This window comes from Falco rusticolus, chromosome 10 (assembly GCF_015220075.1).
Source record: "Falco rusticolus isolate bFalRus1 chromosome 10, bFalRus1.pri, whole genome shotgun sequence".
Classification (NCBI taxonomy): Eukaryota; Metazoa; Chordata; class Aves; order Falconiformes; family Falconidae; genus Falco; species Falco rusticolus.
In genome coordinates this window covers 36,905,709-36,959,287 of record NC_051196.1, presented here as the reverse complement: position 1 = coordinate 36,959,287, position 53,579 = coordinate 36,905,709, and the positions used below count along the sequence as shown (strand labels likewise).

Below are 53,579 nucleotides of genomic sequence, written 5' to 3'. Positions count from 1 at the left end.
ACGGAGGGAGCCAACAGCTCCATGGAGTGTTCTGGCTGTAAAGGTGCTTTGCTGCACACAGGCTTGGCTCAGGGCAGAACTGGGGTGGGAAAGTGATTATAACCAGCACTTATGTATGTCATGAAGGGTCTCATCTGGGGTCCTTGTCTTCATACGCCACACTACCTCACGCAGAAACCCCTGTGGATGGCCATAGGTTCAGCTCTGCCCAGCTGAGTCCGCAGCACAGACCTTCACTGCCCCCATCCCTCAGCAGCCCCCTGTCCTGACCGCCCCTGGGCTCAGGGACTCTGCAGGGTCCTGTGTCCCTGGAGATGCTTTTCTCAGCGCCCTCCAGGTCCTCGTATCCTCCCATCCCCTCTGTCCCCACACAGTTCTTGTGACTGTGGGGTGTCTTCGGCTGCCTGTCCATGGGGACATGCCACATAGGGTCTGCCAGGTCCACCAGGCAGGGCCAGCCCTCTAAGAGGTGACCTGTTTGAAGGAGTTGGGTGGGCTCAAGGTCACCCCGAGTCTCCTCTTGGCCAGGGCCACTGGGCGTTGGAAGACACCTGCTGAGCCTTCCCTCTCATCAGTCCCACCACAGCCCTCCAACCCACGGCCGTGCTGCCCCCTCCCCACAGCCACGCTCCAAAGCCCCCTGTCACCCCACAGACACGCCCCACGTTCTTCCCCACCCCGCTGCCCTGCCCCCACGTTCTCCCTGCTCCTCGGCCACCTCCGGTTCGCCCCGCCCCAGGGCCCGCCCCTTCCCCGGCGCCGGGCGCTGTGTGCCGGGAAACGAAACTTCGGGGCGGGGGCGGGGGCGGGGGCGGGGGCGGGGGCGGGGGCGGGGCCAGGGCCGCCTGGCCAGCGGGGCGCGGCGGTGAGAGCGGTGCATCCTCCCCGCGGCGTGCCCATGGCCCGCGCGCAGCCCAGTCCGTGAGTGGGGGGCGCTGGGGGGGCACTGGTGCTTCATGCAGGGGCGTGCGGGGTGGCCGGAGTGTTCCAGTGTGACTGGGGGTGTTGGTGTGACGCGGAGCTCCGGAGGTAGTGGGGAGACCTGAAGGGTCCCAGAGGGAGGTGGGGGCTACGGGGGCTCAGGGCTTGCTGGGGGATACGGGGAAGTTTGAGGGTTGCTGGAGGATCCCAGGAAGAGACGGGGGCTTTGGGGAGGTGGGGGGTCCTCGGAAGTGGTTGGCTCAGTGGGTCCTGGGAGGAGATAGGGTCCTTGACACCCTCCCACACCCCCCAAGGAGGGGGATGAGGGATCTCAGAAGGACATGGGGGTCCTGGTTACCCATGGAGGCTACCCCTCCTGCCCCACCCCCCCCCCCCCCCGCCACCCCCCGCCCCGTTTCTTTGCTTTGCAGGGAGGCTTTCTGCCAGCAGGCACCCACCTTCCTTGACTACCTGCACAGCATCCTGCAGAAGTACCCTGATGGGGGGCAGATCCTCAAGGTGAGACCCCCTGCCCCACTGGGCAGACCGCAGGGCCCCGCTGTGGGTGGTGGCCCTTGCCCAGCACCAGCTCCTGGGTCTTGCTGGGAAGGTGGGCTGGTGCCCTCCGGGCTGAGCACTGACCCCGACCCCAGGAGCTGGTGCAGAACGCGGACGATGCTGGCGCTAACGAGGTTGTGTTCGTGTCCGACGAGCGGGAGTTCAACATCGCTGGAGGAGGGCTGGCAGGCACCCAGGGTGAGAGGCACTGTGGGTGCTGCAAGAAACTGGACAAAGTGCAGGGGTGGCACTGGCACATACGGGGAGGGACTGGGGGATACTGGTGGTGAATTGAAGAGGGATCAGAGTGGACTGCAGGAACTGAATCCTGGTGTTCTGGGGGGGGCGGGGGGCACTGAGGATACTGGGAGGGCTCAGTGGTACTTGGGGCACTTTTGTGGGACTGGAGCGGGGGGGGTGCTGAGATTGTGGGGACACTGAGTGAGGGTCACAATCCTCCATACATGTCCCAAGTCTCCCCTAACCTATGGTCCTGACCCCCCAGGCCCAGCCCTCCTGGCCTACAATGACGCCCTGATGTCCCCCCGGGACTGGGCAGGGCTCCTGCACCCGGGGGTGTCACACAAGCAGAAGGACCCCAGCACCGTCGGGCGCTTTGGCCTGGGCTTCACCTCCGTCTACCATCTCACTGGTGAGCAGCACTGGGGACCTTGACTGCAATTGAACTGGGGACATGGGTTGTACTGGAGGCACTGACCTACACGTGCCAGGGGCCACTGGGGGGCACCGAGGGGGTGCAAAGTGGAGGGCTGTGTCTGAAGTGAGGAAACCTGAAGCACTGGGAGGCTGTGTGGCAATGGAGGGCAGGGCTGCAGGGGCAAACTGAGGGAGGACTGATGAATTGGGATTAAGCTTGGGACCATGGGAGGCACTGTGGGGCTGAACTTGAAGATTCAAGTTCGGGTGATGGGTTGGGACGATCTGGGGAGGCAGTGGTGTCCATGTTGTCCCTGTGGCCTCATGGTTCCCCTGTCCCCAGACCTGCCAGGTGTGCTGAGCCATCCATCCTTGGGAGTACTGGACCCTGAATGCCAGGTGCTGCCAGGTGCCGGTGCCCGCTGGGACATCTCTGCAACCCAGGACCTTCCTGGCCTTTTCGAGCCCTTCTTGGCTGGGCTGGAAGCTGTGGGACAGCACCGTGGCTCTCCCCAAGGCACCCTCTTCCGCTTCCCCCTCCGCCGGCAACCCTCGAGAATCACTGCAGGCGTCTCTGATCCTCAGCGCCTCCGCAGCCTTCTCCAGACCTTCCTCACTGAGGCCCCTCTGGCCCTCCTTTTCCTCCGCCATGTCCGCCGGGTGGCTGTGCATCACGTGGCCCCTGATGGGGTCCAGACACTCATGGGGACCCTTGTGGCATCTCAGCAGCCTCTCCCTGTCCCAGGGCCATCAGGGGCTGAAGGGCTGAGTCTGACATGGTGCCTGGTGTCCCTGCATGGGGATGGGGTGGAGGATGACAGCAAGTGGCTGGTGGCCACAGGTCGGGCCACAGAGGGGCCGACCGTGGCACTGGGTGCAGGGCTGGGTTGCTACCCTGAGCTGAGCCTGGCGCACCCGCTCCATGGGTCCTGCCAGGGGCGGCTGTGCTGTTTCCTACCCCTGCCAGCCACAGATGAGATGGTCACAGGGCTGCCTGTCCATGCCAGCGCTCCATTTGCCCTCTCAGATGATCGCCGCCACCTCCGCTGGCCAGAGGAGGGTGAGGAGGGTGAGGATGATGCCCGCTGGAATGCTCTGCTGCTGCTTAATCTCCTGCCACGGATCTACAGCCACATGGCTACCGTGGCCATGTCTCTGTCTGACGCAGATGCCTACAGCATCTGGCCGGACCCCGAGAGCATGCCGAGCTGTGGCCGCATCCACAGCTTGGTGAGCCACATCTGCCGGGAGCTGGCAGCTGCCTGCAGCCTGGTGCCGGCCACGGAGGGGACCCCAGGGCAGCTGCGGGCCCCCGAGGCTGTGCTGCTGCCGGAGGTGGCGGGGGACGTGGCCGCACGGCAGGCAGTCCGAGCCTTGCTGGTGGCAGCTGGGGAGCCGGTGGCTGAGGTCCCAGCCCATGTCCGGAGGGTGCTGGCTCTGGGGATGGCGGAGGGCGTGCGGGAGGCCACGGCAGGCCACGTGCGGAAGGTGCTGCGGCACCGTGAGGCTGTAGACCTCCCAGCCACTGACCGGCTCTCCCTGCTGCGCTACGTGGCTGGGGATGGGCACCATGCCGAACTGCAGGGTCTCCCCCTCCTGCCTCGTGCTGATGGGACCTTCGTGGCCTTCGGAACTGCATCAGCCATCGTCTATGTGGACACATCCATCTGCCCCAGGTGAGTGCGCAGCCCTGTTCCCAGCAAGAGTGGGCAGGTGAGCCAGTTGCCCCATGCTCTTGAGCTGAAAGTGGGAGGCTGTGGTTGAACCTGGGCATGTGGGTGCTCCCCTGCCCACCTCTGCTCCCCTGGTAACACCGAGTGGGGGCTGAGCCCCATCCCCTCTCCCATCCCCCGGCACCTCTGTTTGTCCCCACAGGCAGCTCCTGCCCGGCCTGGCCGGGTCCTTCCTGCCCTCGGATCTGGAGCCGGGCTTGGACAGCCTCCTGCGAGGCATTGCCAAGGCAGGTAAGACACAGGGGGTCCCTGGACCACCTTTGGGTCCCCTGATCTCCCTCTAAACCCCAGCACCCCTAGGCACCCCCTGGGGCTCCTCTGCAGCCCCAGTATCTCCCTGTACCACGCTGATACTCCCTGTGCAAGCCTGGGGTCCCTGATCGCTGTCTGAGGCCTCTCTCTGGGCTTCCCCCATCCACCCAACAGCACTCTGGAGCCCAAGTCCCACTGTCTCTCCTCCGGTTTGGGGTGTGTTGTCTGAGCCCAGGGCCACCTCTCCTATCCCATGTCTCCCTGTGTCTCCAGGGACTCCCCTGTCCTTGCTCTTCTTCCCACAACCCCCCATCCCCTCTGTGCTCCCTCAGATCCTGGGTCTCCCTGTGTTCCCCATCTGAGGACCTCTCTGCCCCCCAGTACTGGTACCCCTGACACCTCTTTCCCTCTCAGATCTCCTCCATCCCCACCAGTCTGGGCTTCCACTGTTCCTCCTATTAGGGTATCCAGTGGCCCTCCAGAGCCCAGGTCCTCCCATCCTCCCCGTTGCCCCATCACCTGCAGATCTCAGGTTCTTTCCCTGCCAGGTCCCAGGTCCCACGTACTCCTCACCCAGCCTCTGCCTCCTGTGCACAGGGCTCTTCTCCAACCTGGTTCTGCTGAACCCAGCCGTGACTGCCCAGACCCTGCGCTTGGCTCTGCCCCCGACCTGGACATCCCAGTCTTCAACCCCAGTGACCTGGTGCCCAGCCCAAGGCCCTCCCCAGCCCCCAGCCTCCTGGTTCCCAGCCCTGTGGCAATTCCTGGCTCACCACGTGGAAGACCTGGGCCCTCTGGAGGGGCTCCCTCTCGTCCCCCTGTCCCCACTGGATGCCCCCAGCATCTGCCTGGCTCCACTGATACCCCAGTCCAGTCTTATCTTTCAGGCAGGTGAGGACCAGCACCTGCCACCTGCTGTGGCCTCTGTGCTGGAGGTCCTGGGTTGCCCAGTGGTGCTGCCAGGTGTGTGGCAGCGCTCCCTGTCCCACTATGTCCTGCCTGCATCCCCACTTGGCGCCCTGCGGGCCCTGGGCAGGCAGGGGGCTGCAGCTGTGGCCTCCCGCCTGGCCTCGCTGCCTGCCTCAGACGTGGACTCCCTCCGGCTCTACCTGGCAGACCTCCCATCCCTAAGAAAGGAGGACAGTGCCACCCTGGCTGCTTTGCCCCTCTTTGTCCCACTGCCCTGCTTGGCTGCCCCACAGCCCACAGGGCTGGTGCCAGCCAGTGCCACCCCGGTGCTGGAGCCAGGGCTGGAGCTGCCCAGAGATGTGGTGCTGCCAGAGGCCATGTTGCAGTGCCGGGATGAAGCTGACCGGCAGCTCCTGGGGAGGCTGAAGAAGCCCCTTGTCAGTACAGCCTGCATGGCGCTGGTGGCCATCAGGGCTGTGGCCCGGGGTGCCTATGCAGGGCTGGTGGCCGAGAAACAGGCTCTGCTGCTTTGGGTGCTGCAGCACGGAGACGTACTCTTTGCACAGAGCCCCCCGCTCCAGCAGGCGTGCAGCAGGCTGGCCTTCCTGGAATCCCCCAAAGGCCCTGCACGTCCGCAAGACCTCTATGACCCCTGCAACAGCACCCTGCGGGCGCTGCTGGGCCCTGAGCACTTTCCTCCTGCTGCCTTTCGCAGCCCACCCGTGCTCCATGCCCTGAGAGCCCTGGGCTTGCGGCAGGGTGAGGGGTGCCTGACGCCTTTTGACATCCTAGAGGCTGCAGCGAGCGTGAGTCAGCATGATGCAGCGGCTCTGGGCAGGGCTCAGGCACTGATCAAGGTCTGCAACTGCCCCAAGGCACTGGCTGGCTTCAGCGCTGAACATCTTAGGGAGCTCCAGGCCCTGCCATGGGTGCCTCGTTCTGAGTGCACCAGGAATCCTAAGCAGCCCTTCCTGCCCCCCAGGAAGCTGCGGTCCGCCCAGTACCAGCCCCTGGTTGGGCTGGCCATGCATCTGACAGATGCCTTTGTGCCAGAGGCAGAGCAGAAGCTGGGGCTGAGCCAGCCTCCCCCACCACAGAAAGTGTGGGAGCAGCTGAGAAAGCTGGTAGGGTGCAGGGATGTGGGTGAGGTAGTTCGTGCACTCCAGCCTGTCTATCGGCACATGCAGGAGAACCTGAAGACCTTTGGGGCTGCCCCAGATGATGCTGTGGTGTGGACTGGGGCTGGGTTTGCCCAGCCACGTGATGCCGTGCTGGGCTATCCTGAGGAGCTGGAGCAGGAACTGGGGAAGCTGGTGCCCTGCGTGCCCCCTGAGTTCCTGCCCTACAGCTGCCTCTTCAGGGCTTGGGGCGTGGAGGCGAGGGTGAGTGAGGAGAGGGCGGCTGCGGCCCTGCGCTGCCTGGGGCAGGACATAGACACTCGAAGCTCCAGAGCTGGCACCGCAGCAGAGTTGCAGGTGGCTGTAGCTGTCCTGGAGTGGCTTAAGAGCCGGGGGCACCGGGGTGAGGGCACCGTGCCGGTTCCTGTGAGGATCCTGGAGGGCTCAGGCTTTGCCCTCCGCCCAGCTGCCTCTACCGTGTACCTGGACATGGACCTGGAGCCAGAGGAGGATGTTCAGGAGGTGGTGCATGAGGCGGTGCCATCCAGCACAGCCATATTCCTTGGTGCAGAGCTGCTCAGTACGCGGGTGCTGGGGCCAGAGCCATTCACAGCCTGTGGTCCCTCTGAGCCCATCACCTTACGGCTCCGCAACATCCTCCAGGAGTATGGTGAGGAGAGCGACCTCTTCACAGAGATGGTCCAGAATGCCGAGGATGCTGGAGCTACTGTGTGCCGCTTCCTCCTGGACCTCCGATGCTGCAGAAAGGCCACCTCTGGGCTGCTAGACCCTGGCATGGCTGCCTGCCATGGCCCAGCCCTCTGGGCTTACAACAACGCCCTCTTCACGGAGGATGACCTCCGTAACATCACACGGGTCGGGGCTGCTACAAAGGAGGGCCAGGCAGGCCAGATTGGGCGCTTTGGCCTGGGCTTCAGCTCCGTCTACCGTGTCACTGATGTGCCAGCAGTGCTGAGCGGGGAGACACTACTCATCTTTGATCCCAACGGCACCCATCTGGGAAAGCACATGCCCATACCTGGCTGCCCTGGCATCCGCCTGGACTTCTCCAACCGACCACGCATCCTCCGTGCTTTTGCAGAGCAGTTCTGGCCCTACCACGGTATCTTTGGGTGCCGCCTGCCTGAGCCAGGACCCTTTCCAGGGAGCCTTTTCCGCCTGCCTTTCCGCACTGAAGAGGAAGCTGTAAAGTCACAGATTTGCTCAGAGGCCTTTGGTACAGAGCGCATCCAGTCCCTTGGCACCAGCTTCCTTGGCTCTAACCGGCTCCTGCTGCTCTTCCTCAAGGGAGTGAGGGAGATGTCCCTGGAGATGCTGCCACACACGGCCACCTCTGCGAGGGACACCATGCCTCTGGCCATGCTACGGCGAAAGCTGATCCGAGACCTGGGGGCCCCTGGGGGCCCCCCAAGCCGGGCAGCTATCGAGCAGTTCACAGCCTGCGAGGAGTCATTTAAGACCACGTGGCACTACCTAGTTTTGGTGTGTCAGGGTGATGGGGAGCTGCTGGAACTGTTTCATCAGAACAGGCAAGCAGGGCTCCACCCTCCGTCTCCCATGGCTGGCGTGGCCCTTCCCCTGGCCCTGACTGCAGATGATAAGTGGGTGCCGCGTCTAGATGCCGAGGAGGGGCGAGTCTTCTGCCACCTTCCCATGCCAGTCAACTCAGGGCTGCCAATCCACGTGCATGGGGCCTTCAGCATCCTCTCCAATCGCAAGGGGCTGTGGGACACGGCACACCAGGGCAAGTGGAACCGGGTGCTGCTCCGCAATGCTGTGCCAGCTGCCTGGCTCCAGGCACTGGACCAGCTCCGCATCATGCATGAGGCAGGTGAGCTGAAGAGCTATGAATACCATGTCTTCTGGCCGGACTCTAACACTGCCCGCTACCCCTACGTGGAGGCTGTGACTGGTTTCTACCAGGCTATGGCAGCCAGGGATGGTCCCAGGCTGTTTTCTGATGGCTGCTCTTGGTGCTCACTGCAGGATGCCCGGTTCCTGCACCAGGCTGTGGTCAGACACCCTAAGCTGGGTGCCGTTGCGAAGCGTGTCTTTGCCAATACCCTGCCCCGTCCCCTGTTAGCTGTGCACTTGCCAGAGCACGTGCACAGGGGCCTCGGGAAGGCAGTGGATGCTGGCACCTATGACTGGCCCCGCTTTTACTGTGAGCTTGTGCTTCCCAACTTGAAAGACCTCTCTGCTGTTGATCGGGAACCGCTGCTTCTCCATGCACTGGATATTTCCCATGATGATGTGGACAAAGTGCTGCAGAGAGTGCCCTGCATTCCTGCCACCCCTCATGGCCACCTGCAGCTCATCAATCACCTGGTGCATCCTGGAGGCCGCACTGCCACTTTGTATGACCCTAAGGACGGGCGCTTCCCCATGGGGGATGCCTTCCTTTCCCCGGGAATACTAAGCCAACTGGAGAGGTTGGGCATGGTTAAGGACAGGATGACTCTGCCAGAGCTGCTGGAGCGGGCAAAGACAGTGCGGCTTATTTGGACCAAGGACCATGCCCAGGCCTGCCAGAGGGCTGTATGCATCCTTCAGCTGCTTCAGGATGCAGTGGAGGAGAGGGTGGACAACACCACGCAGGCAGCTTTCCAGACTGTGCCCTTCCTCCCTGCTGTGCTGCCCACTGGTGACCATGCGCTGTTGCCAGCTGCCCAGCTCTACCATCACCTCCATGCCCTACTAGTGGGACTCATCCACCCTGTCTTGGCTTCCAAAATGCTGGGGGAAAACTTCAGCATCCCTAAGGAGGTCACATCCTTTTTGGGACTGGACCGGCAGCCACCAGCAGCTAGAGTCCTTGAGCAGCTGCAGGCACTGAGCCGCAGCTCCAACGCTCTCTCTTTGGAGACCCTGCAGGACAGCACCCACAGCTGCTACAGGTACCTGGACAAGCTGCTCCAGAGAGATCGCTCCAGCTGTGATGAAGTGATTTCTGCAGTGGCCAAAAGGGAGCCCTTCATCTTGGTGGGCTCCTGCTTTGTGCCCGTCATGGCTGTGGCTGAAAGGCTCTCATTTGAGGCTGCCCCATACCTTCACCAGCTCCCAGAGCAGTACCGGCGCTACAGCCAACTCTGGGAGTGTGTGGGGCTGCGCCACACGTTTGCCTGGGAGGATTATGCCCGAGTGCTCTGCACGCTGGCAGACATGTATGCTGGGGAGCCGCTGCCTGCCGCAGAGCTGGCTCTGGCCTTGCAGCTGGTGTCTTCTGGCTTGATGGCAGTTGACAAAGAGCTTGATGCCTACCAGACCCAGCAACTCTTTCTACCTGACCAGGAGGGCATCTTGCGTTCATGCGACAAGCTCTGCTTCAATGACACGCCATGGATGCCGGTGGACAGAGATGTCCTGCTGTGCCACGAACAGCTGTCCCGAGCCACAGCCCTGCGCTGTGGGGTGCCTACCACACGCCACCGGGCGCTGGAGAGGAACCGGCTGCTCACTGGAGACCTGAACTCCTGGGTGCAGCCATTTGGTGCCCATGAGGACTTGCCCACACGGCTGAAGAACATCTTGGGTGAGTACCCGGCATCTGCTCGTGATATAGTGGCAGAGTTGCTCCAGAATGCAGATGATGCTGGTGCAGGGCTTGTGCACTTTGTGTGGGACCGCCGGCAGCACCCAGCGGATGCCACTTTCAGTGACAACTGGAACTTCCTGCAGGGCCCTGCCCTTTGCATCTACAATGACAGCCCCTTCCAGCAGCAGGACATCGAAGGCATTCAGCGTCTGGGGGTGGGTAGCAAGCAAGGCCGGCAGGATGTCACAGGCAAATATGGCCTTGGCTTCAACACTGTCTTCCACTTTACTGACTGCCCAGCCTTCCTTACTGGAGACAGTGCACTGTGTGTCTTTGATCCCCATCTCTACTATGTGCCTAATGCCACAATGGAGAGTCCTGGTGGGATGTTCGCTGTCAACCCTGAATTCAAGAAGACCTTTCCAGACATTTATGGCACCTTCCTACCCTCCCTTTTCAACCTGAACAAGGGTGTCATCTTCCGGCTGCCTCTTCGCACTGCAAGTGGGGCTGCCATCTCCAGGGTGTCTGGCATGGTCGTGCGGGACCAAGACCTCAGGGACATGGAGACAGTACTGGCTGAGGAAGGAGAGGACTTGGTGCTCTTCCTCCGGCACCTCCACACTGTGGTTTTCTCCGAGATCCCCCCAGATGGGGAACAGGCATTGGAGAGGCTGCGGGTTGCCACAGAACTGGGAAATGGTGATGCAGAGCTGAGACGGGGTTTTCAAGAGAGATTGAGCCAAACTGTTGATGGGAACAGCCCCACCTCTCTCTCCTATATCATGACAATCAAAACCAGCACGGCTAAGGCCAGCAGTGTGTGGAGGGTGATGTCCCAAATTGGGGTGCAGGAAGGGGCTGAGGAGTCTCCAGTGCCTGGGCGGCTGCCCTACGGGGCTGTGGCTGCCTGCCTGAAGCCATTGCACTTGGACAAAGTCATGGGCAAAGCTTTCTGCACCCTCCCGTTGCCGCTGACCACAGGGCTGCCTGTGCACATCAATGCCAACTTCGCTGTGGATGCGGCCAGGCGCAATCTCCGTCAGGACACAGGCAGCACAGAGGAAGCCTGGAATAGCTTCTTACTCCGGCGCTTGGTGCCTCCCCTGTACTGTGCCTTTCTCACCAGGCAGTGGGAAGCCCTGCAGCCTGAAGGGCTCCAGTTTAAGTCTTTGTCAGACTGCCAGAAGTGCCTGACCTCCCACTACCTCCACTTCTTCCCTGCTGGGACAGAGGTGCTACCCACCTTTCAAAACATGGTGAGGGAAGTCTATAGGCACCTCAGTCGTGCACGCCTACCCCTGATGCCTGTGTACCACCTGAAGCAACCTGACAGCACAGTGACAATGACCTGGGCATCTCCAGGTGGTGGGGATGTGCTAACAGAGCCATACTTCCTCAAGTCAAAGCCTAAGCCAGTTCTCCAGGAGGTGCTGCAGCGCCTGAACATGAACCTGGTGCCAGCATTCATCCACCTGCGGCATATCTACAAGGAGTTCATTGAAGCCAATGTGGACGCCATTGCCTTTCAGCCAGACTCCCTCCGGCGCTTCCTCAGGGCCCTGGCACTCCCTGTGCCGTGCAGGTTGGCTGAGACACCCATAAGGACAGCAGAGAGCTGCTCCATCCTGCTGAGGCACTGCCTGGAGCCCACGAGCACGGACAAGGCAGAAGTGGAACTAGAACTGGAAGGCCTTCCCTTGCTGGCCACACAAGACGGCTGCCTGAACGCCCTCAGCACCCACCACCCAGTGTTCCACAGCACTTTTGCCCACCTCTTTCCCCGCCACTGCCACCTCTTCATTGACAGGTTGATCTCGGACTTGGTCCTGCCCTGCTTTGTGAAGATGCTGGGCCTCCTGGAGGCCACACCGCTCATCCAGGAGGCTCTGGCTCAGCTGAACTGGACCACAGAGGGGCAGATGTGGCTTAAGGAGCTGTGGAGCTTCTTCAGCGCTGTGGTCTACCCAGTCACAATGACCAAAGAAGAGATAAACACCAATATGGATTCATTCATGGATCACCTCCAGGATTTGGAAGTGCTGCCTGTTCAGGGGCATGACGGAGACTTGAAGCAGCGACTGCCACTGTCCTCCCTCCCCAATGTTCTTTTTAATTGTGACACGGATGTGGCCAAGGTGCTGCACAAACTGGGCATCCCTGTGCTCCAGCTGTCCCTGCTGCCTTTTAACTTTGCCGCCTTCTGCCTGCAGGCAAGGACACTGCAGGCCACAGAGCCTAGGGCTGTGGTGGCCTGGTTGGCAGGCACCAGAGCTGACCTCCACTGGAAGAACTTAACTGAGTGGGATGTGACTGCTCTGCTGGGCTTTGTGCAGGGAAAACTGGATTTGTCGGCACAGCAGCAGCTCCAGCTCCTGCCTCTATTCAGGAAGCATGATGGGGAGTACGTCCCCGTGAAACCCTACCGCAAGGTGCTCTTGCTCAGCAGCCAGGTCCCACGTGCCCTGGCCCTGTACAGCCTGGACAAGGACACGTTGCTGCTTACAGCAGACAGGAACCACCAGCTGCTGGCCAAGGATTTGCAGTGGGAGCTCACAGATGACAAGCAGCTCTTTACGTCTGTAGTGCTGCCCCGGCTGTCCCAGCTCACAGCGCAACAACTTATGGAAGCTTTGCGCTTATTCTTTGACCTGCAACACCCCTATGACATTAAGTTCAAGGAAGCTGCTGTGAAAGCTTTTCAGACTGTGGCTTTTATACCCGACTCCCACGGTGTGCTGCGCCTGGCCTCCTACTTCTATGACAACACACCCTCCTTCCGCAATCTGCAGCTCCAATACCGCTTCGTGCCCGAGTCTTTCTTTGTGGACTTGGATTACAACCGTACAGCTGCCACAGCTTTCCTGCTTGAGGTGGGTGTGTGCACCACCCTCTCTGTGCAGGATTTTGTGGCACTGGCCAAAAAGATAGAGTATGAAGCCACTCAGGCAAGGTGCCATGCTGAAGACCTGCAGCTGCAACAGCATGAGATGCTCAACAACCTTAACACCCTGTTGGATGATCCCTCATCCATGGGTTTCCTGGAGCAAATTGCCTCCATCCGCTTCATGCCTCCACTGGACATTCCCCCAGATCTGGTGAACCTCCACCCCCCTTTTGCAGCCTGCACTAAGCCCGTGGCCCTGAAGGGCAGTGTTTACTACTGCCAAGAGGATGTAGCTCAGCTGCTGTGGACATCAGCCAGCATCCTGCCAAAGTCCTTCACACTCAAGCAGGATGACCTGAAGGCTATGGAAGTCCTTGTGGAGATACCTACTGCCCTGGTGGTGGCCAACCTGGAGAAGGTTTGCCGGGCAGCCTGCCAGACACCAGAGCAGGTGAACACACGGGCCAAAGTACTCCAGAAGGTGTACAACTTCTTGCAGACCCATCTGAAGGAGGTGGATGCAGAGCACCTCGCCTCACTGCCTGTGGTGCTGGCCAAGTCAGGGGACATGGCCATGCCATCGCAAGTGGTGAACTCGCTCCTGGATGAGGCTGACTTTTACCCCTACCTCCTCACACCTGACCCCTGCATTGCTCTCTATGTGGAACTCCTGCAACACCTTGGGGTGGTCCTGCTTCCCACACTGACTCACTACAGCTATGTCCTGACCCAAATCCACCAGGAGAGCCAAGCCAGTGGGATCCTCAATGCTATCCAGAAGAATACAGTCCTGCTGGCTACACGACGCTTCTTCCAACTGCTGCAGGAGGCACAGGAACTCCCTGATTTCTCCACTGTGGCTGAGCTGTACTTGCTGAGCACTGCTGACTGCCTTGAGTCATCCCACAGGCTGTACTTCAATGACTGCGTGTCCTCAAATACCTGTAGGGCCTTGGAGAGGGCCTTCGTGTTTATGGCTGAACTACCAGGGGTTAGGTGTAACGCCTGGTGGCTGCTGCAGATGCTACCGGAGCGCCTGCAGCCACGGTTGCTCTCGGAGGTGACCGAGCAGCAGCTGGAGGAGCGCAGACTGCGGTCGTGTCGCTACGGTTCTCACTGCGCTGGGCAGAAGCGTCTGCAGACCCTCCTGGTATCACCGTGCTTTAGGAGGGGGCTGGAGGCCCTCCTCCAGTGGCAGAGCCACAGGGCTGTGATGAGTGTGAAGGAGGATGGAGGCTTTTCCTTGGAGCAGCTGAAAGTGCAGTGCTGCGAGGACATCCGCACTGTTCTGGTCCACTGTGGTGCAAAGGTGGAGGGCAGCTCCCAGTCACGGGTCATCTACGTGTGCCAGGCTGGTGGTACCCAGCGGCTCCTCTACATCCGGCATGCCGAGTTGGTGCTGGGCCGGCAGCAGCTGAGGATCGTGGAGACGCTGGCGCAGGAGATCAATACCATCCTGGGTGGACAGCTGGAGGCACCTGCCTTGTCAGTGCTGCGTGAAATGCTGGTCTGCCAGAAGCCAGGGGAAGTGGCCACTGTTCTGGAGGAGAATGATGTGGCGCTGCCGGGTGCTGCACCAGAGCCAGAGAAGGTCGTGGAACCAGAGCTGGAGGAGGGGCTACAGGAGGAGGCTGTGGCAGAGGTGAATGGCAGTGTGCATCATGGCCTGGCAACCTCCTGGCAGCTGTGCGATGCCAAGCAGCCAAAGGTGCCGCAGGACCTCTACCTCCCCTGCTGGGGACAGGACCACCATGGCTCCCAGCTGGGCAGTGAGGTGGCCATGGCCCCAGTTCCACCCATCCCAGAGGCCCAGCGGTGGTTGCGGCAGGCCAAGAGCGACCTGCAGGCAGCCTACAATGACTTCAGGCGCGGCTGCCCCAACTGGGTCCTCTTCAAGGTGCACCAGACCCTGCAGAAGGCACTGGTGGCTGCCATACTTTGCCATGGTGAGGCCTTTGAGGCCGGAATGGGGCTGGTGGGCCTGGCCCGATGGCTGGAGGTAGCGCAGCCGAAGCTGAAGGGCTTGGCAGAGGAGGTGAAGTGGCTGCACGGCTGTGGCGTGGATGGCAAGGCCACACAGTACCCCAGCTGCCACCGCTTCCCCACCACCCCTGAGGAGGCATTCCACAGCGTGGATGAGGAGGAGGTACTGAGGAGGGCGCAAGGTGTGCTGGAGAGGCTGCAGGACCACGTGGGCAGGATGTGAGGGTGTCCCCACAGAGGGGACACTGCCACCTGGGCCACGGAACTGATACCGGGGGAAGTTTAACAGTGTGCTTAACTGTAAATGTTGTAACTAACGTATCAGTGACATGGCCGAGCTGTACAATGCTGTATTATGTCATTTAGCTACTAGCAGAATGCTGCATTGTATAGTTTAGCTATTAAGTAGGTAAGAACTGGTCCAAGACCAAGACATAAACCAAGAGTGCTGAAACAGGGCCAGAAGAAAAGGTCATGAAAAGGATAAGAAAAGGAAGATGACGAAGAGGATCAAGAAAGGATGAAGATGTCCCAAAAGACCATCAGAGGACCCCCAATACATTAGGCCACAAGTGTAGTAACAGTGTAGATATGATAAGTAGTTCTTGGAACTGTAATGCATATGCTAATAGTTTCTCAGAAATGTCATTTACATGTATAGATCAGCCATATAAAGATAAACAGCGAATAAAGTCAGTATGCATGCTGGGTGGAAATTATCCCCTGTATATCCGGGGCCAAAAATAAACAATGCCTGCTTTCTGAAACTCCAAACTGATTATTAGAGAGTTTTGTCTCCGATTTTTTGGCATCAATCCCTCTGAACCTCTTTCAGTTCAGCTCTGTCTGGAGGTCCAAGGCTGCACCTAGCATTAAGATCCAAGCTAAGCATGAAGAGGCAGGGGCATAATGATTTTCTTTCTTTTGTTCTTGCTTGCTTTCCTAGTTATACATATCACTTTATTTCCTGCCCCCTCACCCTTCTTCCCCACCCCAACCTTTTCCTGGGCAGTGTTTCATGGCACCGACCAGCAACCAAGGAGTTCTCCCTGATCCCTGAGGGAAATGGACAGCTCAGAGCCTCGGCTTTTTTTCATATGTGAAGCTGAGACTGTTTTCTGCCTCAGTATAACTCTTTTTCATAATCTTTTGTAGAGGAATGAAGGCAGTGGGTTGATTAGCATCGATAATATGTAGCTGTGGCCTTTCATGCAGAGGTGGTGAGTTGATTGACATGGACAATGTGCAGCTGTAGCTCGTTCCCACTAAATAGTTAAAGTAGCCCTAAGGATGGTGGGAGAGGTGGTTGGCTGGAGGAGCAGCAGTGTGGTCTGACCTCTGGAGGAAGGAGCAACAGCACTGATGGTAAAAGCCTTGTTGCAGCAATTTTTTTTTGTTGCTGTTAAAAGGGTTTTTTTCTCCTTTAATTACAGATAAAGATCTTGAAAGCACTGGTCAAAGCTCTGTGAGTTCCCCTGGAAATATCTCATTTGGATTGTAATTCCACATAAGAATTTACATGCATGTGATTTTTGATCCCTTTAATGAGGTCTACATGAATACTCAATCCTATTAATACACCTAACTGAACATCGCACTTAACAGAATGTCATGCAGGATGAAGTTGAACATCTAAGAGACATCTGAAGATTCCAAATTGTTGTCATCATAAACCACACTAACAATCAAAAAAAAATTTTTTTTACTAGCCAGATTTGGCACAAAACCATGATGACTGAAGTTCTTTTTGCCTCTGGGTTCTATTCCCCACTGATTTAAATAAGCAGAGAATAGTGGGGGGTGAACAAGACCATCAGCACTATGGAAGCTCATTCCATTGCACTGCTCTCCTTACCTCATGCTGGCATAGCTATACCACACCTATGCAACTGATCGTTAGACGCCAGTTCATACTTTTTATTTAAAAAAATCTGTCACTAGGAAATGCTTCCAAATGTAAACAGAACAAATGCACCCCCCTTCCCCACAGCAAAACATAACACATTTCCAGGAAGGGCGCACAACAGGAACCCCATGATGCTGCAGATGCTCCGCTGCAGGAAAAGAAGGTTCAGAGGCTGCCCCAGCTTCTAAGTCTCTGTTTCCAGAACAGCAGCTTTGGGTTCCACATTTTCATTCTTTGGTGTTATTCACATACTAAAGCCCAGCACACCAGGTTTTCAGTGCTGTTACTCTCTCGAGATTTTCTGTTGCTAAATAGATCTCCAGCTAGGGAACCTGCACTGGCGTCTTTGTGATAGTGTGAAGGGTCCTATTCAGAAGCACCTTGTAAATCTGACCCTAAATGTAATCCTGATCTCAGCTTCTGGACTTCTGTCATGTGCCTGGTGTTAATATCTTCAAAACTTTTAACTTCTCTCCTTGGTAGAAGCAAGTTGTTTTTCTCAAAAAGCAGAGTAAGAAGTAAGAGGAGACAAGGGGCTAACATATGCAAAACAGAACCGGCACTGCATAAGGTGCAATTTTATTCCTGTTCAGTTATGTTAGCTTTAATTGTGTGTAGCTCAAGCTTTATGTCCTTTTGTTTTGTTGGAGTACCTGCCCTAGCACAGATGTGTCCCAGAAGTTGTCCTGATTTTCAGGGATTACTAATTTCTTGTTTGGACTTCCTTTTCCATACAGTTCTCTCTCCTTGCCTATGCTTTTGTTCTTGCATACTCGTATTTTGTCCCCAGAAATCGTTTGCCTGAAATAATGCTTTATAGATTCTAATACTCATCATAAGGTAAGGTTTGACAGCACCAGCTGTCCTCTATATGAGAGGAATATAGGTAAAAGGCAGGGAATGGCTTTGCACAGGAGCTCACCCCATTTCTCACCTCCATGAGCCTTGATTCTTTGTCTTTGGCTTGGCAGAAACTCCTCCATTAAGACAAAGATCAGACATCTCATTTAGACTAGGGAAAAAAAAAAAAGATTGAAATTACATACAAGTTTGTTAACATTAGCTAAATTCAGTTACTTTCCTATCCTAATCAGGAGAATGCTAATGAGTAGCTACCAAAATCAGATTATCAGCAATTGCTCTCCCAGTTTTTTTCATTTCTAAAAACTGTGTGAGCACATAAGCCCCGGGAAGGTCCTCCTTAAAAAGTTACTGAATATCAGATTTTGTTAGTTACAACCACATTTGGATATTCTGAGTTACGTATCAACAATATGGTATGCGTATGTGTTTCAATACAGATGTGTATGTTGACTAATGGGTACCTTTATGCCCAAAGGACCTCTGATGGTGTCCTGATAATCTCTTTTTTGCAAGGTAAGTGTTGGACATTTCACTTGTTTTAACAAAAGCTCTCCTCCTCCCTGTGTTTATGCAATATTCATGTGTCTGAAGGAACAAGAAACACTGGAAATGCTGAAGAACTAAAACTGTTTAACAAAACAAAAGCTTGTCCACTTGCAATAAAAGTTATTTTGTTCTTTTCACTATGTTTTGTTTCTGCCTGCATGAATGTTAAATCCCAGTGAGATTGTTCCCTTCACTTGTTGTTTGTGTGGATGTTTTCCTGTGCTTGGATGTGACTTTGGTCTCATGTACTTTGATGTTGGTTACATACTTAGACATATGTACCCAACCTAGATGAAAGTTGTTCTGCACTGGCATTAAACACAACTCTGCATTCCTTTTGATTTCTCACAATCCCCCAGTCTGGAAGCAAATGTAATTTGGAAACCGAGGGAAGGTGTTTTTCTGTCTTCAGATAACCAAAGAGAAAGGTCAGACTCTGCTGGGTTAACTCAATTTTTATCCATCCATCCGTCTTCACATTTCTAGTACACCTAACTGGAAGACTCAAGAACCCCTATTTTACCTAGAAATAAAGTTTAACCCCTATTATACCTAGAAAAGGTAAGACTTCTGCTGGGCTCTCCCTCTTGTAAGTAAGTAAGGAGATGCCATGTTCTTCTCACCTGACCATTGGAGGCTAAGCACTTTATTACTAGAATTATTTCTGTAGCATAGACTTTTTTAATATTTTATCTTAGTTTTCATCATTATTAGATCTTTTAGCATGTGTTGCTCTTTATTCCTTGTCTCAGGTCACAGAAATTCTTCTTTTGTGTCTCTTCAGGCAGAGCAGTCAGTCGCAGAGTTGACAGGGGCTCAGAATAAGCTGAGTGCTGAAATAGCTGAGCTACGTGTCGCAACAGGGAACATGAGCAGTATCAATGAAGCTCTTGCATTGGATAAAGTGCAACTGAACACACTTGTGCTGCAGGTGAGCAGAGTTGCCAAAGATCTTGCCAGGTGTTTGTCTCCAGCTGCTGCTGTTGCTTCTCAGACTTCTTGCCTTCAGACAGCATGACCGAGTGAATATGGAAATGTTCCTCCGTTTTCTGTCCAAGCCAAACCTCCTGCCGAGTAAATCTTACTGTATTTTATTTCCTCTGTGCTTCTGCGATTGTAGCTGGAGCAAGAGAATGAAGTTCTGTCAGGTAAAGTGGGCGAGATGGAGAGAGCAAAGATCTCTGACCAGGAGAAGCTGAACTTGTGTAAGAGAACAAATGAAGAGCTCTGCGCAGAGAAAGCCCGCCTGGAGCAGCTGCTGAAGAAAGCAGAGGAGCAACACAGTATCACTGCAAGGAGATTTCTGCTCAGAGCCTGTGCAGTGTTCTTGAGAAATAAATGTATTGAAAAAAACCCAAACAGACAAAGTCTTGTATACACTATAGAAACTGACAGGAACAGCCTAATGTGGGGGGCCTGTGTGGAGACAGACCAGGCATGCTGTGATGGAATGCTTTAGAAAAGGAAGAAATTTTACCTGCTCACCAGGTTCATCCTGCTTTTCCAGGCCTATGACTGACCCCATCCAGACAAGCCAGCACCAGTTTTGTCCCACCACTGCTTCTGCTGGGGAACCTGCAGTGAACACTGTGCTCTGAACTTTTATCTTACTTCGAGACTCATGCCTTGGACCAAGCCCCCTGCCACAGTTCACCTACTACAGCAGGTCCCCGACTTGGCTCCTGCTGAGGCCTCTTGCGGTACACTGGTCCTGTTACCTCAGGTCATTGCTTCTGGCAGATCTGGCTGTTGAATGCAACATCTGTCTCCCAGGAGACTGACGGTCCAGAGAGATCACAGCCAAGTTAAGGTTCAGAGACCGATCCAGCTTCCAGGTCTCTGCTTCCAGAACAGTAGCGTTGGGCTCCCTGACCACAGCTGCTAAGGAGTAAGAGAGCTCTTGGTGAAGGTCTGACAGCTCCTGGCTGGTCTTTGCACAGCACTCAATATAGTCCTGCTTGTATTTTCGTTCTTGTGCCAGCTGGGTCTGCAGAAGGGACACCTGAAAGAGGCAAAAGGCTGAGCTCAGACAAGCCCACGCTGTCAGAACTGTCTGTAGCTCCATGGTACCAGCTGCCAGGGAGACGCACACTCCAAATCCAGCCCTGACAAACACTTTGTCCTTGTGGAATGGGAAGTAACAGGTTCCCAGAGTCACCCTGAACTGAGCTTAAATTATCAACAATTCTGAGTTTCTCAGTTTCTCTTATATTAAAGCGAGAGGCTCCTACAGGATTTGAAAAAAAGAGTTGGGTTACTACAAGAGAGATTTGGGCTACTGACATCAGTTCAACATGCTTTTTCCTCAGTAGGAGGGCTACTGGTTACACAAGGTAGTAGAGAACTGTTGTTATGATCTAGTTTAAAAGCTTGACAGCTAGCATGTGAAAAGGGAGCAAACTCTCATTTTTCTTAACTTTAAAGCATTTCACAAATAAGCATAATTTGATGAACAAAGCCCAGGGGAAGATAAGCCTTAAAGGACTGCTGAGGCCTTGAAACTCCTTAGATTCTCTTTTCCCAACAACATGGACTTATGCCAGCTGGGCTTTTGATAGGAGAGACGGAGCTGCTCTCACCTCCTGTCAGGTTTGCAGTGCAGTGCCAGCCACAGCAGCTCTGGCATGTTGCCCTCTGCCTGCTCTGGAGTGGAGGAGATGCCCATGGAAAATAACGCAACAAAGGGACCTCACAGCAAACATCATGCACAGGCTAGGGAACACCATCACTGGAGAAAAGGACAGGTCTGACCTTCTCTCTGACATAATAAGGGCACCTTTGTGAAACTGGGCTTGGAAGTCTGAAAAACCCTCCCATGCTCTGGCAGGTAACCCAGAGTTACAAGTGGGAGAAGTAGCCATCTGCTGCTAAGAGCATCTCCCAGGAAGTGGGAGACCAAGTTCCAGTTCTGCTGTTGCCCAGACCCAGAGGAGTGCCCTGACTAGCCAGCTGGGGAATATTGTCTGAGAAGAGCACCTCCAGTTTCCTCCTGAACTGCTGAAGTAGGTCCACAGTGCAGGCAGACACAGCAGTCACAAAGGGAAGGAGGTTCAGTTAGTTAGCTGTCACAACAGAGCTTCGGACACTGAGGCTCCCTGGTGAAAACATCCTTAAGATATACCTTGAAAGCTTTAGCAGTATTCTCGCTTCACTTGCCAGAGCTAAGCATTGTGCACTTAACTCACATAAACATTATATGCATTTTGCCCCAAATGCCTGTGAAGATTCACCTCCTCAAACAGAGCAGGGTGTACCAAACCCATAAAGGTACATGGAAAAGAAGTCTGGCGATTGCTGCTAGTGCCAGTACTACTGTCAAAGGATGCAGTAGGCTTCAGTAGCTGGAGCCCATGTTCTTACACTGAAAAAACAAACGTCCATACAGTGCTTAGGTCTCTGACTTGGTCTAGTATTGGGATCGCGATCTGCACAGCATAGCAATATGAGACTAACAATTGCCTGAAGGCTGTAAGCTCTGGCACTGCCTCACATCCCTGTAGCACTGATACAATGCAAGCTCCACTTAACAGTCAATGGAAAATGGGAATGGTCAACAGGATAAGTAAAACTCAAGGAGAATGCCCTGAGAATCTTTTCTATTTTCAGGCGAGTTGCAGTCTTCTGAATTTCCTTAATCGCTCTTCCACCATGCCGCATCTTTAGGCAAGTCAGAGACTAGACCTAGGGGAATTATGTTGTTTGGCTATAACCAATGGATACGGCTGATTATTTCCACTGCCTGGTGTACTTGCTTCCTGACAGCCAAACAAAACTCAGGCTGTAGCATCATGCAAAGCTGCACCGATTGGTACAACCACAGCAGCTTTTGATGAGGTACTCCCTACTCCTCACCTGGTTCTGTAACTCAGCTAATCGACAACTGCAGCGAGCGTGAGACTCCTCCTGTGAAGAAAACACAAGGATTTTTTTTAGTCTACAGTCTGGTCAGGGCCATGGTCTACATTGAACTTCTGTTAGATCTATATTGGGGGGCTGCTGTCACTGGGATTTGCCATTGTTCCTCCATATGGCCAGAGCCTCCTCCCACCATGCGTTCTCACCTGTCTAGAAGCAGGCATCTTGTGCTGGTCAGACTCAGAAAATCCACATGCACCTGGCAGTGACCGACCACCATAATCTCTTTTCAGTCTCCTCCGTTCACGTTCCACCTGCACATTGGATAGGAGAAAGGGTCACAGCCATCAAAAGGACGTCTGGACATCATGGCAAGGAGATGTCTGCTCAGAGACTGTTAATTGCACCAGAGAATGTTGGGGGCAAAAAGCACTGCATGTAGACTATGGAAGAGAAAGAGCAAGAGGAAACAGTTCCTGACACGAGACAGTCAAATGTGTGTGTATAGGGACACTGGGGCAAGAAGGGTGGTACCAGAGTGAACATGCATTTGTGAAGGCAATGGGGTGCCAGAAGAAAGAGAAAATATAAAAGCACGTGTCCACAGGGGAAGGTGGGAGAGGGATGGAAAGAAGCGGAGGACTCCAAAGTGCAGTGTATGTTGCGTTACAGAGGACCATAACAGAGGTTTTGCAGAGACAGTGAAACCCTGTTTTACCTGCTCAAGAGTCCTCCTGAGCTCATCATTGAGTTGCTTCAGCTCAGTCTTCTCCTGTTCCAGCCTTGCAACTGTTTGCTGCAGACATTCCAGCCGCTGTGACAGGAGTCTCTTCTCTGAGAGCCATGATAGCTGCTCCCCTTCTGCAATAGCCTGTTGGGTATTCAGAGAGGACATGATGTGAGCTGGTACCACATAAAGGTTAGGAGGGCCAGAATCAACATCAGGGAGAGCAACTAGACACTAGACTCAAGAATGGATGGTACTAAAGTCCCTTCTTCTCCCGGTCCACAGGCCAAAACAGCACACACTTTTCCTAGGGGGTCTCCTCCAGATCACCTTGAGAAATGGAGTTTTTTTGTTCTGGACATGCTTCCTGCTAGTTTTGTTCAGTCCGCCCATTCAGGTTTTGGGAGAGACTGGAAACATTAAATTTCCTTTTCAGCCACTTAATGGTTTTACAAAGGTCTCAGTATTTCCAGCTCCCTCTCTCAGCCATTTCTTGTCCATCATGAAGACTTGCACATTTACATGGTCCTCTTACGGAAGCTATCCCTAGGGATGACCATCTTTGGTCATACTCTTTGGCCTTCACTGTACTTCTATCCTATCTAAAAGTTCTACTCTCTGTCCTCAGACAACCAAACCATATGCAAGATATCAGTCAAGCAGGTATTTCTGCAGTGACAAAATACTACGGGTTTGCTCTCTATTCCCTTTACCTGTTACATCATCGTTACAGAACTGCTCTTTGAAAAAAATCCCACGATCAGTCAAGCCCCTTGCATTGCTTTGAACCTAGTCAAGAGCCACCTACCCTCATGTGGGTTTCTTGATGAACTGCTCCTTGAAGCAATCTCTGACAGCATCTATAAATGTAGTCTTGATATCAGCAGCACTGTACCAATCTATATAGATGCAACTGCATTACCTGATCTAATGCTGTTGTATACCTGATCTATATGGATGCGGCTGAAATCTCCCCCTGTTGTTTTCACGTTTCCTGCCCTTGTCACTTCTCTGCTTCCCATCAACAGATCACAATACCTGCCGGCATCCTGATCAAGCTGGCAGTAATATTTCTTAAGTAATGTATAAATGTGTAATGCATAAATATAGTATTTTATTAGTAGCGGGTTTTATTACATTAATGTAGTGCCTAAAAGTACTGGCAGAGACCCAGGCAAGTCTGTAGCACAGGTTGTTGCAGCTGCTCCACTGGCAGTAGCCAGGTCAGACCACCTTCAGAAATCCACAGAGATTTGCCTTCATGCTTTCTGCACTGCAGCACGAGCACACCCAATGCACGATGAAGCCCTTAACCTGATCAGGCAATGGCACAAATTCCGTTCTTTTTAATGTACCAGAAAAACCTGTACCTTGGAAATTGACACCTCTGAAAGCATCCTCTAAGCGGCATCAGCGTAGCTGCTGTTCAGTCATCATTATAAAATTCTACCAAGTTTAGTACACTAGTCAAATGTCAAATCCTAACCACAACAGGTTGGCTAAGCCCACCTACGTAGGAGAGAGCCAATTACCCACTCCCAACTTTTGGACTTGATCTAACAGCAAGCTCTGCAGCTCTTTCAGTAGTTCTGGGCTTGCCAGCTCTAGCAGGTGAATGGTCTCTGGCCAGAGCTGTATAGGCAGGCAAGCCTGCTGGCTGCATTCATGGCTTCTTTGGCCAAGCAGGTCATGTTGTTACAGGACTATGTATTCCCCTATCTTTATGGGAAACATCTTTAGAATCCTTTATAGATATTTCAGTTGACTGATGATCAATCACAGTGCCTACCTGAAGATGAAAGCGGTCCTTGTCCCTCTCTGAAACCATACTTTGCAGGATGGCTATTTCTTCCCTCAGAGTCCCATTGGCCATTTCACTCTTGGTAAGAGCAAGACTGAGTGCTTGTGCCTTCCCTTTCCATTCAATTTCTCTGCTTTCATTCTGCTTCAAAACAGCAATCACATGTTCCAGTTCTTCCCCCTTTGCTTTCCTCTCATCTTCCAGTTGTTGGGCTAGCTCCTTCTGCCTTTTCAAGAGATGGTCTCTCTCCTGGAGAACTTTCCTCTTTGCTGCTTCCTCTTCTTCCCACTTTTGGAGCTTCTGGATTTGTTTCTTTAGGGTCTCCCCTTCACCTTTCCATTGTAAAGCTGATGTCAACTGTTTCAGGACTTCACTCTGCCTCCTAAGCTCTTGCTCTCTCCCTGTCAGAGTCTCCTCTAAATACCTGACTCTGTCTCTCTGATACCTGATCTCTTCACCCTTCTTTGTCAGGGTCTGCTGAACGTGCTGGAGATCTTCCCGAAGAGCTCTTATTTCCTCTTCTAACTCTTTTTGCTCACCTTGAGCCTTGGCCTCTCGATCCCTCTCAGGCAAGGCTTCCTCCAGAAGCTTCTCTTGCTCTCTGTGGTGCCTGACCTCTTCATTTGTTTCAGTTAGCCTAAGCTGGAGATTCTGCAAGACCTTCAGTTCTTCTTCTTGGTGATGAAGTTTTTGTGTAAGAGCTTCATTGTCTTCATCTCTCTTCCTCACCACTTCCTCAAGCAGATTCACTTGCTTCTGGCATGATGTTAGTGCTACCTTCATGCTTTCTTCACGAAGCTGGAACATGTTAATTTGCTCTGTCTGCCTGAGGAACTCTAAATGGTTCTTCTTCGCTATTTGGCTCATTTTGTCTAGATCCTGCTGTAAATTCTTGGCTTGCTTGCCTTCTAATTCCTTCTGCTCTTGAAGGTGCTGCACATGCTCTTGCAAAGACGCTATCTCTTGATCTCTAGTTTCTAGAGAAGATTCAGCACATTCTAGTTTTTGCAGTATGGCTTTAGTCTGCATCGCTGCCTCCTCCTTTTGCTGTTGAAGCTTAGAGATAGCCTCCTCCAGAACCCCTATCTTTTCTTCTCTTTCTTTCAGAGTCAGTTTTGTTGCTTGAAGATTTGCTTGCTCAGCTTCATGGTTTTCCTCCTCTTCCTTGCATGACTCACATTGATTTCTAAGGGATAAAATTTCTTGCTCTTGTTCCTTTAGTGCCACTTGAAGATGCTGCAAAATTTCCTTCTGCTGATTGGAGTCCTGTTCTTGTTTTTGGAAGGTCTCAATCACTTCCCTCTGAGATCCAATCACGAGATCCTTTTCTTCCAGTATTGCCTTAGTGTATTCTAAGTCTCTATGTAAGACATTCATCTGTTCTTCTGTTTTTTCCTCATAGCTCCTCATTTGTTGCTTTTGGATGTCTATGAGTCTGTCCTTTTCTTTTAAGGTTACTAAGGTCTGCTCCAGTTGGTCACGGACAATACTTAACTGCCTTTCCATGACTTCTTCAACTTCCTGAATTTGCTTTTGTTGTGAATCAAACTCTTGATCTTTTTTAGATAAAGAAAGTGTCATCTTTTCTACTTTACCATGAAGCTCTTGCAGGTGCCCATCTTGCTGTTCCTTGTACTGCTGCAAGTATCTTAACTGACCCCTTTGAGAATCACACTCACTCTCTCTGTCCTTGAGAATTGCTCTCAGGTGTTCAAGACTTGCATGCAGAGATTTCACCTCTTCTCTCTCCTTTTCTAGTTCTTGGATCTGCTGAGTCAGTGACATAAGCTCTATGTTTTTCTCCTTCAAGTTTCCTTTCATACGATCAAGATCCACAAGTAGATTTCTCACTTGTGATGCAGCATGTTGTTCTAGAACCATTATTTTCCCCTCCTGGAATTTGATCTCCTGGTCCCTCTCCTCCAGGTCTTTGCTCATCCTGCCAACAGCAGTCCTCTGCATGTCCCGCTGCTTCTCCAGCTCCGCTATCTGTTCCTGCTGGGATTTGATCTCCTGGTCTCTCTCCTCCAGGTCTTTGCTCATCCTGCCAACAGCAGTCCTCTGCATGTCCCGCTGCTTCTCCAGCTCCGCTATCTGTTCCTGCTGGGATTTGATCTCCTGGTCTCTCTCCTCCAGGTCTTTGCTCATCCTGCCAACAGCAGTCCTCTGCATGTCTCGCTGCTTCTCCAGCTCCGCTATCTGTTCCTGCTGGGATTTGATCTCCTGGTCTTTCTCTTCCAGGTCTTTGCTCATCCTGCCAACAGCAGTCCTCTGCATGTCCCGCTGCTTCTCCAGCTCCGCTATCTGTTCCTGCTGGGATTTGATCTCCTGGTCCCTCTCCTCCAGGTCTTTGCTCATCTTGCCAACAGCAGTCCTCTGCATGTCCCGCTGCTTCTCCAGCTCCACTATCTGTTCCTGCTGGGATTTGATCTCCTGGTCCCTCTCCTCCAGGTCTTTGCTCATCTTGCCAACAGCAGTCCTCTGCATGTCCCGCTGCTTCTCCAGCTCCACTATCTGTTCCTGCTGGGATTTGATCTCCTGGTCCCTCTCCTCCAGGTCTTTGCTCATCTTGCCAACAGCAGTCCTCTGCATGTCCCGCTGCTTCTCCAGCTCCGCTATCTGTTCCTGCTGGGATTTGATCTCCTGGTCCCTCTCCTCCAGGTCTTTGCTCATCCTGCCAACAGCAGTCCTCTGCATGTCCCGCTGCTTCTCCAGCTCCGCTATCTGTTCCTGCTGGGATTTGATCTCCTGGTCTCTCTCCTCCAGGTCTTTGCTCATCTTGCCAACAGCAGTCCTCTGCATGTCCCGCTGCTTCTCCAGCTCCGCTATCTGTTCCTGCTGGGATCTGATCTCCTGGTCTTTCTCTTCCAGGTCTTTATTCATTTTGCTTAGAGCAATCCCTTGTTCTTCTTGCTGCTTCTCCAGTTCCTGTATGTGTTCTTGCTGGGATTCTGTCTCCTGTTTCTTCTCTGTTAGGTCCTTAATAGCCTGATTGAGAGTAGTTTTATGCACTTCTTTCTGCTTTTCCAGCGTTCTTATCTGTTCCTGGTACAACTTCATTTCTCCCTCCCTCTCTGACAGGATAGCAGTCATGAGAGTCAGATTCTCCTGCAAAGCGTCTCCCTCTGCTGCCACTTTCTGTAGCATCTGGATTTTCTCCCACTGTGTTTCCAATTCCTCATTTTTAATTTTTAAGATAGACAACGTAGTTTGGAGTTCTTGTTCAAGGGAGTGATTCATATCTGTTGCTGTATTTGCTCGTGTTTCAGAGGCTGTGACTGATTCCTGCAGAATTTTTATCTCCCACACCAGTTCTTCTTTAAGTGCTTGCAGTCTGTCCCGTTCATGCTGCAAAATAAGAGGAAAAAATTCAATAATTCCACCAATATGTGTTTGGTTTTCATACTAGATTTGAACTCCTGGTCCAGTGGCAGTCAAGGCCTGAAGTCTGAGCTTTTAGTAGAAAATTTGAGCTATTTAGTTGTTTTCCCTGTTCAATATAAATTTTCTACTGTCACTCAAAAAAGATTTGAGAACCGTACTGTATTTATCAAACTCCATCCATAACAGATTCCAGAGTCACTGTAAATGGAAAAGTGGAAAAATACTGATCATAGAATCATTTAGGTTGGAAAAGACCTTTAAGATCATCAAATCCAACTGACTTGCATGATTACCTCCCCGATTCTAGCACTGTGCCAGCTTGTGACAATTTTCAGTCTCCTCCTGACCCCACATGGACCTGCTGTATTTACCACACCCTTTGCCAAGGCATTCAACAAGTCTGCTCTGCTCTAACATCTCCTGTCATTTGCTTGCAGCATGGCTCTTACTACCTTCATCAGATGGGCTCTTGTTCATGTCTTGGAAAAGAGTGAATGACCACTTTCCCCTTCCTCCCTGCCTCTCAGGCTGTTGTAGACATCTCCTGTGACACTCTTTAGGTTGTGTCTTTCCCAGCTTACTCAGCCAGTCCTGTCTTTTTGCTGTTCTCTGAACCTCTTCTAGCTCTAGTGTGTTCTTTTGAGGAGGAGCTGCCAGAGCTGCAGCCAGGATTTAGAAGTCCAGACTAAGCATGATTTACACAGTGGCATGATGATGTTCTCTCTTTTATGAAGAGAGGACACTTCATTTACCTTTTCTTTTTGTTTGGACCTCTACTGTGTAGAATTTTCATAGTACCATCCTCTAGAACCCCACTGTCTCCTCTTGAAGGAGTAATGGTGAGATCACAGTCTGTCATTCTGTTTTTGAAATGAGGACTAGTTTTTCTCTTGCAGACATACATATTTACCTGGATTGGCACTTTTCTCAAATTGCTCTGTTTTCTCCCCACTGTCTGCTCTCAGATGGGCAATTTTGAACAGCTTTCTATTATTAGCAAACTATCTTCTCACCCCTTTTTCCAGATCCAGATATTTAGAAATCTAAACATGAATTTGAACACAAATAATTGCCCAATTATTTGTGTGCCACATAAATAACGTTTGAAAATTATTTTAAAGCTTCAATGGCACAAATCTTCAGAATTGGGGAAAATAAACATCCTGAATCATAACTGAGTTTTATGACTACTGCATCTTTTCCTACTTATTCAGAAGAACGCAGTTGGAAAAGCTAAACAAAAAAACAACCACTGGTATAAACAATATCCTTCTGCTCTTGCAGTGGTCCGTGGTCTCTCCACATAGTCTGTGAGATGCGTCATCTTGACGATCTCACCTTTCTTGACTGTTTTCTCCTACCCAAGGTGATGGATGACCCTGCTAATTCAGCTACATGGCCTGGCAGGAAAGCAAAAGTCTGGCAAACAAGGAATGATGAGTGGAAGGAAGGGGAAAGTGAGGGAAACTTGGTCAGCATTTGCATACTCTATCTTCTCAGATTTGGACTGAATCTGTACAATACCACCCATAATCAGTTCTCCACTGGAAACAGTTGCTCCTTAGAATTATAAAAGAAGGCCCAAAAACATGTAAGGAACGGCCCTTGATGGCATCTGCCAGCCTCACCAGGACATCCTTTCTCTGCCTCTCAGTGCTCTCGAGTTTCTTTTCCAAAGACACCACCTCTTGATGTAGAGTTGTAGCCTCCTCTTTTAAAGCAGCAGCCTCTTCCTGCAGGGCAGCTTGTAGAGAGTTCTTCTTGCATTCTGCCACTTGTGTCTCTGCAGCAGTAAAGGTGAAGGAAAAGGTGAAAAGCAAAGAAAAACTAATCTGATTTGCATCCTACAGAGAAAAAAATACTTTTCTTATCTGCCTGTCTGTGTTTTCAAGGCATTAAGTCCACAAGGACTTTCAAAGCAGACATAAATAAACTTTCAGGCAGAGAAAAAAAGAATGAAAGTGACAAGATTTAGAATAATATGAAAATGTGCTTGCTTTTCAGCCTGTTGAAAGGCCAGGGCTAAGGGCATGGCAGCACATCATCCACAGTGTTAGAAGCAGGTAGAACTGACATCGATGAAACAAGGACAGAGACAGTAGCTGAGAGTCAGGTCTAGTGTCCTAAAGGAAAAGTGAAGACTGACAATGACGCAGTTAATTGACCAGGAAGACAAAGAGACATTAGAGAAAAAACAGATGTCAGTGTTGTTCTTGAAGATGCACTTTAGTATTTGTCCATAAGAATGCTAGAGGAAGACATCACGCACTGGCAGAAAAAGAAGGAAATGTTCAGTGATACTAGAACAACAGTAAGGCCAGAATAATTTAGCATCACACCAGTACCGAGATCTGAAGCCAAGAAGGACTACAGATAGACAGGGACTAAAACTAAACTAATAGACTAAACTAATAGACAGGAACTAAAGAGGAAAAGAACTGACTAGTGCGACAAGGAGGATGTGTCCAACGGCAGAATTGAAGTATATGAGCTGTTACCACATGTAACATATGTAATAAAAACTACAGATGTTCCAGAAAAAGTGGTGATCTAAGGCCTGGAAAAGTCTCCTGTAAAAAGTCTGAAAAACAATTAGCAGTCCCATCTTGGAGAGAGAACATGAAGAAATACTGCACAGGTAAAGGCATCATATCAGCAGGCAACAGTCTGTGGAGGAGGCAATAAGCAATGCCCACACTTCCACGTTCCTGCAGTCTGAGACAAGAAAAACAAGACAGTGAGATGAAAAAGCAATTCTGATGTGTAGAGTGGGAAAACATATGACAGAGAAAGGAGCAGGGATGCCTGTCCAGCTATGATAAAGAGAGGCCAAGAAGCCCTGGAGGCTCTGGGATGGCCTGGAGATTAGAGGAAGAGGTGGGTAGTTACATGTGAAAAACAGTTTATAGACAAACCCAATGTGAATGTGTCACCAAAGACGTAAGTAAGAAGTGGCTAGGGAAGCAGGAAACTGTTTGCTGTGGCTGTGAGCTCAGACCCCAAATCAGTATTGGCAAGAAAACAGGTAAGAAGGATGCAGAAACACTTAGTACCAGAGAACTAGGAAAAGCAGCTGAAGATGCAATAATATAGGACCTTAACGCTGAACTAATGCTCTGTGAATCTGCCGTGTAAGAGGAAAAGGAAGTCAATACAGACATGTTTTTTTGCAGATTGGTGCTTTTAAACAACATATGGAGAAGGATGCTGTGAGGCATCGAGCTACACCTACTTAGCAGTGACATGTGACTTGAAAGGCACCACCTCTGCACATTACAGCAGTAGCACAGCTGGGTGCACTGCCAGCCACTGGATCTTTCTCTATAAAAAGCTTTCTTTGGAAGTTCTACAGGTAAGTCTCATCTTGTTTTTCTCCTCTGCCCATCTCCAGGCACTGCACTTTTCCTCTGTGTGGTATCAGACATCCCCGCTGGTGGGACAGGATGGGGTCAGTGGATTGGAAAGGAGAAGCCATACCTTCCTGACTTTGAGCCATCTGTTTCTGCAGCTTTTGATTGTGGGTGCTGAAATGGTCCCTCCCAGCTTGCCACCTGCTCAGCTCCAGCTCTGAGTCTTGTATCTTCTTCCTCGCATCATTCTGGAAGAGGTAAGAAGAGAAGGATCACCTCACAGAGCCACTGCTGGCAGGAGACAAGAGGTACGAACACTAAGGCAGAAATAGCCAAGGTGGGAGGAGCAGCTGACAGTAATAGTAGATGTGATCATGATTCTCCTTTGTCCCCATGGCAGCAAGCCAACCTGGCCTAAATGAATTCACACCCATTCTGGCTTCAGCACTCTGCTTGTCAGTTCAGTTCAGCAAAGGGACAGGATTTCTGGGTGCACTAGACACACATTACCAGATCTTGTTGAGTCTGCATCAGGTGCTGACGCAGGTCTTGTAGGGCTGCTGCCACTCTGTCCACTGTGAGCTCTGCAGGGAGGTCCTTGGCCTGAGAAACAGTCAGGTCCCAGACTTGACCCTGTTCTGAAGAGAGAAGCCATTCTGTTTCAAGATTTAATTGAAGGGTCTCCAACAAACGCCTCCTCATATGTAGGAGAAGGTGGCAGTGTCTTTCACATTGTCCTAGAGGTTGTGTTAGTGAGATGCGTGTCACAGGCTAATGTTATTTTGAGGACCACTAATGTCAGTGCTGCCCCAGAGAAGAGCACACATGCCCTACGACCTGACATGACCTGGGCCCTATTTCATTTTGATGCCAGTCATTTCTCCACAAAGAAACATGGACCTGTCTCTCTGCAGGGATGTCAGGCTTCTAAGACTTCCCAAGGCTTGAGTCAGCCTAAACCAAAAGGACCGGATTACAAAGAACCACGCCTTCCTCCATCTGCTCTCCTGTATGTGCTCTACAGACTTGTTAACCCAGCCTCCCACACTCACCTGAACTCCAAGTGACTAAGTCTCTGCTGTCCCTGATCATGCGATGGAGAGCCGAGTGCAGTTTGTCCAGCTGGGATCGGGCATCACAGTGGGCCCTGTTAGCCTGCTGATGCTCTGTGGCCAACGCCTTCGCTCTGTTCTCTGTGCTACAAAGCCTCAAACGCAGTTCAGACATCTCAGCCTCCAGCGTGCGCAGAGAGTCCCTCAAGCACTGTTCATTTGCTCGGGACTCCTCCAGATCCTTCAGCAGCTGCTTCTCTCGAGCTGCCAAGCCAGCCTCCTTCTCCAGCACTACTTCTTGCAGTGACTCTATCTGTAACACAGATGCAGAGAGCCTCAGGGACAGTGCTGCTACTGAGGCAGCAGAGCTGGAAGTAGGGGGAGGAATGAAGGATAAACTACTACAAGAAAAAAAACACACTGGAAACAGAAGGCACAAAGCCACGGATTCAAACTGCGCAAAATAAGCTAGAGACAGGTATCTGGGGGCTAAGAGGCCAAAGTTTCCTCACCCATAGGTGAATGGTCGAACTGTCAGGCTTTCATGCTTTCCAATCTCAGAAGCAAAGCTCTGTGCTTGTGTGTGTATATGAGAGGGTGAGAGTGGGCGGCTGGCAGCGTGAGGTAGAAGATCAAGCATCCCTGCATGGAGAATGGGGCTGCCAGGGATGCTTGGGGGTAAAAGTAAAGGGGAGACAATCAACAGCCTTTACAGGGCATCTCCAACATGCAGGTGAACTGGATGAGATGGAAGTGCCTTCCACAGACTGCAATAATCACTTCTATTTCACCAGACTGCTCAGTGCCTGGCAGAGGTAGAAACACCATCGGGGGACAACAATTACAACAGAGATACTGAGAAGCTCCAAAGGAGCCTTCTGTCTCTCCTCAGACAATTAATGCCATGAACCACGACAGAATACGGGAAACACAGGCAGATCATAGCTGATCCAGCCTTGACCTCAGTGTGCAAAGTCTCTGGGCAGAATACAGAAGGAATGCATGTTGTTGGGAGAGGAAACAAGTTGGGGCCTAAAAGCTGAAGGTGATTTTCTGTGTGTCCCTGGAGAAGAGCATGCTAGTGTATAGGTCACCTGGTTGTTGAGCTCTTGTATTTCTCTTCTGTGGTCCGAATGGAGCTGCTGGGCCTGGTGAACAGCTGAGAGAAGCCGAGACACCTCATTGTGCTGGGCAAAGCTGTTTTCTTCCAGGGTTCTGAGGCTCTTTTCCTTCTCTTCCAGAGACAAAGTCAGCCTGAAAGACAGAGCAAGCAACTCATTATTACACGGTATAACGTTTAATAAACTCTTAGTACTTCCACCACCCAGGGGAAAATTGCTTTATTTACTGAGATTTGTCTAAACAACTAGGCTGCTTGTTCAGCCCTAAGCCAGGTTGGCAGTCACACCCAAGCATTCGCCCACTGTGCTTTTTTCCACAGAAGAAAGGTGAATTACTGGCTAAATAACTTTTTTTTTTTTTTTTTGAGATGGGAATGTGAATATAAATGTAACAAAGTCTTGAAATGAAGACATGATGGAAAAGGAAAGGGTTTTTTTTTTTACTAATGAGACTCCAAGGGAGAGGTTTTGTCAATAATGAAGAGACATTTTCTTCCCCTAGCTTGTATGTCCTGGTAAGAACAGCAGCAACTGATGGCAAGGTGATCTCTGGGGAGTTTTGTAAGACTTGACAGCATCCATTTTACTTTCAGCTAGAGGAATGAAGGCCGATACCAGAAGTGGTAATGTAGGCTTGGAAGAAATACTCAGATCCTTACAGAAGATGGAGGATCCTGCACAGGGGAAGCAGGAGTGCACTGCCTTTTATTTCTCTTCTTCAATGAAGATATGCGTTGAAGACTGGCAGTGCTTTGACCAGGTGAAGTAGCCTACCTACCCTTTCTCTTCTTTCTTGTATTCCTTGGACAGTCAGCAACTTCTTTAACTGTTGAGGCTGGCAGGGACCCTGCTTTAGCCCCTCCAGAGACCTGTTGAGATTTTTTGAGGAAGGGGGAAACAGATGGCAGTAAGAAACATTCTTGTTTGTTGGGTGCTGCACAGGGGAATCTGACTTAGTTCAAAATCATCGTTTTAAGATGGCTTCTGCCAACCAAGGGTATCAGGATGGAACACTGATACAGATCCCAGATGTTTCAAATTTAGTGGACCCAAGGTGGAGCCGATGGATCTACCTAGCTCATTATATGGAGCTCATCCTGCCTCCCTTGGTGCGTTTCAGGTTTGAAACCCATGGAAGTTTCATTTAACAGTATCAACATGCCAACCTAACAAAAAACCACCTCCTTTTAAGGAAAGGACTACTCCAAAACCCATTGTCCTCAGAAAAACTGTAACTGAAAGATTAAAATAAAAGAAAATGAGACACAACATCAAGAGAATGAAACATATCTGCATGGACAGTTTAGAACTCTGCTTTTTAGAAAATACTGCCAAAGCCACTTGCATATGCAAAGATCAGGAAGAGGAAATCCACTAAACAGAATGTAGAGTCTCACAGGCTTTCATTTACCTGGCTTTTTCACTCTCTAGGACCTTCAATGAAGCCTGAAATTCTGTGTTGTGATGCTCCACTTCTTCCCATCGACTCCTTTCCCCCTCCAAGGACTGCAGACACGCTTGCAGCTCCTTGTTCTGATGTTCTACCTCTTCCCATTGACTCTTCTTCTCCTCTAAGATCTTCTGGAGGTGCATAACCTCCAGTGCCTTCTGCCTTGACAGTTCCTGTGCCTCGCTCACCTCTTGCTGAGCTTTGCGGCCAGTCACTTGCTGGGACTCTTCAGAGGCTGCTAGCTGAGATGTCAACTCTTCCACCTGAAGTAAAACATAACAAAACAGTCAAAGACTACAACTTGTCACTGCCAGATATATCATATCCTGTGAGCAAAGGGAAAGAACAAGTTCAAATTTCACCCTATCATGAGAGTACCACATTCACAATCGATACAGCCGACTTCTTTAAAAATCTAAGTGGGTCACCATGTTCACCTGAAAATCCACCTTAACAAAGAAGGTTAGTAGTAACAGGCCAGCAGAAATCCATTCTGATTTCTGGCAAACAGGCAAAGAGGCAAAAGGCCCACCTGTCCAGGGCAGCAGCTGAGATTCAGCTGATCAGTACGTCTCCCTCAGACCAGCTGAGATGGAGACCACAGTGTGATGGCAGCCAGAGGGACTACCCATCAGCCTGCTGCTCTGCTATGGAAAGGCAAGAAAGGGAGAGACCCCCTGTTTGATGACTGGAGTAGCTATTGCTGTTTCAGTCACCTGTTTTTGTAGAGCATCCCTCTGCTGAAGTAGGACACCCATTTCCTCTCCGATGGTTTTGATTTCTTCCTTGTGCCTCTTCTCCGCTGCCTGGATCTTACTGTGAGTTTCCTGCAGCTCTGCTTGCAGCATTTCTGTCATGTTCTGTAAACACAAACGGAGAGCAAGATATTGGGACCTACCATCAGTTTTAAGCATTTCCCTCTTTCTGTCTCAAAATCACATTCATTCAGACACTTCTTTCTGCTTTTCTACCCAGCTCTGCTTCCAGTGTAACTCTTCCTTCCTGTTGCTGATCTCTGGAGCTTGCCAGGCTCTGTGCTTTCAGAGCCTGCAGTAGTCCCTGTCGCCTCAAGTCACAGGACAATGTTTTATGTCCTTGTTACTGCCCTTCACTTTGTTACTTGGCACTCTCAGCCTCTTTCAGCTTATGTCCAATTGTCAACAGCCTGTTCTTTCCATCTACCCTACTAGTCAGACTTACCTGCCCATTCTCTTGCTGCTCTTTCACCTCCTGCCTGAGCTGCTCTAGCTGCTGGCAGGTGTCTCTTAGCTCTCTCTGCGTTTGGAGTAGTGTCTCTAATAAAGCTTTCTTCTCACGCTCCTCTTCTAGCAGGACCTGCACAGAAGCAAAGAGAAGATGAGTTTAAACTTCCCATACAAAATTTGTGTGGCAAGACTCAAAGACTGATGGGCTCATACATTCTCAAAGCACTACGCTGCTGGTCTCTTGGTCACTATCTTTCCCCTTGGAGACACAGCTTCCTAAGTGAGACTGGCAGTATAAACTGCCAATCCATGGCCCATGGTCCATCCACAGTCCATCTGGGATTGAATCTGCAACAAACTCTCAGTCATCTAACAGGGAAATATGTGGCATTTCTCAAATGTCTCACCTTACTGGTGAGGGCACCCCTCACTTTCTGCTGTGTCCTGCTGGTCTTTCAATAGCGACTTTTTCACACAGTTAGCAGTAGAGAAAATGCAAGGCTGCTGGAGTGCTGAAACTAGCAGCTCCTTCATAAAACCAATCCATTCTAAGTGGGGTTTGGTGAAATATTCACTTCCGTATTAAGGTATTCAGTAGACTTTGGTAAAGTACTGACCTTACAGGGACACACTGTCATCTCTGAGTACTGCCCTGTCACTTCAATACCTGCAGACACAGTTGGGGATACTGCTGTCCTTAGGCAGTCTTCACAAAGAGGAATTTGGGTAGGACACAAGGAGGACTCTCAGTGTATGACAGGGTTGCTTTGGCATAGAAGATCTGGGCACAAAATAGCTTACCAAGAAGTGACTTAAAACACAGCCCAGAAGACACCCTGTTTTACTGCTCAGCAATATTTCAGAAGTCTTTTACATTTTTTTTTTCTGTCAACAATCCTGCCATGTCCCCCTGTTCCCCCCAAATAAAAATTCCATCCTCATGGTGATTCGTTCCAACAAACTCACTTGGGTCTTAAATGTAGTTAAAAGCTATAAGCAATCAGTACACATCAAGAGGACCGTTAAGAGAACTGTGAAGACACTCTGAGGTAAGTCTTAAAAAAAAAAAAAAAAAAAAAAAAAAAAAAAAAAAGAACACAATAGCAGCATGAAAATCTCAACTGAAAGGTGACGTTTCTGCCTGGCTTCCTACGAAAGATCTCATTCCTAGTCCCAAAGCTAGCCTTGCACACCTTTCACCTCACCAAATTCAGTGTAGAGAACATGCAGGACTGCTCCACACAGCCTGATATCCAGCCACCTCCCACAGCTCTAGCTTTGCAAAAAACCGCACGAATTTTCCTTTCACGGTCCTTACCTGTTGCTTGGCATCTTCAACTCTGATTAGTTCCTCTTCTTGTTGAGCTTGCATGGTAGCAACTCTCTCCTTCATATCAAACAGCTTCTTCTCGTGCTCCCCTTCTCTCTCTGCCTTCTCTTTTTCCCATTGCTCCCGCATCTCCTGCAGCTCTGAATTGCGCCCTTCCCGCTCCCTTGCCTGGTGAGGGGAGAAGAGATTTCAAGACAAAGTCCCAGCCAAACTCCTCAAAAAAAAAAAGTGAAGCTTCATCCCTCCCACAAACCTCCACCTGAACAGTGCACAGTAGTGACTTTGTGCCCCCCATAAATCATCCTACCGAGGAACTTAAAAGGAGGGTCAGCAGGTGGAAGAAAAGGTGGTGTCACCTTCCCCTCCTCTGATGGCTGCCTGCTTCCTAGCACCTCACGCCTCAGGATTTCTTTCTATTTTCAAAGCTCAGCCCCCTTCAAACCAATAGAAAGGTGAAGATGGACTGCACGATGAGAAACAGGCCAGTACCCTGACGCCCTACTCACAAGGGAAGCCAACAACTGAAGTACCAGGAACAAGGGGCCTGTTCCATATGCCTCAAGCCCAAAGATAATACTTCTGTCAACTGCAAAAAGACAGAAAGAAAGGAACAAAGTTCTTGTGACTGCAGCTGGCAGCAAACGTTAGGAGTCTACTTCATGGTAGACAGGAGTCTGGGAAGAGCCTACCCCTTTGCTGCCATGCTTTGGCTGGGGACCACCCAACCTTCTGTTGAACTCGTCTTATGCCCACAGTGACTTTGTGGCTGCATTTATTGTCCCAGCATAGTCTTGTGGGTCTTCAGGTGCCTTCAAGTATAAGCCACTGCAACATGTGGCCTATGACAGATGACTGCTGCCATTTCACATGCTCAGGCTATTATTCTTCTAAAGCTAGCCCACAAAGCTTGCTTGAAGAATTCAGAAGCATATTGTTTCCTACCAGGTCTTGCAGAAGCTTGTTTATTTCCACTCCATGATCAGTTTCCTGAAGTTTCAGGGTATTGTTATACTGCTGTTCTGTTTGCATGAGCTGTTGCTTCATGTTTTCCCGTTCCTGCTTCATGAGAGCTCTCTCAGCTTCCAGCTCATGTTCAAGGCACTTCACTTCCCCTACAAACATGACAAATGGCAAGATTCAGTCTACACAAACAATGGTTCTGACTTTACTGAGCTTAAGCCATTTGAATTTCAGTGTAGGAGGGATCTGCCTCCAGTTCCTTCACTCCTCAGAAGCACTGCAGACAGAACTATTTTTATACCATCTTCTCTAGGCAGGGGATCACCAGAAACAAAGCACATGAGGCTCTCACCTTGTATTACCTCCTTGGCCTGTGTAACTGCATGAAGTTGGATTTCAAGCTGACTCTTGGTGATCTCCAGCTGAGATAAGCGCTGCTGAGCCTCAAACAGGCTAGATTCCAGGGTCTCCTTTAGTGACCTGCAAGTTGTGAATACAAAGAGAAATTAGTTTCTTTCCAGTAAGAAGGCATTGGAGATCCTTACCTCTGAATACAGAAAATGGGTTGCATGGAAACTTGTATACAAAAAATACATTTCTACCATTTAAAATAGTGATGCAGGCCTCTCTGAGGGAACGTCCAGGCTTTCCTTATGACCTATCGCAACACAGAACACCCAGCCGAATTTGATCTCAATGACCAAATCTTAAATTGCTGTCGTCTGATCTATGACACATGAGTAGCCGTGCCCATGAAGTCTGTGTCAGCAAGCAAAAACCCAGCCTATCTCAGCTGCACTTTCTAGTTGCTCTTCAGGGGGAAAGAGTAAGAGTATGTCCCTGGCTGACTCATGACTTTTTAACGCTGTTCATAGTGTAGGTATAGGCAGGTAATTTTCCAGACTCCCTATATTTAGAAGGGACTGAAGAAATATATCAGATAGTGTAGTAAAATCTTATGCTTGTAGCAGCGTGAGTAAGAAATCAGAACTAGATTTTATTGAACAAAAACTATCAGAAAGGAGAGACATCTATGCTTCAGTTTAAATTGTTGGAAGTTCAAGAGAAAAACTCACTACCTTTAAGTTACTAAGTAATTTGGGCTACTGCCACTTGTCACTCTTTAAAAGGGAAGTTGTAGTACCACAGATGCAAACTGTTACATGCACAGACTTCAGCCAGCTGCTGCATATGGCACACAAGATTTTGGAACGAGGAGCTGCAGCTACCTCCCTAAGCTAACACAGCACCTGCTGAGCCAGGCTCCTACAATACATGGCACTGCCTCACTAGTACAGGGACGCAGTCAGGATAACACCCTTCAGGGTAAAGGGGCACCTGAGTGGTGCAACAATAAAACCCGCAAAGAAGGATTTCACTACTCTGATGGACGATGGAAGATATATCTTCAAGAACAAGCACATATTTCTGATTATGCCAATCTCTGGCAGTCTGAAGTAAATATGCTCCATTTTAAGGATAAATAAAGTCAATCTCTAAAACAGAACAGAAATGATAAGAGTATAAAACTGTGACAGCAAAAAAAAAGGCTCTTGACAACAACATCTGGCAAGAATAGTTGCCGATTTTTCGTTATCTGTTGCCAAAGGTTCTTCATAACCAATTTATCTTACTAAAAAAATAATGTATCCCTTCTCAAAAAAAAAAAAAAAGGAGCTGAACATTTAGTAACAGCCCAATAACTAACCAAACATAATTCAGCTGGATCAAATAAGAGATGCTAGAGCTCAGGTGAAGCAGCAGCTCTGAAAAAACACACTAAGCTGAAGTGGTGTTTATCAGCCTTGCTAACAACATACTCTGGAGTGATGAAGTGTAAAAGTCAAGCAGTGTGACAAACAACCTCTAAAACATCATTCATACAGTTATGCAAGTTCAGGAGTCTTCCAAAAAACTCCTAAGAGGAGGAAAAACTTTTTTTTTTTTGGTGGGGAAAAGCAGAACTTGTCCCATTTGAGCACACCTGATACAGCAGAAGCACTGAATCTTATTCCTTCCCCGTGTAACTTCTCTGTGACATCTCCAAACAGCATGCGGTAAGGAGTACAGGACCCAGACATCAATGATGGGCAACAATCCTCAAAGACTGGCAAGAATTCCAAAGAGGTTTCCCTGCTGCTGGTCTAACCAACTCTAGGTCCTGCACCATACTTAACAAGAGTTAGCTTAAAAACAGAAGGCCCTCAACATTTTCAGCATGAGCCACTAGCTTCACCTTAAATGGCAGTGTCCTACTCACAATGTCTGTATGCAACAGCCTTGAATTCTGAAGATCCCATGTCAAACTACTCAATAAGGAAAAGGTCTATGTTCAAATGCACAGAACAAGAAACCAACACCAGAAAGAAACTTCAGGTATCAATAAATGTCTGCATGGTTTAATTATTACTCAGTTCAGAGCCAAGCTGACTTGCTGACTTTACACAGTAATGTACAAGGGGGCATAAACATACTCCCAAGGCTCAGGAGAGCTTTGCTAGCTTTAGCTGTCAGAAAAATAACATTAAAATCACGGTATACTTCCCCCCTTCCCTTCAGGATTCTTCCATTTTCTGTCCATGAAAGCTGAAAACATCTGAAAAGCACACAAGATGCAATCCTTGTGTAATGATTACTACCTTTATAATTACAAATATTAAATAATCTAGACCACTAGTCCCGCCTAGGGTCTCCTCCCTGCCTTTACCTGGCCTCTGCCAGCTGCTCTGAAAGGCCATGTCTGTCCCGCTCCATGGCTGCCAGTCGCACCTCTAGGGCAGCCTTCTCATGCACCAGCAATTCCTTCTCTTTGGTCACCTTGGCCAGTGCGTGCCCTTGGCGAGAGGACTCCTGGCGCAACTGCTCCAGACCACTGCTAGCTGACTCTTGCTGGTGGTAAACCTGGAAGCAGGACAAAATGCAGTTAGAGTCCTTTCTCTGGAGTTCTGTGCAGAGCCAGCCAGTGCTACTTCCAAATGAGCTGGAGGAGAAGAAGCTCCTCTACTGTGGGCTGTAAGTTTAAGAACATCTGCTGTGTACCGCACTAATACCCTGGGCTGTCAAAAGGCACTGGCACTGTTAACTTGAGAGTGATATGTAAGGCCATACTGAGTTGTCTGGGACCAGACAGTTCCTTCACAAAAAAAACCAAGTACCCCAGACACTACGGTTTCATGCAAAAATACTGTGTCTTCCAGAACTGCCTTGCAAAGTAAAACTGTACCAGAATCTACTCCAGTGTTGGAAATTTTCAGGTAAGGTTGAGCAAAAGCAACTTTTCTGCTCAGTGAAGAAAATGAAAATACACATGGCTTCTCCTTCTAGGAAAAAAAATGATCAAAATATCACCTGCTTCAGTGAGTAAAGTAGTTGGATGAAACAAGGTGATGCATGGCAGTGTCACTTAGCGATTTATGAAAGTCTGGCTGAGGGGCCAGAGAGATGGTAGACGGTTTGTACAGTAGTTCATGTCCGCAATACTGTTTACTTGTCTTATTAGAAGTTCTCTAATATACCTCTCTGGTATTCAAGCTTGAGGATTAACACTGACTTTTTCCACTATTTTCTTCAGTATAACACCTTTGCTGTGTATTTGCCAAACATGCCGCGTACTCCTAAACTAAGACTATCTAACAGAGAACAGACCATCAGAAACAAACAATTCTCTCAGTGTTATTCCATAATACCCAATATTATATATTATGAAACTGACAGTTAAATGATGACAAACTCCCTAGTCTCCTTCAGTGACATGACTCTCCCAAGCTCTTTTTTTAGGGTACTGAAATAAGTTAGTCCAGAGTGAAGTCTTGTGTGATCACCTATTTCTCATCTTCTTCCTCAAAGCCTAAAGAGGCTCTAACAGTTCATAGAATCATAAAATCATTTAGGTTGGAAAAGACCTGTAAGATCATCAAGTCCAACTGTAAACCTAACACGGCCCATTCCACCACTAAACCATGTCCCCAAGTGCTATGTCTACATGCCTTAAATAACTCCAGGGATGGTGACTCAACCACCTCCCTCGGCAGCCTGTTCCAGTGTTTGACCACGCTTTCAGTGAAGAAGTATTTCCAAATATCCAATCTAAACCTCCACTGGCACAACTTGAGGCCATTTCCTTTTGTCCCATCACTTGTTATTTGGGAAAAGAGACCAACCCCCACCTTACTACACCCTCCTTTCAGTTAGTTGTAGGGAGCGATAAGGTCTCTCCTGAACCTCCTTTTCTCCAGGCTAAACACCTCCAGCTCGCCCAGCCACCCCCCACCAGCCTTGTGCCTCAGACCCTTCCCCAGCCCCGCTGCCCATCCCTGTACACGCTCCAGCCCCTCCATGTCCCTCCTGGAGCAAGGGGCCCAATCCTGCACACAGGGTTCCAGATGCGGCCGCACCAGTGTGAGCACAGGGGGACGGTCACTACCCTAGCCCTGCTGGCCACCCTGTTTCAGATAAAGCCAGGATGCTGTTGGCTCCTTGGCCACCTGGGCACACTGCTGGCTCACACTGAGCTGGCTGTCAACCAGCACCCTCAGGACCTTCTCCTCCAGGCAGTTTTCAAGCCACAAAGTTGTATGTACATCTTAAAATACAACTTCAACAATTTCAGGATGTCATCCCCATTCTTAGCAACATGAGACAGCAAACATTGACTTGCAGCTTTGTCCTGCTCAGACAAATGGAGTTTTGAAAGCTGCAGACTTCACAACAAAAAGCATAAATAGAAACATGCAGCCCTGTTTTTTGCCTTAGAAAAAGCTATAGCTTGTTTCTTCTGCCACATTTTGAGAGCAGTAGCCCCACTCAGATTCATGGACAACACAATCATCTCTTTGCAACTTATCAAAAGCCAAAAAACAGGCCAACACAGACAGGTGGATTAGAAGAATCTGTGGAAGCAGAGAACAAATGCAGAGAATTGCAGAAAAGCTTTGCAAGCCATCAACATGTTTCCAAAAAGAAGTAAACAAAGCCTTCTGACCTGCAGTGCTACCAAGGGTCGCCTTGACAAAAACACTGCAGAATCTAACAGATCCAGCTTCACTGAGCCAAGCAGCCAAATGCTCACCCAAAAGCACCAGGTTTTTGGTCTCACCCGACTGAGTTTCTCTTGGGTTTCTTCCTTCTCCTCTGCCAGTATTGTCAGCTGTACCTGCAGCCCCTCCTGTTGCTCCTCTGCTTTCTTCAGCAGCTGCTCCAGGCGGGCTTTCTCTGCGCAGAGCTCTTCATTTGTTCTCTTACACAAGTTCAGCTTCTCCTGGTCAGAGATCTTTGCTCTCTCCATCTCGCCCACTTTACCTGACAGAACTTCATTCTCTTGCTCCAGCTACAATCGCAGAAGCACAGAGGAAATAAAATACAGTAAGATTTACTCGGCAGGAGGTTTGGCTTGGACAGAAAACGGAGGAACATTTCCATATTCACTCGGTCATGCTGTCTGAAGGCAAGAAGTCTGAGAAGCAACAGCAGCAGCTGGAGACAAACACCTGGCAAGATCTTTGGCAACTCTGCTCACCTGCAGCACAAGTGTGTTCAGTTGCACTTTATCCAATGCAAGAGCTTCATTGATACTGCTCATGTTCCCTGTTGCGACACGTAGCTCAGCTATTTCAGCACTCAGCTTATTCTGAGCCCCTGTCAACTCTGCGACTGACTGCTCTGCCTGAAGAGACAGACGAACAACATGACAACAAAGGCAGGACAATCTCTGAACTCAGGCAGCAGCTCCACATCACCCATGTGCCTCTGACATGCTCCCAGTTCAGCACTCTCAGTAAGCACACGGGGACTAACTATCCCAGAGCCTGTGTGGTCTGATTACAATTTTTCAAGAAAGAGAACAACATTGTCCCTTTCTTCTACTGACAGAAACAGCATCTGTGGTGGTCTTCCTATCACAGCTGCCTCTCCCACAAGTGCTGCCCAGGAATAAGGTGACCATACCTTCTCCAGTGCCACGGTAAGCTCATGTTTCTCTTGCTTCAGCAGATCCCTCTGAAGGTGCAATTCCTCCAGTGTCTCTCTCGCAACTACCAACTCATTCTGTAATAAGGAATATTTCTCTTCAAGGACAGCCAAGTCCTTCATTCTATAAGAATGGGAAAAGACAAACAAATGTTAACGTAAAAACATTCTCATTTCCAAAACCTAGAGTACATACTATGTTCCAGATATGGCAGTTTGAACGATTTCTACCACTTTCTATTTACACCTAAAGAACACTGGCATTTCCTGACTAGAGATGCTTCACTCTCTCATTGATGTAGGTGAAACATTTGTCATGGAGGAAGTAAAACAAGCTTCCAGGAATCACAAAACACCTCCAGAAAGTTCAGGTACACTCAACTTAGCAGCTTTCTCCCTGTTAGTTTTCTCTCTCCTTTTTGATACACCGGATATAAGTCTTTCCAAAGTTCTTCTTCGGGTAAGACAGACTCTTTCAGACCAGATTAATACTCCCACAATTACTCCTGCCTTCAGCAGTGAAATGATGAAAGAGCCTGCATTCTATCTGGGGAGGAGACGTATGACTTTCCAATCCAACAGTCACAGGATCACAGGATGATTCAGGCTGGCAGGGACCACAGGAGCCCTGTAGCCCAATCTTCAGCTCAAAGCGGCTGGGGTCAGCTATGGGAGCAGTCAAAGTTGCTCAAGGCTCTATCCAGTTGGGTCTTCCAAATTTTCAGGGATGGAATCTGCACAACGTCTCTGAGGAATCTGTTCTGCTGCATGACTGCCTTCATTGTTCAGTTCTCTGTTCTGCTTAAATCTAGTCTGAACCTCTCCTGTTTCAGTTTATGCCTGTCATCAACTATTCTGGTCAGGTTTGGCATGACTTTTTTAGAGTCATAAAGGAAGTACAAGGAGGCAGCTATGCTGCATGTCAGGAGGTAGCCAGACCTGCCCACATGCTCCCTTCACCCTTCCACGCTACAAATGGCAAGCATGCAAAATTCCTCTTATATAGTGGGCCTCCCGAAGTCCAGCAATGCCCACCCTTGCCCAGAAAAAGCTTTAACGCTCACAGGAGCTCCTGGTCACTACGTGCTCTCTCCATCATCTGTTGCTGCTCTGCCATTTCCCCCTGGGCTGAATCTTCCTTCAACTGCAGTTCGGTGTTACTTTGTCGCAGACGCGAGGCTTCTCGCTCTGTCACTTCAAGCTGTTGCTGTAGGTCTTCCCTGGTCTTCTCGAGGTTTGCACAGTCACTGCAGAGACAAGGCTCAGTTACAAGAATGAAGAGGCTTGAACATAGATCCCATTTTCATCATTCCAAGATGGAGTTGTGGGGAATACAGTGACAAAGAACTTGCACCTCCCTTCACAAGGTAATTGAAGAGGGGAAGAGAAAGTAAGGCATGGTTTTGCCTTCATTCAGTGAGAAGCAGTGGCTAGGAAAGACCACCCAAAGAACAGAATGCAGAGTAGCAGCATGTCGAATTGCTCTGAATCTCCAAGAAAGCCTTAGGGTTCACAGCAGAGCATGAAAAGCAGTGACAGCAGGATGCTTAAGTGCCAAACACGTGGTAGGGAAGGTGAGTTCTTTGCCCATAACACCTCTGAACTCCCTAAACTGGAAGCAGATTGCCTCTAGAATGAAGGAGAAGAAGGAAACACTCACCTTCTGAGTGCTTCTACTAGAGAGTGGAGGTGCTGCTGGTGGCTGCTGGACATCTTGCATTCCTCCTCCAGCTGCTCAACCCTTTGCTGCAGCTTCCTGCACTTCTCTTCCCACTGTCTGTGCTGGTGCAGCAAGAAATTGATAGAATCCTGTCTGGCAGAAAGCTCTTCTTTTAGGGCCTGCAAGGAACGGGCAGGGAAAGAGCACAAACAAGCAATAAGGAGCAGGGAAGATGGCTCCACATAGCAGGGAGAAGACGCAGGCAGAGAGACATCTCACCTGAAGGCAAAAGCTGTGATGAGGGGGTGGAGATCAAGAAGAGAAAAGCAGTAGAACACGGAGCTGGTAAGACTGGCAAGGCTAGAAAGAAACTAGCCAAACTGGCTAAGTAAATAGAAAGGTTTCAAGCTAAGTGAAGCATTAGCAGCTGAGCCTGTGGCCAGCAGTGAAGACAAGCAGAAATTCTCACCTGTGTTGCCCCTTGCCTCCTTGCCAGTGCTTCCTGAACCAATACAAAGGCATGCTCTGCATCAACGGACCTCAGAGAAGAGAGGATGTTGCTATACTCTGCATGTTGGGAACTCTCGGTGCAGATAATGTTGACTGTACTGTCACTGTCATCTAACACCACCTGAAAGCCCACATCAAGCTGTTACTCTTTACTCATTCTACTTTACTCATTTCTTCTTTCTCCCCCACTTCACCCTAGAGTCACTAAAAACTCAATTCTCTCATTTCTTCAGTCAACAAAGAAGTCTTGTCCCTGTGACCACAACTACTCCAGGGATTTCTGAGTACCATTACTATAAACCAAGAAGCAGCAAGTGTGAAGCAGCTAGAGGCTGCCTGAACACTCGGTTTCTTCAAGATCTCAGGAATGATTTTGGTCTCCTTCAGCTTCTTAGAGCACCAAATCAATGCTCAAAATAGCAATAAAAGGAAACATTAATGCTGCCCAGGGAAGAAGGAAGCTGAGGAATACTGGGAAACAGCAATGAAAAAGCTAATGTTTGTAATTACTCTGAGCAGCAGCACAAGAGGATAAAAATGACTACATAAGGGGAAAGAACTAACTCTGTGAGAGGCTGTGTAAAAGACCTGATGATTAAACGTTCCTCCATAGAGCAGAATTTAGGACTAAGTTAAAGTTACCCCTAAACAGATCAGTTGCAATTCTGGGGAGATAATGGTCAGTGAAGGTAGAGTGGAGCAGAGTTGGCAAGTGCATTGATTGAGTCAGTGGCCTTTTATTAAAAATCTGAAGAGCAACAGAGTCATTACTCAAGGAGGGTGGGGGAAGCATTCAAGGAACACTGGAGTACACGCGTCAAGCAGCCAACCTGGAAAGTATAGTCCAAGACAGGCCTCAGCAGGACAGTGAAGGCAAAGGTACTAAAATTTCTAGTGACTCACCTGAAGTCTCACAGGACAGCCAACTTGGAAGTTGTAACAGGTTTTATGTCAGAAAAGTGGTATAAAAATTAAACAGCCAGTAGCAGTTAACATAGATAGTAAAGAACATATATATCTATTCCCTGCGCTAGTCCATTGCCTTCCTCAAATACTGTGAAATCAAATTTACAGGGATGTGGTCTCAACTCTGTACTCACCTCAGTTATATCTTTTATCACCTTTTGGAGGGAAAGATTCTCCTCTTTGGCACTTTTAGTCAATGAAGCTTCATATTCTCTCTCTAACTGACTTGCTTCCTGAGAACAGAGTAAGGAAAGGGTGGTCAGGGAAGAGCTGCTCCCCTCTGCAGCATTCACATCCCCAGCAGTATTGTCACACTGATAAGCCTCAGCCCTAGTGATTCTACTGTATTCCTTCCCAGATCTACTCAATTTCTTCTTTGCTAAAACTGAGGAAGACCAACAGCTCATTTTTATAGACTGCTACGAAGCTGTCAATTCCAAGGAACTTTGATCCCCAGAGGCTTAAAGTCACAGGCAGAATAGCATTGATGCAATCTGCCTGAGGAAGACAACTGAACTGTCAGCAGCTCCCTGCCACTGTCTGCACCTGAACTGATCACACATGTGCCAAACACACAAGGAGTATTTTGGCAATATGCCTAATGTTCCCATACAATTTGCATCTTTACTGCTTCTTCTCCTGAGGAAGCCACATCCCTTTGTGCTAAGGCTGGAGAGCAAACACTGGGCTACCTCCCAGATAAAGGTAAAACATACTAGAATCTCCAAAGTGTCGTTAAGCATTTTCACGGCCTTCTCCTTCTCCTCGTTTTGCTTCTGAGACTGTACAAGCAGGGCTGAGAGCTCCATCACCCTGAGAAGACAAGGTCCACGTGCCATTCCAAAAGCATTGCACACCATCACCTGTTAAAGAGCTAAGCAGCTCCCAGAGGCATAGCAGAGAAAGTTCAACCCAGAATCCCTACAGATTAATATGCTTGATGCTGCAAATCGGCACTTCTTGCCCCAAAGGCCTTCTGCACTCAGTCTGCCCAGGAACTGTCAGTACAAAGGTGCTCCAGTGCTTATGCTTGCTGTGGGCAAATTCCTCACAACACCTTTAGCACAACCCCTTTAGCAAAAGGGCTCTACAAGACAGAAGTCTCCTCACACTGGTCTCAATTTCTCACCAAGAATCAGTTAAAACAAAAACATTGTAACATGCAATTTCTTTTCCAGTCTTGTCTTACTCAGAAGAGCTTCCATCAGTCAGACATTTTTTTCTGTCCTTTCTGTTGAAGGCAATAGTTTGACCAGGGACAGAAATAATAGGGCTATGCAGAATGGGTGTGTTTAAATGTGAACACAGCCCACCTATGGATCCAGGAAGCAGCCACAAAAGATAATGTGTGTAATAGCAAAGTTTAAAGCACCTTTACCTGTCTTGAAGCTCCTTCTTCTCCACGTCCTCCTTGACCTGTAAGCACATCACTTCTCCAGTCTTCTGGTTAATTTCCTGTCCTGCTTGCTGCTGTGCCTGATCCTTCAGGACAGGTCTACCCAGAGTGATGGACTCCCAGAGCTGTATGCTGGAGTTTAGACGGGAGCAGTTTACAAGGACAGATCCAGAAAGCCTCATCTGCTCTGCCTTCAGCTCCGACAAATCTCTGAAAAAGAATCAAGGAAGATACAACGTTCACACCACCATCTTTATCAGCTGATTCACTTCTGAGGCATGTAATAGCACAATAGTGAAAGCTGGCTGGAAAGATGACATCTTCATTGAGGACAAATCGTTCATCTGATGCTTTGGGATCAGGACACATCTTGACAGTTGAGCAGTGAGTCTACTGGACAGCTGAGGAATGAGTCTGTTCCTCATCAGAGATAAGAAGAAATGTATGGCACAGCCAGAAAGCTTCAGGGACCTCTAATTACTCTTATCAATTGTTGTTCCTCCTCTATCTTATTAACATACTCTAATTATCATTAACAGGTGTAAGGAATTTTACCAGGGTCCTCAGCTTTTATACCTAGGAGATCAGCCTTAAGCGACCTATTATTATCAACACTTCAACTGCTAAGAGGCCCATGACAGTATCTACATAATAAACATTTCAGGAAGGTGGTGTAAGAATAATCCTAAAATGCTGTAACAAAAAAGCACAAATAACACAAGAATGCAATAGTAGATCAGGCATACTCTACACATTAAGGAAGGCTTATAATCAAGTAAGGTAAATAGCTGACAGTAACCCAGAGTTTGAAATCACATGCTGGCATCAGAAGAATGTACCATTACTATTTTTGTTCATGTAGAAGGCAATCATGAGAAAGGAACCTCCCAGAGCCCAAGAATAAGAGAACACTGATAAAAAGAGGTATCAAACCAAGCAAAATAAATTGGATAAATGCAGTAACAGAGAAGAGAAGCTATTATTTCCCTCAACAATATTGGTACAGGATTAAGCAGATACAAACTGACCAGAATAAATATAAACTGGAAATGAGAAAGAAAAAAAAATATGTATTTACGAATGATCTTCCCATCAGAAGCAGTGGGAAAAGAAACTCAATGAGATTTCATCATTCTGTAAAAGAGACTGCTCTACATGCTGCATGCACAGCTTTGGTGAGTCCCTTCCAATGTGTCCATATATGCCTGTGTCTGTGTTAATATGCTCAGTCATCACCATAGCAAAGTCATCTCTTCAGGGCCTTTGCATTCCTTATAGTTCAAGCCCCTCAGTTTTATCTCAAAACCAGCATAAAACAAATTGATTCCAAAAATAGCCTAAAGCATGCTTAACGGCATTAGTTCAGACTACCACAGGAGAAACCGTATCTTTAGCCACAACTGATGTAACACTGAGACTTAAAAAGCAGGTGTGAAAGCAAGCTACATTTTTTTGCCAAGAGATCTAGCCTTAACTTCTACTCACCTGTCAGTGGCAGTCTTCATTTCCAGAAAATGACGGCGGAAGGTTACCACCTGACGCCACAGGCCGATGAGACGGTTATGTTCACCCCTTAAGTAGTTTTCATAAAGCTAAATGTGCAAAGTCAAAAAGAAATGCCAATTCAGCCTTCACTGTCACTATACAGTGACACTATGCTTTCAGATAGCAGAGAGTACAACCACCACCAGGTCTCCTTTAATAACAGTTCTGAGAGGGGCATCAAGGACTTAAGAGGCATCTTCAGCAGACCAGCCACCTGACTTCAAAGAAGGGAACATCCACACTCCTCCTGCAGGAGTGGGTATCTGCAAATGATGATGATTCATCACCTCACTTTGCAGAGGTTCTAACAGTCTTGGTGGAAGAAGACAAAAACAAGCCCCTCCAAGACCAGTGTCAGATTTGCTTACCACAGGCAAGGTAAGGGAGGCCTGTCCTGTTCGTCCATCAGCTACTCTGAATCTGAAAACACACAGATCTCTCTGGTCTCCTGGACTGTTCTAGATGGACATTTAAGAGCTACTAAAAGATGACCAGTACACAGCAACAGCAAGCATTTGCCTTTAGGACCGAGCACAGCAGGTGGGCACCTTCCACCACCACAATCTGCTGGCACTCCTCCATCTCACACCCCTGCCTTCTGCTCTCAACACCAATACAATGTAGACCCACAACTTTCACACAGCAAGTTCTCTACACCAGAAATAAAATGCATTCTCATTCCACTCTGGCATCACATCCGACATTCCCATAGCCTTGTCCTTACCTCACGGTCATTGCGCCATTCACTCTCCTTCAATTCCAGCTCCTCCCGGGCCCTCATCCAATCTGCCGTCAGTTTTCCAACATCTTCTCTGAGGGCTGAATTCACCTCATTTGCTTTGTTGAGGTGCTCCCGCAGGAGAGTGTTCACTTCTGCCAGATTCTCACACCTTGGAAAGGGAGAAACAGCAATGAGGTTGACTGAACAACTGCTATCCTGAAGCAGCATCCCCACAATTTTCCAACTCCCTCAACACTGACTTTGTTGTCAAACTGAGAGGCAGTAAAAGTGCTTTCTAGGATTAACTAAGATCTCTCTGTGATGGTGCACTCATTTGCTTCTCCTTGCTTTAAACCTTCAATTTCCATCAATTTCCATCTATGCTTTTGGTTTCTCCTCCCTCTTCAAATTTCATGATGCCCACAGTTAACCTCTTACATCCCCTTTGTGCTGTCTGATCACTGGATGCATCACCTTTTTCTAGCATTGCCCTGAGTCACTCACCTACTATTCTAACCCTAGAATAATTTAGGCTGCAAAGGGACCTGTGGAGGTCACCCAGAATAATCCCCCTTCTCAAAACAGAGCCATTCAGCACACAGCACTGTTGCTGCACCACAGAAAACGGACTGTGGACCCTTCTCCTTTCAAAGTGGCTTGCCCAACCGCTTCCCTTGGGGAGCCTAGGTAGCACTGACAGCTTTTCTCTCAGTTCCGTAAGCATCAGGATACCAAGTTCGAGGGAATGCTTCTTCCTTGTACCTTTGCTGCTCCTCTTCCACCTGAAGCAGTGCTTTCTCCAGGCTGTGGTCTTCTGTGGCTTCCCACTTGCCTGGAAGGCATCCCTTAAGAAGAAATGAAATGTTTAGTCAGATTCCTGTGTTCACTGCTGTTAGCATCCATCACTTTCACCTCCACTTGTTGGGTATCTCAAGAGCTCGTGGCTTCTTCCAGGCATAACAGTGTCGTGACTATGAAGAGGAATGGAGGGGAAGGATGTTACTCAACACGAGTAGCTCTCAGTCTCCCACTGTCACACTTTCACAGCTAAGTATCCTCGGTTCGCAACTGTGAGGGCTAACTTTGACTTGAAGCCTGGGAATGCTCTCCTACTCTCTTACCCTTTGTTTCCTAGGTTTACTTTAGCTGTGAAGCAGAAAGAAAAGCAGAGAGCCAGCTCTGGATGCTGAATGCCAACATTCTTGCCTTCCAAAATGCTATGTTTGAACCAATTCTTTTTCAGAGACAGCCATATAATGTAACAGGCAGTACAGCCCTCTCCCAAGCATAGGACAAAATGTTACTCCAGCAATAAAGCACTCTTCTGCAAATCTAAGATCCTTCTTGATAGGGTTTTCTGAAGCGGCATTTCCATGACTACTGCTCTAAGAACAGCAAATGGATAAAACACTGCGAGGCAAACTTACAGCGCTTCTTTAAACCCTCAGGGTGCAGAACCTTCTCCTCTGTCACTGCTTTGGGGAGCTTTTTTTTTTTGTCTGTGTTTACAAATTCTACGTACACTATCTTCAGTTAGCAACCTGCACACTCACCCCTCCTGCTTCCACTTGCTGTTCCAACTCTCGACACAAAGTCCGGTACTGCAGCACCTAGATGGTCACAGACAAGGAAGATGAGCAAATGCAGCTTGTAACAGACTCCGCTCCTCCTGCATTAGCTCTTCTCTTAAGTCTTTATACAGCCTGCACACAGTACGTTTCACAGCGCTGCCAACTCAGTCAACAAGTTGTTACGATACAGGGAAGCTTCACTTTGCCTAATATTAAAGAAACGGAGACAGGGTTTCTTTTACCGGTAGTCCTATCTGCTCAGCCTAAGACAGTGATGGCAAGCAGAATGATGAGACAGACTCAAAGACAGCCATGCCTGGCCTATGGCCACCACGTACCCCAAATCAGTATTGCCAGCGGGCTAAAAGCCCAGCGGGTTAAAAGCCCAGAGGGTCCCTGAAATCAGAGGAACGAGTTTTCCAAATTGCTTTTCAGAGTTAGTTCTGAGGCAGCCCCCGCTGCAGAACGCGGGTTTGCGCTCAGCAGCGGAGCGCAGGGGGCTGCCCGCAGCAGCACCGAGGCCGGCCCGCCGCCCGCCGGCCCTGCCCGCGCCGCCCCCCCGGGGCCCGCGCTGCCGGCCGCCTGGGCAGCTTCACTCGGGGGGGAAGGCCCGTGCCAGCGGCGGGGCCAGGCGGCTGCCTGGGCCTCCCCCGAGCTCCGGGCTCGGCCCCGTCCCAGCCGGGCGCGGGCTCCGCCGCGGGGTGCCCCCTCAGCGCGGCCGGCCCCGGGCAGCTGCCCCACCGGGCTGCTCACCTTCGCCTGCAGCTTCCGCACCAGCACCGCCTGCCGGTGCTGCGCCTCCCGCGAGCTCTGCAGCTGCCGCCGCAGGGAGGCCTCGCTCCCCGCCGCCTCCCCGGCTCCCGCCGCCATGGCGGACTCGGCAGCCGCGCCCGCGCCCGCCACGCTTCGCCCCGCCCCGCCGGGGGCCGCTCCGCTGCCTGCCCTGGCGCACCGCGCTCAGGCGGGCCCGGGCCGCGGGTGCGCCTGCCCGCCGGGCGCCTGCGTGCCGTGAGCCCTGGGCCGTGCAGGCGCGCCGGGCCAGCCGGGGGCGGCGGTCTCCCATTGCCGCGGGGGTTCTACTGGGCAGGAAGGGAAACTCGTGAATGGTCTGCGGTTCTGCA

General features: G+C 49.9%; 2 protein-coding genes across 8 annotated transcripts; one reads left to right on the top strand and one right to left on the bottom strand.

Annotated features, from left to right (window-relative positions):
• Positions 1-845: 845 nt before the first annotated feature.
• LOC119155158 (sacsin-like) lies at positions 846-15,352 on the top strand. Its single transcript, XM_037403423.1, has 7 exons — positions 846-921; positions 1,353-1,440; positions 1,575-1,677; positions 1,985-2,131; positions 2,480-3,812; positions 4,012-4,100; positions 4,719-15,352. Exons 1-7 carry the CDS (start codon positions 899-901, stop codon positions 14,795-14,797), a joined length of 11,862 nt encoding a protein of 3,953 aa, XP_037259320.1. The 5' UTR covers positions 846-898; the 3' UTR covers positions 14,798-15,352.
• A 748-nt stretch (positions 15,353-16,100) lies between these two features.
• Positions 16,101-53,362, bottom strand: CEP250 (centrosomal protein 250). 7 transcript variants are annotated; one of them, XR_005106620.1, is made up of 33 exons: positions 53,212-53,362; positions 52,441-52,497; positions 51,650-51,732; positions 50,891-51,056; positions 50,107-50,213; positions 48,604-48,831; positions 47,942-48,038; positions 47,360-47,458; positions 46,219-46,380; positions 45,750-45,928; positions 45,154-45,336; positions 44,069-44,213; positions 43,641-43,787; positions 43,221-43,451; positions 40,833-41,026; positions 38,478-38,605; positions 38,108-38,277; positions 37,154-37,333; positions 35,831-35,965; positions 35,347-35,490; positions 34,592-34,893; positions 33,154-33,313; positions 32,060-32,372; positions 31,518-31,645; positions 31,135-31,255; positions 29,286-29,440; positions 26,284-27,621; positions 24,262-26,178; positions 22,464-22,616; positions 21,952-22,059; positions 21,743-21,793; positions 18,443-19,892; positions 16,101-17,492 (listed from the first exon to the last, which is right to left on the bottom strand). XR_005106620.1 is itself a non-coding variant. In XM_037403424.1 (32 exons), exons 1-32 carry the CDS (start codon positions 53,326-53,328, stop codon positions 19,605-19,607), a joined length of 7,986 nt encoding a protein of 2,661 aa, XP_037259321.1. In that variant the 5' UTR covers positions 53,329-53,362; the 3' UTR covers positions 16,101-19,604. The 7 variants fall into 7 exon arrangements, 3 of the variants coding, with proteins under 3 accessions (XP_037259321.1, XP_037259324.1, XP_037259325.1); XR_005106621.1 differs by having other exon boundaries at positions 16,101-19,148; positions 19,368-19,892; XR_005106622.1 differs by having other exon boundaries at positions 16,101-19,010; positions 19,368-19,892.
• Positions 53,363-53,579: the final 217 nt, after the last annotated feature.

Bases quoted from the DNA above. Each gene is read 5' to 3' on its own strand.
- LOC119155158 (XM_037403423.1), top strand. From the start codon at position 899: ATGGCCCGCGCGCAGCCCAGTCC. The intron at 922-1,352 runs GTGAGTGGGGGG...TTTGCTTTGCAG, and splicing joins GCCCGCGCGCAGCCCAGTCC to GGAGGCTTTCTGCCAGCAGG. The intron at 2,132-2,479 runs GTGAGCAGCACT...CCCTGTCCCCAG, and splicing joins CTCCGTCTACCATCTCACTG to ACCTGCCAGGTGTGCTGAGC.
- CEP250 (XM_037403424.1), bottom strand. From the start codon at position 53,328: ATGGCGGCGGGAGCCGGGGAGGCGGCGGGGAGCGAGGCCTCCCTGCGG. The intron at 38,606-40,832 runs GTAAAGGCAGGG...CACAACTTGCAG, and splicing joins GAGCAGCTGGCAGAGGCCAG to GTCACTAAAGGAGACCCTGG. The intron at 21,794-21,951 runs GTGAGAACGCAT...TTTTCTTCACAG, and splicing joins AGATGCCTGCTTCTAGACAG to GAGGAGTCTCACGCTCGCTG.